Source organism: Eubalaena glacialis, chromosome 4 (assembly GCF_028564815.1).
Source record: "Eubalaena glacialis isolate mEubGla1 chromosome 4, mEubGla1.1.hap2.+ XY, whole genome shotgun sequence".
NCBI lineage: Eukaryota > Metazoa > Chordata > Mammalia > Artiodactyla > Balaenidae > Eubalaena > Eubalaena glacialis.
This window is the reverse complement of record NC_083719.1, coordinates 172604108-172676196: the sequence shown is the minus strand read 5'-3', so window position 1 is coordinate 172676196 and position 72089 is coordinate 172604108. Positions and strand designations below refer to the sequence as shown.

Sequence of the window (72089 nt, the reverse complement as noted above, 5' to 3'; positions counted from 1 at the left end):
ATACCATGAATCCGTGATGAAAGGGAGACTCCTTGGCTTCTGTAGAGCCATGCTCTGTGCACAAGGTATTAAAGAAGCATTAACTAAATGCCCCTTTACCTAACAACGTGGAGCTTAATCATAGGGTTTGGGCTTCTTGTCTCTTCTTTTCTTTTGCTTTCTCTTTTACATCCTTGGGGGCCTTAGTTTTTAGTTGCTCTCTTGAACTGGATTTACAAGACATTTATTTTCACTAGCCCTTATTTTTTTGCATTGTAGGCTGAATTTTTAAGAAGTTGGGGAAGGATACTGAACTGCCAAAAGTTAACAGATTATTGGCAAAGATATAAAAATAATTATAATGCCAATTTCCCTGGGTATTCCCTGTGTACTTTAGGGGTAAAAATAGTATTTGTAAAGTGATTTCAAAATGTGCAAATATTACCTGTGGGACATAACCTACTGGTTAAGAGCACTAACTCTGAAATTAATTTGCCTGGATCTTTTTTCCCCAGCTCCACCACTTATTAGTGGTGGGACTTCAGGAGTGTTACTTCTTTGTGTTTCACCTCCTCTTTGAAAAACAACCTCCTCTTAATAACCTCACCCATTTTACAGAGCTGTGGCGTGGAGTTAATACAGGTAGAGTGCTTAGGAATCCATGCCACTCTTAAGTCTTTTAAGATCAACCTTACTATTGTTGTTACTACTATTATTATTTTGTTAGCTGTCCTTGAAAAAGTTTGCCAGCAGTACTCACTTGCTTTTCTTTTTGTTGTATATTCTCTACATCCCACTTAAGCGTTCTACCAAACCCTAAGAGGCTGTTTTCAGATATTTTACACCTCTTTACTTGTTTGTCACAGCAAAAGTAAAAGGAGTGTGGCTTCCCTTGATCGAACAAACCAGAACTTTGGTTTTCTCCCATTCATACACATTGGTGAACAGATGTGAAAAAACGACTCCATGGGGCTTTCAGTCTGGAGCCAAACATCCAGGCTCTGTGTAACTCGACACTATTATGCACACATGTTGTTCCCTTAGGACCCAAAGGAATCTCAACTAAGCCCATCATTATTTCAGGAATATGAAGAATGCTTTTTGTGAAGTAGCTGAACATAACAGAAATACAAGAAAAGGCAGAGGTGTTTCGTATCACAATTTTTGAGAAATGCTCAGAGCTCTAAGATGTAGCTGACAATTCCCCCATCAGCTAATGCTTTCAAAGTGACCATAAATTTCACCATAAATACATTTTTTCAGCAATGGCAATAACACGGTGACTATACTGCTCAATTCCTCACAGTGTCAGCATTAAATACATTAAAAGGGTAAGTTAAAATATCTGTCTGATTGCTTCCGACATAACCCCGGGATCTCTTTTATTTCTGTACTCCATCAATTATAATGTGGAACATTGAGACAAATTATTTCTAAACACTAACAAGGAATGTAGCAATAAGTGGCAGACAATCAAGGGGAATTTTGCCATAGCACGGTGCTTATTTTGTTACAAGCAGGAATGCAAACCCAAAGGATGTAATTTAGAGGAAACTCTGTCCTGTCTATTCTCTAGGAACTAGAACAAGGAGACTGAGAGAAGATGATTCTGGGTAAATCAAACCGTTTTCTCCTAATTACAGCTGAATAATAGGGAGCAAACTCCCATGGAAGGTTGTGATCTGCTTGAAGAAAGCTAGGAGGTTGCCCTGGCTAGGGTCTTTCATATACAGTTATTCAAGCTCAGACTTGATCATCTGTCAGGGATGCTACAGTAGGGAGAGTTTTGCCGTAGCTGTGAGACTCAGCAAGATCACTTCCAACTCTAAAACCTACAGTTTTAATTTAATCACCAACACCAGCCATCATTTTTTTTTTTTTTTTTTTAAGATTTCTGCACCCCCATGTTTACTGCAGCATTATTCACAATAGTCAATATGGAAACAACCTAAGTGTGCATTTATAAATAAATGGATAAAGAAGATATAGTATACACACACACACAGTGGAATATTATTCAGCCACAAAAAAAATGAAATCTTGCCATTTGCGACAACGTGGATGGACCTTGAGGGCATTATGCTAAGTGAAATAAGTCAGACAGAAAAAGACAAATATTATATGATCACTTATGTGTGGAATCTAAAAAAAAGAAAAACTCACTGATACAAAGAACAGACTGGTGGTTATTAGAGGCAGCAGGGGTAGGGTGGTGAGAGGTAGAAGAAATGGGTGAACAGTTCTTGTTTTTGTTTTTGTTTAAATAAACTGAAAAAAAATACAAAAGAAAGGGGCATTCAACACAAGGCCCCCTTACTATGTGGAACACTTTCAGTGAAAGGCTGTTGCAGGGTGAAGTGAAAAGTACTCACTTACTCACTAACACTCAGGATGCTGGATCTGGTTTATCTAACGGGTCCCCATTCCTCACTAGCATGGATGATAAAGGACTGACTTAAAGCCTTTGTTCTGAACTCTGGGAATGAGAGAGAAGAAATGTATTTTGGCTTTGCCCTTCCTTCATGGGAATAGGTCTGTGGCCAACTCTTTGCTCTAATGAGCCTCTTTAATAAAGGTGCCAGCTTCCCCAGGGGCCCACATGCCCTGCATGGCAAATGTTTCAGTCCCACTGCAGCCACACTCTGGATTCCATTTTATCTCCAAAAAGCTTTCCCTTGGCGCTGCCAACACACAGGAATTATTAATGAATACAAGCAGGGCATGTGCAAGCAGCATGGGGGAGGGATCCAGGACAACAACAACTTGCCTAAAATTAAAGTCTCAGTTTGTAAAGACTTGAAGTTTGATGAAGATTTTACTTTGCTCACAGGTTAGTTAACCAAATTGGTGGAAAACAAAGAAATCAGAGTATAGCTTCCTGAAATACACTTTATCCTCACATGGGCTTGCACACAAATTAACGAAGCTTTAAATCAAGGCAACATTTCAGAGGGAATAAAGGAAAAACACTTGGCAAACAATACATCCACGGACAAAAAAGCTGGCTGAGAAGTAACTTGCTGGCACCTACTAATACTCCATCCCACTTCTCTCAAATCCTCTCGTTTCTCTACTCCCAAGCCCCTTAGGACAGATATTCCAAAAGTTTTCCCACCCCTACCCTTACAGAGCTTCCTTAGAACACACTAAACTGGGGAGCTCAACTGGTAGCTGAATGATGCTTGTTTCTTTTTGCTTCAAGTCTCTATACACTCCAGAGTTGGTAGGCAGCTTGGTGCTCAAGGTTCCTTTGAAACTCTGCTAGATCTGGCTTCCCAAGAGCAACAGCTCTAAGTGAATCCAGAGAGAAAGCAGGTGTAGGGAATGTTCTTATCTTTTGGAAAATCTCCATAGTGTAGGGGGCAAAGATGAAAAGAAAATCATAGCTTCCCATCATTTACAAGAAAACCAGCTGTGAATATTTATTATTCATTTTTTTGGAGGGTACGTCTTCGTAGTTTATTAATATCTAATATAAGACATTTCAGAAAAATAAGCAGTTAATTGTCTATTTATGGACACTGTCATTCTTCTAGCAATTACAGGAGCTGGCTTAACCTAGTAAGGTAAATATTAAAATAAACCTCGGGAAAAAATTATGCTGATATGTTTGGTGAAATTTCCCTCCTTTTAGCCTAATACATCTCAACACATCAACACATCTCTAGATTCACAGTATGTTTTTTTTTTTTTTTTTTAAATTGTGGTAACAAGCCCACAGAAGGTTGGTTTTTTTTGTTTGTTTGTTTGTTTTATTTATTTATTTTTGGCTGCGTTGGGTCTTCGTTTCTGTGCAAGGGCTTTCTCCAGTTGTGGCAAGCGGGGGCCACTCTTCATCGCGGTGCGCAGGCCTCTCACTGTCGCGGCCTCTCTTGTTGCGGAGCACAGGCTCCAGACGCCCGGGCTCAGCAGTTGTGGCTCACGGGCCCAGCCGCTCTGCAGCATGTGGGATCTTCCCAGACCAGGGCTCGAACCCGTGTCCCCCGCATTAGCAGGCAGACTCTCAACCACTGCGCCACCAGGGAAGCCCCCCACAGTATGTTTTAGTGGTCACAATCTCGGGCTCTGAAGTTGAACTTGGGTTTGAATATTAGTCCTCCACTTACAAGCTGTTTGGCCTTGGACATATTACTTAACAGCTCAGGTCTCAGTTTCCTCATCCTGTAACTTTTTAGTCTGATGAAATCAACCTTCATAGAGACAAATCTATCGGAATTTCGACTGATGTTCTTAAGGTGTTCTACCAGATCTGCACAGAACTTGTAGCCTCCTTTAAGTACACAGAGGACCATAATGTCACAGTATCCTATGTCTTTCATAATATCCTTAGCCAGCCGTTCAATTCTGTCCACAACGATGCCGTGAGGGATGAGGACATAGTCCAAATCTCCGTAATAGTGCTGTGGGTACGTGAACAAATTCAAGTCGTACCCTGGCCAGTCGTCCATAATCCTTTCTAGTTGGCTCAGCGAGCCCAGCGTGCTGTTTCCCTTCTGCCGAACCGGAGGCTCGCTCGACGGCGCTGGCGTGTCCCGAGCCCGCGCAGAGGCCCCACAGAAAGAGCCCTCGCCCGGGTTTCCAAGCTCAAGCTCCGTCCACTAGAGCTCCTCTACTTCCTGGCTGCCCCGGAGCGCCCTCAGTATCCCTTCACGACGCCTCGCCCGTAGTCTGGCGCCTCCTCACGGCTCCCGGCCATGTTTCTCCGGGGAAAGGGGGAAGGAAAGAAGCGCGCGGGAAGGAGCCGGGACGGTGACGGGCCGGGAGGGGGTGAGGGGTGGGGGGAGGGGGGGCGGGGGAGGGGGGAGGGCGGGGGAGGGGGCCCGCCCCGCCCCGGGCCGCCGGGCCGCCGGGCCGCCGGGCGACCAAGCCGCGGCGCGCCGACGACCCCACGCCTGGCGCGGCTCCAGCCACCAGCCATCATTAAGAGCAACCTCAAATAACTCCAAATCTGTTCATCTACTCACATATTCTTTACACAGTCAACAGGCCTCGAGTGATTACTACATGCCAGACACAGTTCTAAGACACAGAATAAGGGATAAGAAAGGTAACAACCTCTGTCACTGTGGGGCTTGAGTTCTTTGGGAAAAAGTTCACCTAAATACAAAGAGACACCAAAGATAATATTTGTTTTGATTATTATTCTGTGAAAGAAGTAAGGTAATCTGATAAATTGGGACTGAGTTAGGCTAGTAGGACAATCAAGGAAAAAATATCTTTCAGAGATGAATGCCAAAGAATAGAAAGGAATCATTTATGGACAATTTTTCTGGAAATAATATTTCCAAAACATGGGAACAGCAAATACAAAGGCCCTGAGGCAAGATGAAGCTTAACTACAATCAAGGAACAAAGAGAAGCTAAAAGGTTAGGTCAGGAGATAACCACACAAATTTACACCAGCTGGTCCCTAACTTCAAGTCTACGTGGATATATTCTTGAGGTGAGTTAGACATATATATCATCCAAAAAACAAAAAAAAGTTGACTCCAAAATTACCCTGGAAATTCTGAGTGAGACTCTTTACACAGGCACAACCATATTAAAGATGACAGCCATCATTCTCCAAACTCCACTCTGGCCATCACTTGCAGGCATTTAACGGGGGTGTTTAATATCCTCTCTAAAATATTGGGCAGGAAGAACAAGCATCCTAGCATGTCTGCACCGTGCACCTAGTGTCTCACAATTGAAAAGTAGCTGGAGCTCACCCTGCTGATGGCTTTTCCGGTTTTTTTTACCTTTTTTTTTTTTTTTTTAAATCTTTTTTTAAAATTTAATTAGTTAATTAATTAATTTATTTATGGCTGTGTTGGGTCTTCGTTTCTGTGCGAGGGCTTTCTCTAGTTGCGGCAAGTGGGGGCCACTCTTCATCGCGGTGCGCGGGCCTCTCACTATCGCGGCCTCTCTTGTTGCGGAGCACAGGCTCCAGACGCGCAGGCTCAGCAATTGTGGCTCACGGGCCCAGCTGCTCCGCGGCATGTGGGATCTTCCCAGACCAGGGCTCGAACCCGTGTCCCCTGCTTTGGCAGGCAGATTCTCAACCACTGCGCCACCAGGGAAGCCCTTTTTTTTAACCTTTTATTAAGAGTCCCATCTCTTTTAAAAACTGGGATATATTTTTTGAGGGAAATAAACTATAGGAAAATTCAACTGACAGAGATCATACTGTACTTGACTTTTCTGTTCTTTGCTACATTTAACACAGTTTAAGTTCTGAAATATGCATATACCCATGGAACTGCCAACACAATCAAGAAAAGGAACATATCCATCACTTGCAAGTGTTTTTATGCCTCATTCATAAAGCCCCTTTTTTTCCGCACATTCCACCCCTCCACATCCGCAAGTCACCACTAATATGCTTTCTATCGTTAGAGATGTGTTTGCAGTTTTCTTGAAATTTATATAAAGGGATTCACACAGTGAGGACTCTTTTATCTGGCTTCTTTCACTCAATGTAATTATTTTGAGAGTAACTCATATTTTTGTGGGTATCAATAGTTTATCACTTTGTCTTGCTGAGTAGTGTTTCACGGTATGAGTGTACCACAGTATGTTTATTCATTCACCTGTTGATGGGTGCTCGAGGTTGTTACAATTCTGTCTATTAAAAATAAAGATGCTATGATGATCCATGTACAAGTCTCTGTATGAACATATGCTTTCATTTTTCTTGCATAAATATCTAGGTGCAGAAAGGCTGGATCATACGGTCGGTGTATGTTCAACTTATAAAGAAACAGCCAAGCTGTTGACTGAAGTGACTGTACCATTTTCCTTCCCACTAGCAGTGTAAAAGACTTCCAGTTCCTACACTGCCTCACCAATACTTGGTGTGCTTGGACTTTTCTAATTTTAGCCATTCAATAGGTGTGTAGTGGTATCTCCTGGGGCTTTCATTTTCATTTAGATAATAATTGATTACATTGAGCAACTTCATGTGCTTATTTGCATCCGTACACCTCCTTGGCAGGATCTCTTTTTAAATATTTTTACCCATATTGTTAATTTAAAAAATTTTTTCTAATTACTGAGTTTTGAGAGTTCTATACGTGTTAGAGACACAAGTCTTTTCAGGTATATAATTTGTAAATATTTTCTTCCAACCTGTGGCTTTTCTTTTATTAATAATGGCTTCCAAAGATGAAACCCAATTTATCACTTTTTTTTGTTTATGGATCTTGTTTTTGGTGTCATCTCTAGGAAATCTTTGCTTAACCCAAGGTCAAAAAGATTTTGTCCAAGTTTTAGAGATTTATGTTTTGATCTACATTTAGCTTATTCTTTATATGGTGTGAAGGAGGGATCAAAGGTCATACTTTTGCATATGGCTATCTAGGCACAATATCCGTGTGCTATATGCTTCCAGCACCATTTGTCAAGAAGACTATCCTTTCTCCTCAAAATTGGCTTTGCAGCTCTGTTGAAAAATCAATTGTCCTTACATGTGTGGATATGTTTCTGGGATCTACATTCTATTTGACTGATGTATTAAATCTGACTCTTGGTTATAATATATTCTTTCACTGATGTCTTTTCACTTGCTCATGTAAATAGTCTCCCAGTAATATAGCCTTACCATTTGACTGGACATACCTAGGTATACCTGAAATGCATTTGATAAATCGATGGATCTTGCACTCAAACTAGGGTTACTTTCCAAAAACACTTAAAATGTTGAGGTGTAAAAACTATGTATTCTACAGCCTTCCTGCCTCTACCAAGAGTATGTTAACACATCTCCACGAGCTATTTTGCATGTGTATGGGGCTGTAGAGTCTGGGGAGTATGAGAGTGGTATGTGCTGTCTATCCCAAAAGATCATCATACGAGGCAAAGGAAACATTAAGGAAATAGATAGGAATAGTCAAATGCCAAATGTTAAAATATTTCTCATGCGTTTTTAATATTTACATTGAGATAAATAAGCAAATTATTATAAAATAAAATACAAAACTTTAGAGAATATTTCAAAATGCTCTTTTTTGCCAGATGCAACAAAACACTAGGAATAAATAGAGGAATTTTCTGGAACCAGCTTGTCTTTCCTTTTTTTATCACCATCGAGTGATGGGGTTGTATTTTATTCAGTCTATTGTACATGTGGGTGTGAATAAGATGGAACGTGTCTCAAAAAGAGAAATGAGCGAAGAATATATGTTGTCAACTTGTCTAAAACATTTTTTCATGTTCTGACTCATTTTTCTTTGTATTGGCATTTCAAGGGATTTCATTTTTTAATTTGACTATTAAAAAACCTTGATAACTTCAGTGAAATCCCATGAAGATAATATAAACAACTGTAATGGAAAATGAAAAGATGATAATAGCAACCAGCACTGTGATATTTCTTGTCAGTGTTCTTTACTATTTAGAATAGTAACAAATCCCATATTAATTTGACTTTTTGAACTTTGGCCTTTACTTTGGTGGAAGAAGTTCCTTTCACTTTGCTTATTATCTGTTTGCAATGAAAAACAATTAATGACCATACTTTGATATGACCATCTTAGAGTTGTATAGAGGGAGGATAGTTATGCAACTATTTACATATCTATGGGTTCAAGGAAGTTTAAAGGCTTGATATTTGAATCCTGTGGAATGTAGCCTCCTTTCCCACAGGGAAATGAACATATACATGTACTTAATGTAGTTTAAAATAAAGCAACACCTGTTCGTAGAGGCACATTCTATTCCAGGCATGTTTAGGTATAGAGAAGGGGAACAAGAGCTATAAAACATAATTCTTGTCTATAAGGAGTTTACAGTTTAGGGGGGTTGAGGACACTCAATGACTCAACGGGGATGAGCCTGATGCAGGTGGCTACAAGGTCACCCTTGGATAAACTCTGCTTTAGGAAAGGCCAGCCTACTCTTATTCTGTTAAACTCTTTAATGTGGTGTCCAATAAACCTGAATATCAAGCTCAAACGCCACTTTAGAAATGTTTCCAGGGGTGCTAACAGCCAACAAGTTAATATGATTCCTACACACTTGACACAACTCACCAGAGGTCTTGAATTCGGTGAGCATATTGACCTCCTTTAAGAAAGATCACCATTGAAACTTCGAATGCTAAGTTCTAAGAGAATGAAGTAAGTAATAAGTGATATTCAGGTTCAGAGGTGGAAGAGAAAAGAGGTCTCACCTTGAGTAGAACATTTTGTTGGATTCTCAAAAGTGGCAAACAATAAGGAGAACACTAACCAACTAAGACTCTTAATAAGTTGAGAATTAAGATGAAAGCCTAAGATGGAGGTCAAAATGTCCCCTAGACTGAAGGATACACTTAGGCTGAAAGGGAAACGATTGAAAAAGATGTAGAAAGTGCTAAATATTTCACAAAAAATTTATTAGAACTAATAAAACAACTTAGCAAAGTTTGTTTGCAGAATATGAAATCAACATATATGCATCACTTGCATTTCTGCACATTAACAATGAACAATCCGAAAAAGAAATTAGGAGAAAAATTCCATTTACAATAGCATCAAAAAGAATACTTAGGAATAAGCTTAACCAAAGACATGAAAGACTTGTACACTGAAAACTACAGTGTTACTGAAAGAAATTAAGGAAGACATAAATAAATGGAAAGACATCTCATGTTCATGAACTATTGTTAAAATGTCCATATTACACAAAGCTATCTACAGATTTAATGCAATGCCTATCAAAATCCCCTATTTTTGCAGAAATAGAAGAAACGACTCCAAAATTGATATGTAACCACAAAGGACCCTCAATAACCAAAGCAAACTTGAAGACCTCACACTTTCTTTTGAAATGAAGTTTTCTTGTTATTGTGGGTTAAAAATCCAAAGTCCTAAATGTCCATAAATTATCCTCCTAAATTTACATTTTGGTTCGTTCTCAGTGAAAGGGCTTTCAGTGCCTGAGTGGCACTGAGGGCTCCTTCAATATCTCTAGCTTGGACTTCTGTCACTGACATGGTGTGGGTATCTCAGAGCCTTAGCTCTTTTACCAGTTGATCAAGTCCCGCATGAACCATGCTCAGAAGGGCCCCACGCTTGCTTGCTTTCATGCTCTGCTATTGCTGTCTTGAAGTTCTTAATGATTTTATCTTTGAACTTACGTTTTGTAAGTAAAATTTATGGGACAATAAAATATACGCATGAGCAGAGGAGACATGTGCAATATGTGTGTCTGCCACCATTCCTGCTGCCCCATTCACATCTAGTTTTCACCCTGCTTATGCTGTGCTTTCCATGACATGCTTATTTGGTACCCATTTGGAGTCTTACTGAGTTCCACCAGAATTCTGTGCTACTGGTCACATCCAAGACTAAGTGAAGGTGTTAACAGCTCCGGGAGGCCATGCTTTCCATTTGAATCTGAACTTACTTCTAACACAGAAAGAAAGCAGTTGTTTTTTAAGAAACAAGAATGTCCAAGGAATCTTATCATATCCTTTCTTACTCGTGTTACTTCCCAATATTAGCCAAACACTTCTGCTGAAAAAGATGACATATATGAAAAAGAGAAGAGAGAACAACCCATAGAACCCATTTAGGGCTCACCCTAATCTAGTATGATGTCATCTTATCTCGATTCTATCTGAAAAAAGAATTTACTTGGGCACATTCACAGGTTCCAGGTGAACATGAATTTGGGGAGGACACTATGCACCCCAGTGCAAATACTTTCAACAACACTTTTTCTTTGCAGTTTGAACAAAAGGCACTATATTTTCATTTTGCACTGGAGCCAACACATTATGTCACTTTTTACTGTTAGAGCCCATGTTGGAAAAAGGGGCTTCATGAGACAGCCAAGTGAGTCTGTCAACTGAATTCTAGAATTATCCAGACTTACACACTTTGTTGCAGCAAGTTGGTTCCAGGCAAACCCATGTGAAAGGGGCATGTCCACAGTGGAGCAGAGAACTTTTGTCTCTCTATCACCAGACTCACTCCCAAGACGAAGGAAAGAAGAGCTTAGCAAAGCATGGCCAGTTATTCTTCCTAACTTTGCCAGTCAAGTAGGTCACCTCACCCAGCCAGTGTCAGTGAATATAAGAGCAGGGAGGTTAAAAGTTATACTAATCAAATTCCCTTCACATGGAGGTACCATTAGGAACGAGAAGGGAAATTGTCACTAATGCTTCCCTGTTTTTTTCAATCTCTTAACCCACTCAACTATGCCTTTAAGCCTGTAATTAACGGAATATCGCTCTCCCTTCAGGAAAAAGAATAGACCTTTATCAGGACAGTCCTGCTCACACTTTTATGGGGCTACTCATTTGAGCGGCCTCCAGGAACTGCTGGTGCAAGACTTAGAGTTTCATCCCAGAAGTCTCTGATATGGGTGAGAAATTGCATTAATTTAAATTAACTCCAGGGCTACTCATATCCAATGATCAGAAACAACTTTTTGTTCTACCAGCCATCCACAGCACAGCTAACCACAGAAAGTTGATGAGGTTAAATGACACACTAAGGTTAAATACATAAAAGCATCCAGTAATACAATTCAGAAATCATAGAAATGTTGCAAATTTGAAAGTACACCTTTGCCAGTATCAAATTCTTCACAGAGAAATTAAAAGGGCACACATTAAACGCTCTTATGAATTAAGGTCCCAAAGTATTAAAGCCCAATTTTGAAATCAAGTTTCCTTGTTACTGTGGGTTAAAAATCCAAAGTCCTAAATGTCCATAAACAATCCTCCCAAATGTACATTTGGTTCATTCTCAGTGACAGGGCTCTAATTGCCTGAATGGGACTGAGGGCTCCTTCAGTATCTGTAGCTTGGACTTCTGTCACTGACACGGGTGTGGGTCTCTTAGGGCCTTGGCTGTTTTATCAGTTTATCAAGTCTCTCATGAACCATGCTTTTAAAGAGTCTAAAGAGTTACTAAGATACAATTTGATTTTACAGCACTATCCCCAAAATTTAAAAACAATCTCAAAAGCAAGCAAATCCCCCACTCCTAGAAGAGTGAAACTAGGCACATTTTTGTCCCCAGAATCCAGTACAGAATTTGACCAAAGAACATAGCAGAAACTCAATGGCATTTGAGAGAAAGATAAAGTCTCTTTCGTTTTAGCCTCACTAGGATGTCCATTAGTCTATGCCACTTATTTGAAATTTCTGACCTGCGAACTTCGAACCAGGAGGAATCTTTGAAGCCTGATGTTGATTTGTCACTATGAATTTGCCATGTGCAGCGCACAGCCCTGAGCATCTGCCACACGTGGACTCTTGAGTTATCCTTCCTCCTTGATGACCTTGTGGTTCACACTGCAGTACTGAACTGATTAAGGCTTCTGTCGAGTGACATTACACCTCCAGTTCTGACGCGTAGATTTGACAGTCCTATGCCGCCATGGCCATTTTCACTGCCTCCTGCTATGGAACTGCGTAGACCAAAGGTGGCTGCTTTTAAGAGAACATTTCTTTCTCCAACATAATTGACAAATCCAGTGTCAGCTTGGGTCCACATGTAAAGGGAGTCACTTGAGCCTACGGTAGACCGTATGTGTCAATGCCGACAAGTTCTACAAAACAGGTTTTCCTTACAATTGAGTCTTTGTCTCAGTCAAGCCTGCTTGGGAAAAACTGTACCTGAAGAGTAAGGCAAGGTGGACGGCTGCCTGAGACTTTCCTACCCTGTAAACTCCCGCACACTCTCAAGTCAAGTGCCAGGTAAAGGTGTCTGTATACTAAAGACCCTCCAGGCGCCTTATTCATCCCGCTCCAGGTATTGCTCAGCCACCTGCAACTCCCTAACGCCCCTTTTCTTTATGTCAGACTTTTACTTAAGTGGCTCTAAAGAAACAGCCCCTCTCCCACGCCATAAGCTGCAGCCATCAGCCAAAATCAAAGTACCTTACGGCTGGTATAGTGAGTTGGATGCTGGCCCCCAAAAGGATATATCCATGTCCTAATCCTTGACTGTTACCTCGTTTGAAAAAAAAGGTTTTGCAAATGTCATTAAGGATCTTGAGATGGGATTTCCATCCTATATTATCTGGATGGGTCCTAAATAGAATGATAATTGTCCTTATTATACAAGAAGGGCAGAGGGACATTTGAGACAGACAAAAGAGAAGATACAGACACAGAAAGGGGGTGATGTGAAGACAGAGACAAAAACTGAGTGATGTGGCCTCAAGCCAAGGAAGCTGGCCACCACCAGAAGCTGAAAGAGGCAGGGATAGAATCTCCCCTAGAGCATCTGTAGGGACAGCAGCCTTGCTGACACCTTGATATCACACTTCTGGCCTCTACAACTGTGAGATAGTAAATTTCTATTGTGTTAAGCCTCCAAGTTTATTAGTCTCCCTGCAAGCACGGAGGACACTTATACAGCATGCACTAAACCTTTTCTAGGCTTCAGCAGTTTACTGCACAAACCTAAATATTTTCAAACAGTCAAAGGTCTCAACTTCCCACCATACATTAAAGACCAAGGCACTAGACTACCTTCCTTGGCAGTATGAAAATATTTTCCACATGGACATTTTCCTCTCCAAAATGTCTGCTCCTTTCTTTTTATTTCTCAGTGTTCCCAGGTAATGCACCAAATGTTAGGGTCTTTTCATTACCTTCCAGCAAGTACAATGCCTTAATTCCATTTGGTTTGGAATAAATTAGGAAATAAGATAAAAGAGAAAAGATGGAGGGCCGAATATTCCTGTTACTGTTGATAACCCTGGCTTGAGAATCCAGTTTGAATGCAATGATCACATAACGGAACCCCAGAATTGGGCAGATTTACTAACTCCTAATACACAGAATGAGAGAAACAGAAAACACTCACTCACACTCTCAAGGGAGGGAACAGAATTAGTCAAGGCAAGCATGCTCACTTAATTCTTTTCAAGCTTTCTATATAAGTCACTTGATCACCCTGGGGCAGAGTCAGTAAAGAAGCAGGGCTGAAATGACCCTAAGAGCTCTCTTGACAGGACTGAAACATCAGGAGCAGGAAAGGAACATTCCCTCACTCCCCACCACCACCACCCCCAGCAGTAAAAAAATGATCATCCACATTTACAATATAAAAGAAATCAGAAACTACGCTAACTCTGATTCACTCTTAGTATACCAACAGCTAATCAGGAGCCTCGTGCAAAAGCATCTTGATTAGTTGCTAATAAAACTCTTTAGAAGCAGACCCCTCCACATGCCTCAAAGGGAAGATGCAGACCTGTATGCTTCAGGATTTTCTCACCAAAACCCCACACAATTTCTTTACTATTCCAGCCAAGTATGGCCTAGCCCTACCCTCATACCTGTTTTTCTTGGTTTAGCAATAAAGAAACATAGATGGAAATAAACAAGAGCTATCAGGTAGAAAGATATAAAATAGTGGGAAAAATATTATAAGTAGAGTCAAGTACCACCACCATTTCCTAGAAGTGAACTTTCAGCACCAACATTAATATTTTTTCCTGTTGTATCTGTAAAGTGATAATAAGTAATATGTACATAACAATTTTTAATTTATTCAAATCTCATTTTTATAACTAACTACTTCACAACAAGTAACATGCTAAGGCAGCATCAATAGATGAAAAAAGGTAGTCCCTGGCCCCAAGGAATGTTGCCCAGGAGAACAAAGAGATATGTAAAAAATACAATCACAATACAGTGTAGCGAGTGCAACAATCAGGCATGCAGAAGTGCAAGGGTAGCAAAAAGGAGCGTGTGATCACAACACTAAAGAGTGCACAAAAGACATAATATGTAAATTGAGCTTTGAAAAATGAAGTGGGTTCCCCAGGTGCCCCATTAGGGAGAAAGGAATTCTTGGAGGAGGGAAAAGCATAAATGAAGACAGTGAATTGTTCATATAATCCAGAAGTGAAGTAGGCAATGGCAGGAGAAATGATTGGACATAGGCGTCATGAATACTTGCATGTCTGCGTTTTAGCAAGTCCATTCTAAAGGAAACTTTGAGGATCAACTCGGGGGTGGGGGGCCGCGGGGGGACAGAACTAGTCATTCCTGCAAGAAACACTGTACAGTTGTGCAAAACACTGGAACCAGTTTCTACCAACCCACCAAAAAAAACGACTTCAAAGGCAACGTGGTTATCACAAGAAGGGCTTGTTTTTGTGTTTGTTTTCAGTTCATTAGGCCTCACTTAAAATTCTGATTCCACAATGCACTTGCGTTGGGATCTTGAACAACACTCATAACCTCTGCAAGTTTCAGTATAGTAAGTTTATGTGATTACCTTCATCTGTAATATCCCTGTGTTGCAATCTTAATTAATTAAGATTAATTCATCTTAACCTTAATCTCAAGTTCAGGTCAAAGACTAGTTCCTCTGTGACTTCTCCTCTGAACTGATTCAAAAGCCTTCTCTCCTGTCCTCATTTGGCTTCTCTTCTCTTATGGAATCTCATAAGAACTTCTACGACCTCTTTGGTTTTTTGTTGTTGTTGTTGTCTGTTTGTTTTTTAATTGAAGTATAGTTGATTTACAATGTCGTGTCAGTTTCAGGTGTACAGCACAGTGATTCCGTTTTCAGATTCTTTTCCCTTATAAGTTATTACAAAATATTGAGTATAGTTCCCTGTGCCATAGAGGAGATCCTTGTTGTATCTATTCTATGCCTTCTTTGAATGACCGTAGCACTTGTTGTCTGTATCATTTTTATGTCTGTTGTGGCTTTGTGACTGAACATGAAAATTTTCTATTTGTTCATGTCCTGGCCCTTCCTTAAAAATGTGTTCATTTATCTATTTCATATTTATTGACTACATCTTAGACACCGTGTTAGCTGCTTGTTCTAGATGTTAGTAAAATATAGACCTTCCTGCTCAAAGGGTCACAGTATTTGTGGGAAAACAAAAAAGTGAACAACCTATGTCTCAAATACCTTTGTACTTCCCGAAGAGAACACACCTCGTAGGTACAATAAATATACGTATTATACATAAATGTATAAATAGTTAATGGCATTAAAAACTTGAGATAACTGCTTTTCTAGTCTGAGGAAATGATGATTATATTTCACCAGGAGCTCAATACCACTCTGAGAATGAGGGCTTAAACCCCATCCTGACTCACTGCATCGCTTTCTTACATGAAAATAGACAAGTCTGTACATACTCTCTACAAAAAGGCTTATCTGGCATGAATTTCAGATAGCAAGAACAAAAATTCAAGAGGTTCAGAGAAGCATCCAGAAGCTCAGATGATTGTCTGGCACTAATACAACTTGCTTGACAGGAAAATAGAGCTGTAAATCTCACAAAATTAGATGATCTTTTAAGAATTTCAAAACCTCCTGCTATTAATTGGAAATCCTAGAAGAACAGCTTCTTTTAAACTATACTGATAATATGCTTTACAGCTTAATATTCAGAAGCCTATGTTTTGGCTAAGTGAGCGTCAGGAAAAAAGGAAACTTGTGGTTTAGTTCCATTTACTCTGGAACCTCTGGTCAAAACATCTACTTCTGTGCTCAGCCATCTTATCATCTGTAAAATGGAGGCAACTCTAAGAAAACATAGTTACAGAGATGTTGCACAGCTTCATGTGTCATTGTCTTCATTTGTTTCAGAAAACCAATAACATCTAAGCTACGACTGAAAGAGTGCAATGTTATTTGGGGTCATCTAGTGCAGCTCTGTCAAAGTAAAGAAAAGGAAAGGGGCCTAGAATAACTATAATTTTGCCAAGAGGACACAATTATTTTATGGTAAATCTGCGTCAAGAACCCTGATCTCTTTGATGCCATTCCATTGTTCTTTCGTTGGGTTCTGAACAACCCAGAGAAAGAAAGAGAAATAAAATTCCTATGTGCTGTGTCACTGGTACAGGACGTGGCAAGATTGGAATTGGAGAACTACATATTAACAGGTATCTGGGAAATTCTTCAAACTAATTGAGATATATACCAGGTACATGAAAAACAGTATGTGTTCTCAAGATGATTCTGTGGAATGAACAGAACAGAACATAAATAATCAAATAATAACACAAAACATTTTTATAGATTTTTAAACCTTACAAAGCATTTTCATGTTCATTATCTAATTTAATCCTCAAATCAACTCCATGAGATAGTTATTATTTTCCCATTAGAAATGACCACAAATTAAATCCTTAGTGATTGCTCAAGAAAAGCTGAAATCTTGAGTGTTACATCTATTAATGCCAAGGTTGGGTTTTTTCCGATGGGAACACTGGATGCTAAAATCAACAGGGATTTTCAGCTCAAGATGGCAGACTAGGAAACATTTACTTTCTGTTCCTCCTGAAACCATATTTAAATAAAACTGTAGAAATACCAAAATTAAGCAACCAATAAAAGCCAAGACATTGTGGAAGTCATCAATCACAGAAAGATTTCAACACATTTTGAGAAGGCAAACAATGAAATGGAGGAGCCATGAATAAAATAATTAAGAAAAGACTACCTTAAGTAGGGTCTGCACAAAGCCAGTCAGCTTTTGCTGAGCTCTGGTTATAGTAAAGGGCAGAGGAAAGAAGAGGGGCTGAAAACAAGGAGACAAAAATAATTTTAGGAACAAAAGTTCATTTAATGAGCTCCAGGGAACACTCAGCCTGCTGCCATCCTAACTCATGAATTACAATGGATTGTTGGTAAGCAAGACAAGAAAACAGGGAACAAACAAAACAAACAAAAATAAAGACATTGTTTCTTACTGAACTCTTCTCAAATGAGATCAAGGAATTACGGTTCAATGCCACAGCTGTAAATCATTTCTGCTCCTGGAGAGGTTAGAAAGGGCTTATAATATTTACCCCTTTTTTTCAGACAGAATTTAGGTCTGAGCAAAACCTTTTGTGTCCTCAAACCTCAAAGTTTATTGGGGATGGAAGTCCAAATTAGCTGTCACATATCATAAAAAGAATCTCATGGGCAGAGGGTCAAACTAATTTTGGAATATATGAATTATGCCCAGTGTTATTTTCAATAGATTTTAAACTAAAATATATAAATAAATTTTTACTGATCTATATGACTCTGAGTTCTGAAACTTCTACATGTCACATGCGTGATACATAACACACAATGTCAGCCCCAGGAGAGAGAAAACACTCCAATGAAGCAAGCCAAAGAAACAAGTTTCAAACAAGGTAAAGTGATGTGTAGACCAGGATTTTTCAATTCTTTCCTGTCATGCTGAAGCTTCCAGCTCCTGAATAACAACACATGTTTCCCTTGCCCTAGACACAAGAGTATGTCTCCTCTCTTGGGCATAAGAATCGCTAGAGTTACATATGTGTAGTAGACAGTGGACCCAGCTGGCATACTCACAATGACCAAATTGTGTTGATCGTACTTTAAACCAATACATCACTCCACGATGAAGTTGCAGGGAGTCAACGTCAGGAAGCCGGTACCATCCAGTCACCTCCCACTGAGGAGAGGGGGGCTGGGGAAAACAGGGGCAGAATGGAAAATGACAGCCCGGGAAGGAGGTGAGAAGAGGGAGGTGAAGGTCCCATCCCATGCCGTGGTGTCCGCTGCCCCAACCGCATGCTGCCCCCTGCTGCTGGAGAGGCCAACAAAAGAAGTGCTGGGTGAAGACCACCGGCCCAAATCACCAGGCTCACTGATGTCTGGGAAGGAGCTGCAGCGTGAAGAGTCTTCACGCATCCCAACAAGAAGCTCCTCTTCCCTGCTATCTACCAGCAGTAGGCCCTGCAAGCGGAAGATTCCCCTGCCGCTTTTTCTGCCGCTGCCAGGGCTGAGGTCGCCCCCGTCGGAGAACGAGGCACTGACATGGGATGGAGGTGAGCTGCCCCCTCCTCCTAAGCTTCCGTGCTTAGCTGCTGCCAAAAACCCAGGCACCTTGGAGAAGAACATTCAGTGTCGCTGGAAAAAGATCCCCAAGAATATAAGGAAGGTCCAGCCACCGTCCCATGAAAAAGAACCCCCAACACCCATCTGTGTAGATTCTACCCCTCCTTTATACTTACCTACCCCTCTTCCAGCCCCTACCATCGATCCCCCCATTTTAACTGGGCAGCCCATGACTTCTATGGCAATTCCTTCCACCAACATGGTCAGGGCATCTGGAAGTTTGACCTTGCAGCCTAGTGTCTACATGGACACTGCTGCCCCTTCCCAAGCTGTCATTTTTAGGTCTCCCCCAGGTTTCAGGGTGGAGCAGAGGCACCTTGCAGGGGTACCAGTGTCCATCACCCCACCTGTGCCGATGGTCCCCTGTGCCACCCCACTTTTTAACCATCCCTTTGGCCCCCAAACCAACCCTCAGCCCATATTTGGGACCTCTCATGGGCAGCAGAGGGCCTCTCTCCCTGGTGCTCCTGTTTTCTCCAGCCGCCCATTTACGGCTTCAGCTCCTGTTTTCCCCAGCCCCCCATTTATGGCTTCAGGTCCTGTTTTCCCCTGCCCCCCATTTACGGCTTCGGCTGTCATCGGTGCTTCAGCAGGCAGCACCTCTGACACCAAACCTATGGACACCACACCTCCTTCCCAGGCTGTCATTTTCCATTCGGCTCCTGTTTTCCCCAGCCCCCCATTTACGGCTTCGGCCGTCACTGGTGCTTCAGCAGGCAGCAGCTCTGACACTGTACCTATGGACACCACACCTCCTTCCCAGGCTGTCATTTTCCATTCGGCTCCTGTTTTCCCCAGCGCCCCATTTACGGCTTTGGCCGTCACCGGTGCTTCAGCAGGCAGCAGCTCTGACACTGTACCTATGGACACCACACCTCCTTCCCAGGCTGTCATTTTCCATTCGGCTCCTGTTTTCCCCAGCCCCCCATTTACGACTTCGGCCATCACCGGTGCTTCAGCAGGCAGCAGCTCTGACACTGTACCTATGGACACCACACCTCCTTCCCAGGCTGTCATTTTCCATTCGGCTCCTGTTTTCCCCAGCCCCCCATTTACGACTTCGGCCGGCATCGGTGCTTCAGCAGGCAGCAGCTCTGACACTGTACCTATGGACACCACACCTCCTTCCCAGGCTGTCATTTTCCATTCGACTCCTGTTTTCCCCAGCCCCCCATTTACGGCTTCAGCCGTCACCAATGCTTCAGCAGGCAGCAGCTCTGACACTGTACCTATGGACACCACACCTCCTTCCCAGGCTGTCATTTTCCAGTCTGCCCCTGTCTCCAGGCAGAACCAATAGGCATTTCACAGGGCTGTTCCTAGTTCTGGGAACACACCTCCCAGTAGTAGCAATGCCTCAGCCCATGCCTTGACGCATTTACCTGCAACGTGGTCAACAGATAAGACCAACACTTCAAGCTACCTTGGACCCAGGTCTCCCGTCTCAGGCCAAACTGGGGGCCAACGATGGGCAGAGGCCTAACGATAATTTTCTATTGGGAAACCCAGCAGCTTCAGCACAAGATAAAAGTCCTAGTCGCCCCTGCAGCCTAGCCACCGCGAGTCAGCATCATGCCGTCAGCTTTGCCAGCTTCCCTATTCGCCACCACCAGCAACACGCAGCCGGCCTTTGGCGACAAGCCAGGCATTCTCCCCAGGGCTGTGTCCATTGCTACTGGCTTTGGACTTGCCACCAGGATGCCCAGTACTGGGGACAGTAGCTCGCTCTTTGCCGACACCACACCGGGCCCACTGTTCATGGGACCTGCAGCCCCTACGGCCGGTGGGAGCCTTGGAGTCGGTGTGTCAGCCCCAGGCCTCACTCACTCAGGCATCCAGACCACTTAACTTTGGGGCAGGGCTAAGTGGGGCCCCCAGCACCGCTTCTGTTCCTACTTTGGGCCAGACAACCTGCCATCTACCTGACCACGGCAAGGCTGCTGCAGTAGGAGGGGCAGGCACCATCCCAGCATTTGGGAACATACCTGATTCCACCTTAAATCCAAATACCTGGGGCCTACCTGGGCTGAATACAGGTGGTACGGTGATGGCAGGGGACACCACCATCCCCACGATGGGAGGCCCTAGTGTTTCCACTTTCCGTCACTGCACACAGGGCCCATCTGGACGTAGAAAATCTACATTTAAAAGTTCCATCACCAAGGAGAAGAAATCTGTGTCAAGGGACATGTCAGTTTCCACCTTCTAACAGAGCACACCACATCTGTTGGAGTTGCAAGTGTGGTTATCACCCGTGGGTTTCAACACACTTCTAGTTCTACCTTATTTCCAAGCACAAGGGGCCCACCTGCCCACAATCTAGGTGGTGGTCGTCTAGGAGGGAACAACATCATGCCCATGATTGGAGGACCTGGTATTCCCGCTTACAACTGGGACCCACCTGGCCAACACACAGGTGGTGCGGATGGAGGGCACAACATCTCACCCGTGCTGGGAGGCCCTGTGTCAATAACTGCCATCAGACTTGGAACCCATCTGTGCAGAGAACGGGGGGGCCATGGGGGACAGCACCACACCTGCTGTGACTGGAAACACTTCTGGTGCCACATTCATACAAAGCGCCTGAGGCCCCCCCTGGTCAAAACCCAGGTGGTGCCATGGGGGATAGCAGCATCCATATTTAGAGAGGAACCTCCACTCTCAGTAAGAACACTGGGGTCCCCAAGTCAGGACACCCCTCTGACTTAGATGAGCCAGCATTGTGTTTGCAGGCTCCTGGTCAGGGCAGCTGTGCCTGTGCTCATAGGAGTCTGGCAGCCTCATAACCTGCCCAGGGCTTCATAGGAGCCACCAGCGAATTCCTTTCTTCTATGAAGAACTCAACAAATGAAGAGCAGATCTTATTCTGCAAACTGTGTGTCACCATGAATGGACTTTGCCTCACTGGAAAGTGGCTCAGCCCCTTGAAGTGAAACTTAACCTCCTCTCTTCCTACAGCAAGCCGGAGGACCACACCTCAGGGGTGTGCAAGAGTGTGTGTGTGTGTGTGTGTGTGTGTGCGCGCGCTGGAGGGTGAGGAGCATATGAGCTCACTTCAGAACTACACCAGACTTGAGAAGCTCCAGTTAGGAGAATGGAAGAGAGCTGCCTGTATCATCCACTGTGCCATCCCTGGCTTGATTGTTAACTTGGCGGACCCAAGTTTTCCCTAGACTTGGAACTGGCAGGATGCCCACTGCTGTTTTCAGATGCTTCCTCTCCCCCTATGCATTTGCCTCAATGGGCCTTTCTCTTTCCCAGCTTTATGTACATATATATATATGTCAATAAAACCTTGTTCGTATTAATCTACTTCTGTTTATGTGTCTTTACTCACTGACTCAGCTGTAGAGGAAGAACTGACATATGTGAGTGGTGATGTGGGAGCCAGACCTAAGACACCAAAATTTTGTGTCCCAGTGACTGGGATGTGGAATTAGGCACACATTATGGCTGCATGTGCTGACTCCTGAAATCTGTTTTCAGTGTAACGAGTGACAATCAGGAGGAACTAAGGTCTAGAGGAGGGAGAGTTGGGGTGACTCACCCTGACTGATTAAGTGTGCTGATGTGTCCAATCCCTGCCGACCCCTGGAGCAGTGCATTGAGTGGGCCGCACGTATCTCAGAAGAATGTTTTTCTCAGACTGATGAAGAGAAGCGACAGGATTTGCCTGTGGTGATGCCAGTTTTTGACAGAAATACCTGCAGCATCCCCGAATCCCAAATCTCTTTCATTGACTATTTCATCACAGACATGTTTGCTGCTTGGGACGCCTTTGTAGACCTGGCTGAGTTAATGCAGCATCTTGACAACAATTTTAAATACTGCAAGGGACTGGACGAAATGAAGCTGCGGAGCCTCCGCCCACCTCCGGAACAGTGGGCGACAATGCCTGGGGCCCTTACGCTGTGTCCCTCCAGTCACTTGGGATTCCTGAGGGCGGTCAGAGTTCCTTGGTCCTTTCGTCCCCCGGTCTGCAGAGCCTGTCAGAGCACACAGGGACGTCGGCAACCTTCTGTAGCCACCATCTGATGCCATTGCCATAAAGTGAGACTTAGTCCACTCAGGGTACCTGGGCCTGCTGCGGGGGCTCTTCAGAAAGTCACATGAGAACCACGGTTTGCATTCGCGTCCGTTAAAACATGAGCTCGGGACTGCCCCCGCAAAGGATGGAGATGGATTTCCTGCCAGTGATAGAGAGTGTCTTGTTACAATTTCTCTCAGTTATGTTCAGCACTTAAGAACAGCTAATGGCAATCGGATCTTTTTTCACATCATAGAAGGTGCAATCACTCACTTTGGAACACTACTGAAAGTGACTTCTCTTTTAAAATTGAACAGAAAATGCAGACAAAGAAATTTTGAAGTTGATTATTAATATCAATTATTAAAATGTTTTATTTACTTTATTAGAAGTTCAATATTTTCTATGAATTTAAAAATACTTCAAAGCCAAAGCCAACTTTAAATACCATGACCAAATTTACATGATTCATATTCATTAAATATGTATTACTTCGTGTACAGACTTATTTTCATAATGCAAATTTAAAATATAAAATGACACATTTTTACTGCAAAAAAAAAAAAAACCACACTGGAGGCTAGATAATCCCTGATGTGTGATAAGGAACCACACTTTATGATTGAACTTTTCGAAAATGTTGAAATGTCTTTTGGGGCATCTTTTTATTCAATTGAGACTTAGGCCAGTCATCTTCATACATTCCCACTACACCCAGAGAGGATGGATTTGGCATCCAGGTTCATGTGTCTGGAGAAACAAAGGAAGAGTTCATACCTGCTCTGTAATTATTGAAAATTTAAGTTGACCTCAAATGTACCATGCTGCTTAAAATAGCAGAAAAGATCCTCTTTAATAACTGGCTTGGCTCTGAGCTAACCCACTAAAATATCAAATCACAAGAGTTATAATTGTGCCCAGTTCTGGCTGACCCTAGAGTTCTGCTGGGCCTCCACTAGGTTTAATAATGGCAAAATTCCTGAGTCTGTGCAGCCTATCTTCCAGTTGGAGGGGAGAACAGAAACCCACGTACATTATCTGGTAGGTTCGCCAGGAATAAATGCTATGGAGATTAAGCAGTATATGGTGAGGTGAGATTGTGGGCAGGGAGGAGCAAGGCTTTCAACTTAAACGGTAGACAGGATAAGTCTTACTGGGAAGGTGGAATTTGAACAGTCTAGAGGGAGGCAGATGAGTCAGACATCTGAGGGAAAAGCATTCCAGATTATGGGAATAAACTCTGCAAGGCCCAGAGGAAGGATGCCAGTGTCCTCAGGGAAGAATTAGTAAATAATGTGGCTGGAATAGAGTCAGCAAGTAGGAGGGAGGGAAGGAGGAAAGGAGGACAGAGAAGATGTGTGGAATTCCCTGCATCACCATTTACTGACTGAGTGATCACAAACAGTTAATTCAACCTTCAAGTTTCAGTGAACTCAGTGCTTTTCCTATGGCCTATTGACCTCTCAAGAGTTTTGGAAGGATAAAATAATGTAGGGAAGTGACTTATAAGCCATTGTTACTGTTCTATACATAAGGATAGATGGGTAGACAGGTAGATATAGATAGACAGCTACATAGATAGATACATAGATAGAGAGATGATAGATAGACAGATAGATGATAGGTAGAGAGATAGAGATATATAGACAGATAGATAGATAGATAGATAGATAGACAGATAGATACATAGAGAGATAAACAGAGAGATAGATAGATAGATAGAGACAGAGAGATAGATAGACAGATAGAGAGATAGAGAGAGAGAGATAGATAGGCAGATAGATAGACAGAGAAGAGAGGCAGAGAGATAGATAGAGACATAGATAGATATAGACAGAGAGATAGAGAGATAGATACACAGATAGATAGACAGACAGACAGACAGACAGACAGACAGATAGACAGATAGATAGATGGATAGATAGATAGATAGATGGATAGATAGAGAGATAGATACATACATAGATAGATAGACAGATAGATACATAATAGATAAGGACTGAATTTCTGTAAAATCATAATCTTAAATAATAGTTTCATTGAGATATAATTTACTTTCCATATGATTTAAAGTGTACAATTTAATGTGTTATGCATCTACCACCACAATCAACTGTAAAACTTTCATCCACCCCGCCCCCCAAAATAATCTACTATAAGTCACTCACTCCCACACTTCTTCGACCCCTAGGCAGCCACTAATATACTTTGTCTCTACAGATTTGCCTAGTCTGGACATTGCATACAAATGGAATCATACAATTACTTAGCATGTTTTCAAGGTTCATCTATGTTGTAGCATGTATCAGTACTTGATTTCTTTTTATGGCTGAATAATATTCCATGGTGTGGATATTACTGTGTTTCATTGATCATTCACAGTAAATGGCCATTTGGGTTATTTCCACTTTGGGGCTCTTATGAATAATGCTGCTGTGGTTGGATTTACGTGCAAGTTTTGTATGCAGGTCTAGATTTGTTTTTTAAATTAATAGACTATTTTGGAGCTGTTTCTGGTTTACAGAAAAATTAAGCAGAAAGGACAGAGTTCTCATACTTCCTTACCTCTCAACCCAGTTTCCCCTATTATTAACATCTTACATTAGCATAATATATTTGTTATAGTTAATGAACCAATATTGATACATTATTACTAATGTCCATGCTTTACTTTACACTTCACTCTTTGTTTTGTACATTATATGATTTTTGACAAATGTGCAATAACCTGTATCCACCATGACAGAACCATACACAGGAGTTTCTCTGCCTTTAAAATTCCAGGCTTCACCCATCCTTTTCTCCCTCCCCACAACCTCTGGCAACCACTGATCTTTTGATTGTCTCCACAGTTTTGCCTTTTCCTAAATTTCATATAGCTGCAATCATATAATATGCACGTAGCCTTTGCAGATTGGCTTTTTTTCACTTAGCAATATGCATTTAAGCTTCTTCCATGTCTTTTCATGGCTTCATAGCCTTTTCTTTTTAGTGCTGAATGCTATTCCTTTGTACGGATATACAATAGTTTGTTTATCCATTCACCTATTGAAAAACACCTTGGTTGATTTCAAGTTTTGGCAATTATGAAAGAAACTGTTATAAACATCCATGTGCAGGTTTTTATGCGGACATAACTTTTCAGTTCCTATGGGTAAATACCAAAGAGCATGATTACTAGATCACTGTATGGTAAAAGTACGTTTAGTTCTGTAAGAAACTGCCAAGTATCCTGCTAGCAACAAATGAGAATTCCAGTTGTTCTGCATCGTCAACAACTTTGGTATTTCAGTATTTGGATTTTAGCCATTTGAATAGGTGTGTAGTGGTATCTCACTATTGTTCTAATTTAAAATCCCCTGATGACATGGAATGTGTAGCATCTTTTCATACGCTTATTTGCCATGTGTCTATTTTCTTTGTTTAATCATAGTTGTTTTTTTTTTTAACCAATGCCTGGTAACTCTTGTCTTCCTATGTCTATTTATATTGTCTTCTTTCTTTCTTTCTTTCTTGTTCTGTTTTTTTTTTTTTTTGAGCTTTTGATCATTTAGTCTTTTTCCTGGTATATCAAATTATTTTTTATATTAAAATTGGGCTTATTTTAGGAAACTATAAAGATACCTCCACATTCTGGATGTTATCGTTCTCTTGAAAAGATTTCCTTTTGCCCATGGCAGACAGTTACTATAGGGATTGGAAACCTTAGTCCATTCTCAGTTTGAGCTCATTCAAAGCTGTTTTCCAGTCTGTGTGAAGGTTGCTCTATTTCTGTCTTGTCCTTCCTCTACGGGTGTTGCCCTTTGGGATTACCATATGAGCGTTTGGATTCTCCCTATTCCCAACTACCCATGTATTTGTTAGGCTTTAAATGTAATGGTTTCCGCAGCCCTGTGAGACTAAAGATACACTTAGCTTGTCATTCCATTAGTTGTTGCCTTTAGCTTGAGCTCTTGCCATTTGGTTTCTGTGGTTAGAGTCTTTTGAACTCCTTGGTTTTTCAGCTCCTAGGCTGCAAGATTTGAATCAGCAAATGCCCCAAGGAGAAAAGCTGCACCAAATGTCAAGCTTGCGTCTGTGTTTCCCTTCTCTCCAGAACTTGGCCCACATGTCTTGGTGTCTCTCTAACATTCAGATGCCAGCGAACAGATGTTTTCTTACTTTATCCAGCTTTTCTAAAATGTCTTTAGACTTCACCTGATCTTATGTTATTATTCAACTATCATCTCAATTACCCCTAGGAAGAAAATCTACAATTTTATGTTTTATTTTCTTATTTTCTATATTACCTCAGTTTCTGTAGAGACCTTTTACCTGATTGTTCAGTCTAGTTCCTGTGTTACCAGTAAGATGGAGATAAGGTGGAGGCTAAGAATATTGGGGGGAAACCACTGATGAATGATAGGTCTCGTTTGTTTTGTTTTTCCTCTCCTTATTTACTCTGGCAGCCTACATTTGCCTTTCTTCATTTGACCCAGTTGCCCAAATAATGAACCCACTCTGGCAAAGACCTGACTTTACTCTCATAAATGTCTGCATGTTAGGATTAGCTAGATGATGAACACCATGCCAAAGCTCTTTGTGCGAGACTTTTGCAGACTTTTGTTATCCCTTTAGTTTGCCTCCTGCCATCACTGCTCAGATTGTTGACGTTTTCTAAGATTCTGTAGGTCAAACCTCTCTACCTGCATACCAGATGAGCCCTTCTCTCTTTCCTGAGCTCACCTGTGGGAGGTTAGCCCTCGGTTTTTCTTTTTCCCCATCCAATCATAATTGTTCATGAATTCCAAAAAGCCCTCAAAGTACCTGTCATCCCTTTCTCTCCTCTCTTTTTTATCAACACTGTTAAATATTAAGCATATATTTGCATACCTCTTTCTTACTGACAATGGAATACTGGAAGGCGCGATCATGCAGTGTGAGCCCCACGAAACTAGGACTCATACAACACTCTCCCCCAGGCCTAAACTTGTGACATCCACTGGTTTTCTTATAATATCTTATATGTATCTAAATTTGTAATGATTTAGTTTATTCCTGAGTTGTGTGACAATAAGAAATCAGTCAAATTAGCACTACAGAAGTGCAGCTTAGACCTAGGGACCAGAACCAAGGACCACAAAAACCTGTTAACCAATAAGTTTCACTTGTACTTTGTGTTTAACAAGTGCTGAGGGTGAATGGGAAGTGAGGGAAAAGGAGTTTAACTTCATATCACAGAAACTTGCACTAAAATGAAGAGGAAAATGACCCAGTTCCTGGTTCAAGTCACTATAATCTGCTTCAATAAATAATAACAGCACATAAGAAAAACAAACACTATATGATAGGAACAATGGATAATTAATTACCAGATCAGGGAGGACAGATGACACTTGCTATGGGATTTCATTAAAGAAGGATTCCAAAAAGCACTGGCTTCTTGTGAGAAGACTTCTTAGAACAGGCAGCATTTAAACTGAGTCTTGAACAAGTATATAGAGGGTAGGGAACAGGCCTTCCAGGCAGGGAACAGGCACAGTGTCAGCAATGGCACAGAGGGCTTATGGAATAGGGAACAAAACTGGCTGAACACAGGAGTGCTACGTGTTGGGAAATATGGGGGAAAGGCTGACTGAGGTTGGTTAAATGAAACATAATTAGACGGAAGAGAAAGTAGGTGGAAAGACAGATGGAAGACTGTGGAAAGCCTCTGAAGATGGAGGTCAGCATAATATTAAGAAATCAGTGGTACTTTGACACTGTATGAATGTCTAGGTTTAAAAAATCAAGAAAACACAATAAAAGAATAAACTACTGATATAATGATATGTAACCAAAGGCCAGATACCAAAGAATACACACTGTGTGATTCCATGTATGTCACATATGGTGATAGAGGTCAGCTTGGGTGTTGCCCTGGGGGAGTATGGAACAGAAAGAAGTAACAGAGAACCTTGTAGGGTGTTACAAATATTTTATAATATCTTGACCTGGTGTTGGATACATGGGTGCATAGAGATGTAAAAACTCAGTTATTAGCAATGCAACTAGTGTTTACTGTTTGTATGCATACATTAAAAAAAAACTCTAGTAGGTTAATTAGGCTGTCAGTTGTATGAAGTAAATTTTGGTCTAGGAATAGCCAAGGTAGTAATGCAGTAATAAGTTATACATGTGCTCACTGTGCTCTAGAATGTCACGACTGGAATACAAGAAATATGTGTAAGAAAAAAGACAAATATTCAATATTGATGGTTGGATGAGCTGAATAAGTTAGATCACTCTACTTTCAATTTAAGAACTTGGCCAGTGTTTGGATACCTTTGAACAAAGAAAAAAAGGAAATACAATTGTTATTAAGCATATGCTATGTATCAATCCCTGACTTATATTTTGACACATATAAACGTGGGAAATATTGCACCTTGTAACTGAGACAATGAAGATGAGCGAGGTAGCTGGTTTTGACACTAGAGGCTGAGAAAACAATCAGCTCATAATCGTAAGAAGTTTGAAGTCGGAGGAAAAGAATCAAGAGGAAATACTGGTAAGTGCCAGGAGCTTCTGGAAACTACATAAGAGATGAAGACCCCAGAATTGTTGAGCTTTCTAAGAGGCCCAATGACTCAGGTAAAAACAGAAGGCTTAAAACTGAAACCTGGGGATATATGTATACATACAACCGATACACTTTGTTATACAGCAGAAACTAACGCAACACTGTAAAGCAATTATACTCCAATAAAGATGTAAAAAAAAAAAAAAATCCTGCAAAGTAACAATTGTTAGGACAAACAGTAAAGAATTATAAGAAAAATAATCACATGCCTGTCCCAACACAGAAATATCTTAAGCTCCATCTCAGCATTTCTCCGATTGGCCTTTCACAAAATACAGTCCCATCAGCTGAATATAGGTTTCTCAAGTAACTGTGAGTAAGACTGAATTAAAAAAATGAAATCAATTCCTTCCTCCAAAACTTTTCAGAGTATGTAATGTAACAAAGTGAAACTTGAATTTCACGTCGGGATGTAGAGTACGGCTCTTCCCAAATGCTTCTGTCTTGTAACTACATCAACATCATCTAAAACCAGTGTTCTGCAGGACAGAGATTGTGAAACGCTGCTCTCATCATGTAAGATATCAGGTCCTTCTCAAAATCCATTCTTCCTTCTGCCCTTTCTCATGTTGTCCCTGCCACCTGATGGGTCTCTCCTAAGCTCCACCTGCCAAAACCCTACCTATTTTTAGGATCCAAGAGATAATAAAAGGCTTGCATTACTAAAAGGCAGAGAAAGAAATCCCTTCCCAGGGATCTACATTTCCTTCCGAGGGAAAAGAAAAATTGTAAAGTATACCACAGTGACCTTAAGTCTATGAATGTAACTATGTTGTGTTACTTTGAGTTCTGTAAAAGTCAATGTGCTACAATATATATGGATATGAATATTTGATCTCTTACATGTAGATCTGGCTGATAACTTTCATCATGAGCGAGGTTAATGATTAAGGAGCCACTGTATTTGGCTCAGCCCTTATAACCAGGGAATATTAAAATTGGAAAGGTCCCTAGATATTAGCAAATCTATCCACCTCATATTCTAAGTAAGGAAACTGAGACGTTCATAGATTGGTTATTTATATTAACAAAGGATAAGGATATAAGATATTGGCAGATATATCTTTTAGATTAAGAATTTAGAGATTTTTGTAGAATACTAGGACATTATGTCCACTGATATTGAGACAACGTGTTTTTTTTGTTTTTGTTTTTTTTATTAATTAATTTATTTATTTTTGGCTGTGTTGGGTCTTCGTTTCTGTGAGAGGGCTTTCTCTAGTTGCGGCAAGCGGGGGCCACTCTTCATCGCGGTGCGTGGGCCTCTCACTATCGCGGCCTCTCTCGCTGCGGGGCACAGGCTCCAGACGTGCAGGCTCAGCAGTTGTGGCTCACAGGCCCAGTTGCTCCGCGGCATGTGGGATCTTCCCAGACCAGGGCTTGAACCCGTGTCCCCTGCATTAGCAGGCAGATTCTCAACCACTGTGCCACCAGGGAAGCCCAGAGACAGTGTGTTTCTTAGTCATCATTTTCTATTGCCGTGACCAAGCGAGGTGGTAGTCAGTAGTTGTACAAAGGGAAAAAGATAACTTTACAAACTCCCAATTTATATACACAGAGAAATTCATCATTCATGTTATTTAAGCTAACTGGATGCAGTTTATCAGCTACATTGAGGAATGGTGAAGTGTCTATACAATTAACATGTTAGTTTCTGTCATGAGCTCCCTGCTGTTCAAGTGAGTTAATGGTTAGCACTCAACTAGGCACTTAGAGTCCATTATAAATCTGGACTAAACGTTTATCTGTGGCATCTTTATTCTTCTTTGGTGCCCTTAGGCAGAATTAGCTCTCTTATGTTTTGATAAATTCAAGTATTAAACAGGGCTAAGGTTTCACAAGTTCTTTGGCCTAAACATGGGGGTAAGGAGGACCAATGAGCTGGAGTACTTCTAGATTTGAGAATGGTCAGATTGAGGAAGAAGAGTCTTATACCAGAGGTGAAAGAAGACTGATTAGAATTACCTATTTTTAAAAATTCCAACCCTTTTCAATGTTCTAAAGTGATCATGAAGTAAATGGGTATGCTAGGAAGTAAGGGAGTCAACCAAGAATATTCTGTAAGAGTTTGTGGATGGCAATAAAGAGGCAAGGAAGATAGAGAACATACTAGAAAAGGCTTCGGTTGGCCATAATGAAGTCAGAAGGAGAAGGAGAAGAAGAATGACAGATGCAATGGGAAAGAGAAAGCAAGAATAGAGAAGCAAAAGGGAAAGCAGAAAAATGAGACAAATTTGCAGAAGGAAATGAGGAAGAAAACTGGGTGAAAGAGGGAAGCACTGATGGTAGACCACATGACACTCAAAACTTAACACGATGCACATTTAAGATGTGCCACCAATGGCCATGGTCATTACCCTCAAATAGTTTACAATATGTGTTTCAAAGACATTTATAAATTGAAAATGCCATTAAAATAAGTGCCAGGGTAAAAGTATTCATGGAATTGTATGGGAGAATAAAAAGTCTCCCATCAAAGAGCCTTCTGAGACATAGGAAAAAAAAGAAAAACCTAAAAAGCATAAGACTCTTCCTATTTTCATTTCCAATGATACATCCCAATCTTGATGATCAATCAGCGATTTAAATGTCAACTATAAACCCAGTATTTTATTAGCTGCTATGCAGTATACTAGAGCAATAGAAGAGAGAGGACCTCAAACCCTCTGTTCCCTCAAATTGAAAGGCAGGCTTCCTGACCCCTCCAGACCACTACTGGACACAGGGAACACACACTAATGTTTCAGGACCTCAACCAACAGTCACCTGCTTTGTGATTACTTCCATGACACACCCCCACTAACACCACTGACTTTGCTGCTCCTACGGGACATTACATATATTTCCTATTTTAACACATACCACAGTGCATTATAATTATGATTGCAGATACATGTTCTAACAATTTAAAGAGAATGATAACTATTTTGCTCTTTACATCTTTCTATTTCCCTTCTCATAATATTTCTTGAAGAGAAACCATAAAAATATAAACAAACACAAAAAACAGAAAATATACAAAATGTGTGCTTTGCGGCTTAACACAAACTTAAGTAAAATTAGTTCTGACAGCATCCAGCATGACAAACTTCCATGGTACAAATGAGAATGGACCAAGGTTTGAGCAGGTACAGGAGACAATCCAGGCATGAACAACACCAAGAAAAGGTAGACAGGAAGTAACATGGTGTGTAGGAAATCACGAGACCAGTCTGATGGGAAGAGACTTAAACAAGACTGAAACTCACTTTCTAAACCTCCATCTCCAATTGGACAATTCGCAAGACACAGGTGCACCAAAGTGGCCTATTTATTCAAACCCTTTAATGGGGAGGAACAGTTTAAAATTTTAACCGTTTAGTTTGCCCCAAAAGCAACTATCAAATGTTGGCAGGACACAATGAAGGCTTACCTTTGTTAACGTAGTTAAGTCTCTCTCTCTCAGAACTAGCCCATTTAGCTCCAGGTTCCTTATTGCACCCGACGCACTTACACAGCATTCATGAGCTTTACACAACTGGAAGGTCACATCTTTATTTCTTATTGCAGGAACACAACTTCTGGAAACTTTATTTCTGTCACAACCTAAAGCAAAATTATTGTAAAATGAGTGATTTAAACCGTACATTTTATCATCATTAAAAAGCATCTAAAAAGAAAAAAAAGCATCTGCTCTGTGCTAAGGATTAGAAACGACTCCTGCCCTTAAAGCCTCATTAAGGAGGGACATGTATAAACTCAAAATTTCAATCACATGAGATAAAGAACCATAACCTTTATGCACAGAGGTTCCTATGGAGGCAAAAAGTTATATCTAAGTGACCACTTCATGATAACCCTGAAGTACAATCGAGAAAGATGAGGCTATGCAGAGGTGGAGTAGGAGGCGCATTAACTGCAGAGGGAGCACCTGTGCAAAGACACTCACGCCTGACACCTGCTGGGCACTGTAAATACTGCAGGTGGGGATGACTAAAGGCCAGGGGTCCAAGTGTGAGAAGGGACAGAAAATAGAGATGTTGGTCGAATCAAGCCTGGGAGAGAGCATGGCTTGTATCCCACAGGTGATGAGGCCTGGGGCTACCACTGGCTGAGTAAGGGTGCCTCCGCTGATTAGAAAAAGGCGCCCCGCTGCTGAAGGACCGATTAGATAAAGGGAGTGATCACAAAAAGCTCCCCTTCCTCAGGGCCAAAGAGCCCCAGGAGGCTTGGCCGAGCACAGTTCAGACTACAGGCCTCTGGGCAGTGCACACGCTGGGTGGCTAGTATGCACTAACTCTGTGTGGGCAAGTCATTAGCAGCATTATTTTAGGCGTATCTTTTCACGTTAGAAGATCACTCAACCCGAGTAGGCAGATGAACTTAGAGGAACAGAGTCCAGGGGCCGCGAAACCACCCAGGAGCTTCTGCCATAGTCCGGGCAAAATGTAATGTGGATGAAGAAGCAAATTTACGAGGAGGCCAAAATCTACAAGCTAGACCCACTGGATGAAAAACATAAAGAAAGTTCAGTGAAGGAACTCTGAAGAGAATGGGCTCTGCAATAAATTTTTCTTACAATTAAGGTAAAATATTAGGCAACATTAAGTACAGTGGCCTTTAAGGTCCCTTCCAGCTCTAATTTCTTTTGATTTCTAACTTATTACTCTGGTTAAGTAAAGTCCCTTCAGAGGGACAGAACAGTTCCTACACCTGAATGGGATGCAAAGAATAATCTGACTTCTCTTCACCAGGGGATGAGTTGAACTGTCCTTGCAGAAGAGATAACACACGGTGTGAACCCCAGATCCTAGAAAAGGGCCAGGCACACGATAAGTATTCAGCTTTTTGAAAACAAATGAACAATCATTTCCTCTCCTAGATCTTCACACCCTTGCTGGCTACTTTCTTTCAGCTTATAAGCATCCTCAATATACCCACTGAAAAAGCTCTCAGACCTATGATTCTTTGGATCTTCTTGTGGGTAACCTAAGTCTCTCCCACGCCTTCAAACACCTGTCCTCCCAAAAAGCCCAGATCTGTACCTTGGGCCCAGACCTGTCTACCAGGCCCCTCTAAAGCACTGAAGATGAAGTAAGATCCTCTCCCCAGCCCCAATCCCTTCCTACTGTGCTCTGTATCTCACAAAAAGATGCAGCTGTAAACTGTCACCCACGCTTGCTGCCCTCCCTTTTCTAACTGGTCACCAGGCCCCACCCATTCCCTCTCGGATCTCCGAAATCCAGTCCAACCTTTTACAACTTAAGTGGGACCCTTAGATTACAATTCACCCTGCACCCAATCAAGTGCTTTCCACATGGAGGTCCGAGTGAGTCTCTAAACCAGAAGTCCATCTCACTGTTGTTTAGCGTTTCCCACAGCCTTCAGGATAAACATCCAAACTTCTGACAGGACAAACAAGGCCCTTTTCTGTTTGGCCCCAGTAGATTTCCAGTATTAACTCTCATTTCTTTCCCAAAACCTGAGTTCCACTCGTGTACCTTAGTTTTGCCATATTTTCTTATATTTCTCAAACTTTGACACACACTGCTCCCTCCTGCCACCCCAGGAGCTTCTACATATCCTTAGAAAGGATGGCACCTCCTCCAATAAGCCTGAACTCTCCCTTCCAAGATTCTGTGCTCTGCAAAGGGGAAGGGGGGGGGAGGGATAAATTAGGAGTTTGGGATTAACACATACACACGACTATATATAAAATAGGTAATCAACAAGGACCTAATGCACAGCACAGGGAACTCTACTCTATCCTGCAATAACCTGCACGGGAAAAGAATCTGAAAAAGAATGGATATATGTATAACTGAATAACTTTGCTGTACACCTAAAACTAACACAATATTGTAAATTAAGTATACTCTAATATAAAATAAAAATTAAATTAAAAAAAAAAAAGATTCTGTGCTCTGCAGCACCAGAACTCACTTCTTCCAGAGCACTGACTACTGTGCTTGTGTTTACTTGCCGCCCAGTAGAAGGGGAGATTACCTAGGGCATAAGCATCGTCTCCAGCAGCCCTTGGTTCTGACAACTCATTCAAGTGCCAGGATACTTTACACACATAACCTGCTTAATTAATTCTAAGAACCCACAGAAAGAGTGGTTTTTAATGTCATTTTACAAGTGTGGGGATTGCAGTTCAAAAGTAACCTGGGCTTCCCTGGTAGTGCAGTGGTTGAGAGTCTGCCTGCTAATACAGGGGACATGGGTTCGAGCCCTGGTCTGGGAAGATCCCACATGCCGTGGAGCAACTAAGCCCGTGCACCACAGCTACTGAGCCCGTGCACCTAGAGCCCATGCTCTGCAACAAGAGAAGCCACCGCAATGAGAAGCCCGCGCACCGCAACAAAGAGTAGCCCTCGCTTGCTGCAAATAAAGCCCACGTGCAGCAACAAAGACCCAACGCAGCCAAAAACATAAATAAATAAAAAAATAAAAATAAAAATTTAAAAAAACACAAAAACACCATTACAGAAATATCCAGAATAATATTTGACCAAATAACTGGGCATGGTGGCCCAGACAAATTGACATGTAAAATTAACCACCTAAGCCATAGTTTTGTCATCTTTTACTGAGAAATTTGACTTATCTGCACTATTTTGATACCTAGAAGATACCTTCTAGAGGTAACACCCTCAGTTTTTTACATGGTAGGCAGCAGAGGGAAAGAGCCCATTTGCCCAGTCAGATGACACCTAAAAGGATAAAATTCTGTCTTCTCTCTCCAACCCACAAGGATGAATGCCAAAAACACATCACTTATATCTGCTTTAGCTAACATATGATAGGTCTGGAACAGACCTATGCTCCCAGCAAGTCTCATGAAATGCTGTTTCATTAAGAGGAGACTTTACTTGCTAAGATTAGAAGCAAAAGAGGGTGGTGGATGAAAAACTGCCCAAGGATATAAGTTCATGCAAGGGAGCAGGAGAGAGAATGGGTATCCGAAGATGTGCACTCTGAGACAACACTAATTCCACAGCATCAGGTTGTAATTCAGGGAGCCAAACTGCTGGGGTTTTTTTCCCCCTCTTTTTTTCCCCCAAAGAGGGACAAATCAAGCATACTGACAAAGGAAGAGCATTAGTCACTACAGATAAACTCCTTTTTAGAGGTGATATCGCAAATGATTTGGCTCAGTGTAGACTATGATTTGGCTCCACAAACCATAAGCTAGAGCATTTCATGCCAGGTCCCTCCTCAAATATCCATGATAGGTAGAAATTTGGCATCAGTAGTTTTTGACATCTTCCCAGGTGATAGTAATATGCAACCAGGGCTGAGAATCTGGAGATGTAGAGAGAATTTAAATTGAACTTTAGTTAAACAGTAAAACAAGCTCTGACTCTACTGGCTGGAGCTAGACAAGGGATATGGATTTAGTGGGATGAGAAGATAAAGAACACCAGGGAGTAAATCAAATGCTTTACACCTGTGCTTAGCTAATTGTTACTCAGATAATTCAGACAATCTTACAGCACCTGAACCCTGAAATTCCTTAGTTCTGTTTAAAAAAAAGTAACTCTTCAAGTACCTGAACTCTGAGAATCATGCACATCATAAAGAAAAAGAAGAAATCTTACTTTTTGAATTAGTTGATTTCATATATACTGTTTCACTTTCATGATATTAACTAGATATCTTTCTTTCCATTTTATGTTTGAGGAAAGTAAGGCTTTAAAAATCTCAGTAATTTTCTCAAGGTCACTTGTTAAGGGTGTGGTAGGCAGCATAATGGCTCCTAAAAATGCCCTCACCCTAATCCCTAGAACCTATTAATATGTTACCTTACATGGTAAAGAGGACTTTGCAGATATGACTGAAGTTATAGACCTTGAGAGAGAAAGATTATCCTGGATTACCTCATGGAACAAATCTAATTGCATGAGTCCGTAAAAGCAGAAAACCATTCCCAACTGTAGAAAGAGAAAGAGAGAGATGTCCTAATAGAAGCAGAATCAGAGAGATGCAACATTTTGGATTTTGTAGGTGGAAAAAGGGGACTCTGCGTCAAGGACTACAAGTGACCGCTGGAAGCTGTTAAAGTCCAGGGAACAGAAACACCCCTAAGAGCCTCCAGAAAAGAATGTAGCTCTGCCAACACTTTTACTTTTTTTAACCATCTTTATTGGAGTATAATTGCTTTACAATGGTGTGTTAGTTTCTGCTTCATAACAAAGTGAATCAGCTATACATATTCATATATCCCCATATCTCTTCCCTCTTGCGTCTCCCTACCACCCTCCCTTCCCTATCCCACTCCTCTAGGTGAACACAAAGCACAGAGCTGATATCCCTGTGCTTTGTGGCTGCTTCCCACTAGCTATCTATTTTACATTTGGTAGTGTATATATGTCCATGCCACTCTCTCACTTCATCCCAGATTACCCTTCCCCCTCCCTGTGTCCTCAAGTCCATTCTCTATGGCTGAGTCTTTATTCCTGTCCTGCCCCGAGGTTCTTCATAACCATTTTTTCTTTTTTTTTAGATTCCATAGATATGTGTTAGCATACGGTATTTGTTTTTCTCTTTCTGACTTACTTCACTCTGTATGACAGTCTCTAGGTCAATCCACCTCACTACAAATAACTCAATTTCATTTCTTTTTATGGCTGAGTAATATTCCATTGTATATATGTGCCACATCTTTATCCATTCATCTGTCGATCCTGCCAACACTTTTACTTGACTCAATTGAGACCAATGTCAGACTCGTAAGGTAATAAATTTACGTTGTTTTGAGTCACTCAATTTGTGGTAATTCGTATGAAAGCAATAAAAAACAAATACAGAGGTCCTACAAGAGCCAGGCTATATATTTATATTTAAGTATTGCTAAAATGAATTTAACCTTGTGATTGACAGCAGCAGCAGCTTCCAAGGGATCCCACCACACACTTGAGGCAAAAGCAGCCTAATAAAGAAGCAGTGACAGCAGCAGGTCACTGCCCCACACTTGGGGTAGAGGGGGATTTGATCTACTGTAGCAGCAGCATAGCCTGAATGGGAATGCATCCTCCTGTGGCACTAGTCCCATCAACATTAGTATAATCTGCTAGCATCTGCTGTGCCAACAGGCCCAACATATACAAACCCTCCAACTCAGTAGCATTAAGTGAGCCAGGCTCAGTGTTTCCTGAAACTCATATCCAATGGCACTGGAAAGCCCAGATATCACCTACTGTTATGAAAACATAAAAAAACAATAACAGAAGACTGGGAACTTCAAAAAGAAAAGGGGAACAATGGAATGGGTGAAAACAAATGGGGTAAATACAAGAGACTATCATTAGCCTCATGAGTTTCTTAAATTCTATATGATGGTCAAAGCAAAAATTATGACACCGTCTGATGTGGTTCTCAATGTATATAAAGGAAATACTACAGAAAATCATACTTTAAAACTGGGGAATACTAAGAGACCTAAATGGAAGTAAAATTTTGAAACTTCACTTGAAGTAATAAAACACTGATTCCAGTAGGCTATGATAAGTTACATATGTATAGTGTAATGCCAAAAGCAACCACTAAGAAAACTATACAAACAGTATACACAAATGATAAGTAAATTATATTAAAATGGACTTATTAATAAATGTTTAAGTAACCCACAAGAAGGCAAAATAAGAGAAACACAGGATTGAGAAACTAAGGTAAAAGACAAAACAAAAAATAAAATGGTAGACCTAATCTTTAACATAGCAATGATTACATTAACTGTAAATGATCTAAATAACCAAGTCAAAGACAGAGATTGGAAGAGTAGATGAAAAAATCACAAGCATGATCCAACTATATACTGTCTATAAGAAGCTTACTTTAAACATCATGATATAGGTAGTTCAAAGTAAAAGGATGAAAAAGATATATCATATGAACATTAATCAGAAAAAGCAGGAATGGCTATATTAATATCAGATAAAGTAGATTTCAGAGCAAAGGAAATTATTAGGGGCAAAAAGGGTCATTACATAAAGATAACAGGAATAATCCACCTAGATGACCTAGTGATACTAAATGTGTGTGCACCAAACAACAGAACTTCAAAACACATGAAGCAAACACTGAAAAAGGTAAAAGGAGAAAATTTTAAATCCACAATTATTATTTGAGACTTCAACACAGCAATTTATAGAACTACCAGAGAGAAAAATCAGCAAGGATATGGAAGAACTGAAAACATCATCAATCAACAGGATATAACTGACATTTAAAGAACACACTCAATAAAAGCAGAATACATATTCAAGTGTCCATGGAACATTCACTCATATACCATATACTGGGTGATAAAAAAACATTAGCAGATTTAAAAGAATTAAAATCATAGAGAGTATGTTCTCTAGCCATAATGGAATCAGACTAGAAATCAATAACAGAAAGACAACAGGAAAATCTTCAATCACATGAAAACTAAACATCACAATTCCAAATAACTCATGGGTAAAAAGTCAAGGAAAATTTTTTAAATGCATAGAATAAAAGAAAATGGAGATATAACAGATCAAAGTTTGTGGAATGAAGTGAAAGCAATGCTGAAAGGGAAGTTTATAGCACTAAATTGGGAAGTAAATATTACAAAGCAATAATCTAATTTTCTATATTAAAATAGTAAAAACGGAAGAGGAAAAAACACTAAACAAGCAGAAAGAAGGAAATAATAAAGATGAAACAAAAATCCATGAAACTGAAAACAGGAAAATAGGGGGGGAAAATCAATGAAACAAAAGGCTGGTTCTTTGAAATAAACAATCTAATCAATAAAGATGTAGCAAGACTGATAAAGATAAAAAGAGAGATGGCACAAATCACAGATATCAGAAATGCAACCAGGGATACCATGACATATCCTGCAGGTTAATAAGGGACAAGTTATTATGAACAAGTCTACACTATAAATTCAAAAATGTAGATGAAATGGACCAATGCTTCTACACCCAAAACTACCAAAACTCAGCCAAGATGAAATAGATAATCTCAATTTTCCTGTAACCATTAGAAACACTGATTTTTTCATTTGAAAACTCCCAAAAGAAATATTCAGGCTTAGATGTTTCACTTTTACCCAAGACTTAAAGAATTAACACCAATTTTACATGACTTGATAAGAAATAGAAGTAGAGGGAACAGTTCCTAATTAATTTTATGAAGCCAGTATTACCTTGATACCAAAACCAGACAGGGATAGTATAGAAAGAAGAAAACTACAGACCAATATTTTTTATGAAATTGGCTGTAAAAATCCTCAGCCAAATATTAGCAAATTAAATCCAGAAATATATAAAAAGAATAATACACCATGACCAAGTGGTATTTATTCCAGTTATGCAAAGTTGGTTAAATATTTGAAAATCAAACAATGTAATCCACCATATCCAATAGATTAAGGGGGAAAAGTCATGTTATCCTATCCATTAATGCAGAGAAAGCATCTGACAAAATCCAATCCCATTCATGATTTTAAAAAAAGAAGAAAGAAAACTCCAAGCAAACTAGGAATAGAAAAGGAACATACTGAAACTCATAAAGATGATCTACAAACAACCTATACCGACATTAAACTGTGAAAGACTGAATGCTTTCTCTGTAAGATCAGAAACAAGGCACCGATATCTGCTCTCACCACTTTTATTAAATACATTACTGGAGGTTCTAGTAAGAAAATAAAGCAAAAATAAATAAATACATAAATTTAGAAGTTAAGTTTTCAAAAAGTTTATTTAAAAGATAAAAGGACTATTCCTACTATGTTGAATAGGAAGGAATATATCCTACTGAATGTTGAATAGTAATATATCCTATTATATTGAATAAGGAAAAGTAAAACTGTCTACATCTGAAGATAAGATGATAATCTAAATGGAGAAAATACCAAGGAATCCACAAAAAGCTTGAGAAATAATATTAGTTTGTAAATGTTTTAGAGTACAAGATCAACACAATTTTATCAAATTATATATAACAAATGTGTAGAAGCTTAAATAAAAATATGTGATGCCATTTACAACTGACCTAAATAAATACTTAAATATAAGCCCAATAAGACATTTATAGGACCTCTATACTGAAAATTACAAAATGCTGATGACGAAAATTTTAAAAGTTCCAAACAAATAGGGAGACATACCTTGTTCATGGATTAGAAAACACAACATAATAAAGATGTCAATTCTCCCCAAGTTAAAAGGCTTAACACAATTACTCTTAAAATGCCCTCAAGGTTTTTGTGGATATAGACAAGCTTATTCTAAGATTTATATGGTAAGAAGAGGCTGAAGAATAGCTAAAACAATTTGTAAAGGAAGATTAAAATGGGAGGAATTAATCTACCCAATTTCAAGATTTTGCAGTAATGATGGAGGGTAGATACATAGATCAATGGAATGGAACAGAGAACCCAGAAATAGACTGACATAAATACATTTAACTTGTTTTTGACAGCAGTGCAAAAGCTATCAAGGAAGAATAGACTTTTCAAAAAATGGTACTGAAACAGTTGGACATCCCTCGACAAAAACAAACAAACAACAAATGAACCTTAACCTAAACATTACACACCTTACACAAAAATTAAATCAAAGTGGATCATAATCTTAAATGTAAAAGCAGGACATTTTTAGAAAAAAAAAATAGGAGAAAATCTTTGGCATCTAGAACTAGGTGAATAATTCTTAGACTTGACACCGAAAGTATGATCAATAAAAGCAAAAACTGATAAATTGGATCTCATCAAAATGAGTTAAAAATGCTTCATAGAAGATCCTTTTAAGTGGATGAAAACTCAAATTACACAGTGGGAAAACATATTTGAAAATCCCATATGAGACAAATGACTTGTATCTATAATATACAAAGAACTCTCCAAACAACTTAAAAAAATCCAACTAGAAAACAGGCAGAAGACAGGAACAGACATTTCATGGAGGAGAATACACACATGGCAAAGAAGCACATGAAAAGATGTTCAACGTCGTTAGCCATTAGGGAAATGCAAATTAAGACCATAATGAGATATCAGAGAATAACTAAAATTAAAGTATAGTGACAACATCAAATGCTGGCGAGTACGTAGAAAAATTATATCACATCACTGGTGGGAAAATAAAATGGTTTAGCCACTCTCAGAAACAGCCTGACAGTCTCTTTCAATCCTAAAAGTAGATTCACCCTACAATGCAGTAATTGTACTCTTGAGCATTTATCCAAAAGAAACAAAAACTTAATGAAGTTCCCACAGAAACTTACACATAAATGTTCATAGCAGTTTTATTTCTAATAGCCAAAAACTGGCAACTACCCAAATGTCTTTCAATGGGTGAATGTTGAAACAAATTGTGATAAAATCTTATGATGGAATACTACCGAGCAACAAAAAGGAACAAATTATTAACATATGCAAAAATTGAAATGAACTTCAAGGGAATGATGCCGAGGGAAAAATTTTAAAAAGCCAATCTCCGAAGATTAAGTAATTCATGATTATGTTTACATATTATGCTTAAAATAACAAAACTGTGGAGATGGAGAACAGATTAGAAGTTGCCAAGGGTTAGAGATGGGGGTAGAAGGTACAGCAGGGGAACTTTGTGAGGTTTTTGTGGTCCCAGTACAAATAATACAGCAATCTTGGTTTTAATCCCTAAAGATTTTTAAAAGCGATTCCTAATAAGAGGTGTCCAGATATTTAGCAATGGCAGCAGATTAGAGGTATAGCTCCCCAACATGACAACTTCGAAAGAGATCTATACTGTCAATGCTAATTTAATGCATATGTTAATTTTAAAAAGGCCAGTCACAATACTTAAATGGTACATATCTTAACGATATTATTCTGGGTATCCAGCTACACCAGATGGACTAGCAGGATTTTCTGTACATTCAATCTTATTTAAGACAGTAAATCTTATAATAAGACAGTTAAAAAAAGAAAAAGAAAAATAACAAACCTCAACTACAGTTGGATATTCTCATAGGAAGATGAGGTGAAAATATGCAGCAGCGGTTCAAAAGCTTAAGCAGTGGCACCTAAATTTGGCTGCACATTAGAAGCATCTGAAGCACTTTTTAAAAACCCTCACACCGACGGTTGGTCATCCTAGACCAATAAAATCATTTTAAATCTCCTCAGATGATGCCAATGTCTAGCCAGAACTGAGAACCAGCGGACTAAGCAGAAGGGGATGTTTCTACAAAGATCTCTTAACAATAAGTCCTTTCACCCAATCAGATTTACCTCCCCGCAAAGGGGTAAAGAAGGCTAGATGTTGTCCATACTTGCTTAGCTTTAATTAGCACTTGTGACTTGCCCAAAACGTAGATCATGTTTCCCCTAAATTTCATGTTTTTCCCTAAGTTTTTCAAACCCAGGGCTAAGCGGTTTGCCAGGATGAGATTTTAAGTGCTCACACAGGGGAAGTCCCTGGCAAACCAGGACAGCGGTCACTCTACATTGAAATGTAAAGCATCCTAAATAACCCTGCCACGGCTCCCAGATACTAGTCTGTGCCAACCAGTGGAGAAAAGGCATTCTCATTACTACCAGGGCAAATGCTGCTGTACTTGCCTTGGCTAGTCCCTATCTTTTCCAGGCGCCACTCCCCTTCACCTGCTGGTGGACGCTTTGGCCAGCTGACAATGCAGATATTTTCAAACTTTAAGATGAATAAAAATCATCTGGAGGGCCTGTTATAACAGAGATCACTGAGCCCCACCAGAGTTGCTGATTCCATAGGGCTGGGACCGGGCCCTAAAACTTGAATATCTAACACATTATCAGGGGACGCTGGTAAAGCTGGTCAGGTAAAGTCTGGTAAAGCTGGTCAGGAAAAAGAAACCCGACGTGTCAGATCATAAAGTACAGAAGGGCAAGCCCGCCGGCAGTCCAGGCCCGGGGGGACCGGGGTAGCCAGCCCTACAGAGCCAACGGCAGCCCGGCTCGGGCGCCGCTCGGAAGCGCGGGGTCCCCGCGGCCGAGTCTGCGCCCCCGGCCGGCCCCGGCTCCCCTCTGCCCACCCTGCGCGCGGGGGCTGGAAACGGCCGTGGAGAACCACGGCGGGGCGGGAAGGGGGGCTCCAAAGAGGGTCTGGCGACTCGAGTCGCTCCGTTTCTCGGTGGGCTCAGCGCGCGCCGTGGGGGAAGAGGGGCGCGGGTCCGGGAAGAGGGGACGGGCGGCACTCACGTAGACCGGCAGCGGCCACGGGTAGACGGCGGGCTCGGCCCCCACGGGCGACTCCAGCCTCAGCTCCAACTTCTCCCCTATGTCTTCGCGCGCGGCCCCCGCACCAGGCTAGTCTGGCGGTTAGGGGAGGGGCGGGGCGCCGCCGGCGGGGGCGGGGCAGGCGGGCGGGCGGGAGGCTGAGGGGAGGGGTCCTGGCCTGGGCCTCAGCCACCGCCGCCGCCGCGCTCCCGTCCGGCCCCCGGCTCCCTCTTTGTGGTCACCGGCCCGGGGCCTCCAGCACTGCTGCCAACTCCGGCCGGCGTGAGGCGAGCACAATGAGCCGGGGCCGGGCTGAACCACTCACTCGTGGCGAGCACCGCCCGCGCCGTGGACACGCCCCCTCTCACGCACGCACGCACGCACGTCTTCGGCTGCCCCCGGTCACCCCCACCGGCCCGAAGTGGGGACCCGGGGAGACTCCTCGGGGCCTGGGGTGGCGGGTTCGACTCCCGCCTTTGACGTACCGTGACCCCCCCCCCCAATAATAAGACTATAATTCCTCATTAAATATGACAGCCGGAATCCCGGCTTCTGTTCACAAACATGCCGTGTATTTAGCCTATGCTAGGCACCAGACCCTGGACGCTCAGTACTGGCAAAAAAGGAAATGCCCTGCCCTCATGGCGCTGCCATTTTAATTGGAATAGTAGTGACAATGGTCAAGGGAGAAAATAAAGTGTCATCATCGCCACGGGGATGGTTAATCTCATGTGCGCATTGTGTGGGGCCCCGGCAACTACAAACATTATTCCAGATGTGGCCAGGAAGGTATTTTTCAGAAGAGATGAACACTGAAATTGGTCCACTTTGCGTAAAGGAGATTGTCAATGCCGCGGCGTGGGTGGGCCTCGTCCATCAGTTGAAGGACTGGAGAGAAAAATGAGGTTCCGTAGAAAGAGGGAACTGTTCCTCCAATGGCCTTGGGACATCAGCTCTTCCCTGTGTCTCCAGCCCAGAGTCCTGCCCTGACCTGCCTGCCTCACGGTCACATGAGTCAACTCCTTAAAACAAAACTATATATGTAAAAATACTGAATATATACAAGCCTATTAATTTGTATATGTGTGTATACATATTATATATATGTATACACATATGTTTATATGTGCGTGCGTTTGTAGTATATGTGTAAGTACTATATACAGTATACATACAAGCCTATATATTTGTGTGTATATATTGTATACATGTATGTATGTGTATATATATAGTATACATATTATAAACGTGAACATGCTGTATATATACACACACCCATATATTGATATATGGGTGTGTGTATATATACAGTATATGTACACTGTATGTATGTATGTATACAGTCTATATTTATATATAGGTGTGTATATATGTTGTATACCTGTATGTGTATACGTTTCTAGGTATTATATGTATATATGTATATACTATTATAGACACACTTGCGTATGTATTTATATGTGTATGTACATGCGCATATTTACGTATAGGTGTGTATGTGTGTGTATACATTGTATATATGTATGTGTCTATATCTTATATATATGATATATGTATGTATATATACGATGAATTTATATATACAGTACATATATATTTTTATGCTATATGCTTTTATATGTAGGTGTATATGTGTGTCTATATGTATGTACGTGTATGTATTGCATATATTATATGTGTATGTATGTATACTGTCTATATACACACCTAAATATCTTTGTATGTGTGTATATATGTATGATATATATGTACCTAGGTGTGTATATTGCATGTTATACGTATGTGTACATACTGTATATATACAAACTATGCATTTTATATGTGTGTATGTATAGTGTATATGTCTGTGTGTATTGTATATATTATGTGTATATGTGTGTATAAATACTGTATATATACAAACTATGCATTTTATATGTATGTATATATGTATGTGTGTATTGTATATACTATATGTGTATATGTGTGTATGCATACTGCATATATACACAGCTGTATATTTTTGTATGCGTGTACATATGTACGTGTGTGTGTATATACACACACACACCCTATGGATTCTGTTTGTCTGGAGAACCCTCACTGATACGGACACTTATGACAATTGAGTACCTGCTCTTTGCCAGCCAGGGAGCCAAAGGCTTGTCCTTTCGGTGTCTCCCTTAAGTGTCACAAGTCCCAGGAGGGAAGGTGATGCGGCTCCTACCAGTTGAGGTGCCTCAGGGTCAGAGAGGTGCACAGGGCGGGGGGCTGGAGCCTGGTGGAGCCCAGGTGGAGTTCTAGCAGCAGTACAGCCTAGCAGTCCCACTTCCCCGGGTGCTTCTCACAAAGACGCCGAGGGAGAGACGGGATCTGAAGGAGGGGATGAGGAAGCTTCCGTGGGTCCGCAAGCCCAGACCAAGGCTGACTCGTCAAGTGTGTTAGAGGTCAGGACTGTGGTTACCCTGGGGGTGGGCTTACACAGAGCCATTCACATTCTGAAAAAGTATCCGTTCTGCTCGTGTTTGTATGTTTACCCCCCTCCCCCAAATCTTTTAAAAACAGATTCTCTTGGTTGCTGGGAACACACACGGGGAAGTTGTGTGTGAGGGGGTGTGATCCAGGGGACAGGGAGGAGAAACCCCCCACTCGTAGGGCCAGGAGTGGTTCAGCTTTGTGAGCTGAGGATGGCCCACGAGGTCCCAGAGAGAAGGGTCCCTGCTCCGTCCCTGCTCTGTGCACCCCATTCCCAGCCTGAGAAGCCCAGAGCCACCCCCCCCCCAACACACACACACCAGGGAGGAGAGCCAGTCACCCTGGCTCCCAGGCTCGGGCTCCAAGGCTCCCGGCACTAGGAGCTATTTTCAGCTTTCATGCCCTAGGACACGGCCAGAGCTATTGTCTCCGGAAACTCTCTGTCTGTCTCTCGCCCGCCCTCCCTCCCTCCCTCCTCCGCTTCTTCCCCTCCCGCTCCATCTGTCCTCCCCTCCACCCTGCATTTCTACACAGGATGGCTCACAGACAGCTGCTCCCCGTGCCCACCTGCCACCATTCGATGGATGTCAAAGCAAGCCCTGGGGACTTCCCTGGAGGTCCAGTGATTAAGACTCCGAGCTTCCACTGCAGGGGGCGCGGGTTCGATCCCTGGTCAGGGAAATAAGATCCCACATGCCGCACGGCACGGCCCAAAAAAATAAATGAATAAAAAATAAAGTTATAGTGATGAAACAGCCCTAGTGGTGCAAGGATGGGACGTATATCTCTATGGTATAGAATAAAGGTCCGGAAACAGATATATGAGAACTTGATATGACAGAAAGTGGGGAAATTAAGGAGTTTTCAATAAATGGCATTAGGACAATTGCATATCCATGTGGGAAAAAGTAAATTAGAAAAAAAAAAAGCAAGCCCTGGTCAGGTGTGACCTTGGGCCCAGGGCCATTGGCACACGTTGTCATGTGGGACGTTCTTCCTTCGACTCCTCCCTCCCTCCTGTGTCACTGTCACTTCCTCCAGAACCTTCCTGGACTCCCCTACACAAGCCCGGGGTGTGCCCTCACCCGCCCTGGATCACCAGAATCCCAATCCCGGCCCACCCTTCCCCGCCAGGTAAAGAAATGTGCATGGTCAATAAGACCGTAGGGGTCATTGGCCATTGCTATTGCAGCTGGAATTGTTACTGTGTTTAGATAGGGTGACCAACACCCGCCCCCAGTTTGCCCAGGACCGCTCAGGTTTGAGCGCTGGAACTCTGGGGAAACCCTCAGTCCCGGGGAACCCCAGAAGGCTGGTCAGCCTATTTAGGATGGATCTTTCACTTGATCTCCCAACCCCCGAGAGCCGGAAAGGGAATCTCCCCCCTCCTTCCATTGTAACCTTCATTCATTCATCCACTCATCCCTTTATTCAACTCCTTTATTCAGCAAGTATTTAGGAAGCATCTACTACACAGCAGACGCTCTTCTAGGTGCTGGGGACATAACAGCATCCCTGTCCTCAAAGAGCTCACGTTCTAACGAGGGCAGCAAACAGTAAACTGAGAAGGTGTGATTTATTACATGGGGATGATGTCTCGGAGACCACTGCAGGGCAGGGGAGGTGGGAGAGGAAAGGGGCAGTTCTAAATGCAGGCGCTGACGGGATTGGGGCAGACCTTGCCCTGGGCCAGGCTGGTTGCTTCAACACAGCTGTCCTCGCCCAGGGCCATCCTGCCCCCACCTCACCCGGTTCTTCCGTGATGTGTGGGGAAAATCTGTGGTTGTCACAACTGGGGGGGAGGGGACCTGGAATCAAATGGGTGCGGCCAGGGATGCTGCTAAACCCCACACAGTGCCCAGGAGGGGCCCTCAGCAGAGGATGACCCGCCCCGAATAACCCCAGTGCCGCGGGGGAGGCCCTGCACTAATGTGATTCAGACCCGCTGGTGCCCCCAGCTTCCTGCACAGGCAGGGGCTCTAACCGGGTCACCTCTGTATCCCGAGGTGACCTAGAGTGGGGCAGCCAGGAGGGCTGAGATGAGTATCGGGGGTGAAATGACAAATCTCTGTGCCCACTCTCCCCGCCGCACCCCAGGGGCGATGGCCTCTATCTCCTCCCTGTGCAGGTAGCTTTTCCCTGAGCCATTTCTTCTTGTCAAGGTCCCTGTCGCAGGTTGGGTTCCCCGAAGATGACGTTGAGAGCAAGGATTGGAGTGCAGGTGGTTGATGTGAGACGTGCAGGAACAGATACAGCTGCCATAGGGTCCCGCAATTCCACTCCTGGGCATAGATCCGGAGAAAACTCTAATTCAAAACTATACATACACCCCTAGGATTTCCCTGGTGGTCCAGTGGTTAAGACTCTGTGCTTCCAGTGCAGGGGGCATGGGTTCCATCTCTGGTCAGGGAACTAAGATCTCACATGCCGTGTGACAGTAAAAGAAGAAAGAAAGAAAAAAGAAAGAGAGAAACAGAGAAAGAGAGAAAGAGAGAGAGAAAGAAAGAGAGAGAAAGAAAGGAAGAAAGAAAGAAGAAAGAAAGAAAAGATACATGCACCCCAATGTTCATTGCAGCACTATTTACAATAGCCAAGACATGGAAGCTACCTAAATGTCCACTGATGGATGAATGGATAAAGAAGATGTGGTACATATATACAATGGAATATTATTCAGCCATAAAAAGAATGAAATAATGTTATTTGCAGCAACGTGGATGGACCTAGAGATTATCATACTAAGTGAAGAAAGTCAGAAGAGAAAGACAAATATCATATGATCTCACTTATATGTGAAATCTAAAATACGACACAAACGAACTCGTCTACGAAACAAAAACAGACTCGCAGACATAGAGAACAGACTTGTGGTTGCCAAGGGGGAGAAAGAGTGAGGGAGGGTTGGATTGGGAGTTTGGGGTTAGCAGATGCAAACTATTAAATGTAGGATGGATAAACTACAACGTCCTACTGTCTAGCACAGGGAACTATATTCAATATCCTGTGATAAGCCATAATGGAAAAGAAAAAAGTTTTATTTATAGGTTCCATCCCTAACTGAGCTGGCCCATCCCCTCCCATGGTTCTAAGTGCAGCCCGAGGCTGCACACTTCCCACCGTGGTCTTCAGCTCCAGAGCAAGCCATCTGCAAACCACCCACATCTTCCCAGGGGCTGGCAACTCTCCTTTGCTACTGATTCCAAGACACATCCAGATAGCAAAAATGTGACCATGAAAAGAAACTCAGGCATGTTCAAATCAGGGAAATAACATTCTTACCTCTGTTCAGTACTCGCTTAATTTTAGAATAGCTTAGAGTTACAGAAAAGTTGCAAAGATCTGTACAGAGTGTACAGAGTGCCGTGGACCCTGACCCAGTACCCCTATTTCCAACACGTTAGTACGTTAGTACGACATGTTTATCCAACTAAGGAACCAAGATGGATACATTGTTATTAACTAAAGTCCACACTTGATTAGAATTTCCCTAGTTTTCCCCTAACATCCTTTTTCTGTCCCAGTCTCCTCTGGGCTGTGACATTTCTCAGACGTCCCTGGGTTTTGATACCTTGAAAGTTTTGAGGAGGACTGGTCAGGTATTTTGTCCCTCAATTTGTTTGTCTGTCTGTTTTCTGATGTTTTTCTTATGGTTGGTCTGGAGTTATGGGGTTTGGGGCGGAAGATCCAGACAGAGATAAAAATGCCATTCTCCTCAGGTCACATCAAGGATACACACCATCAACGGGACTTATGACAAACGATTTTACCCTTGATCACCTGGTCAGTATCGTCTTTTTTTTTTTTTTTTTTGCTGCATTGGGTCTTCGTTGCGTGCGGGCTTCTGTAGTTGTGGCACGGGGGCTCAGTAGTTCTGGCTCCCAGAATCAAGAGCACAGGCTCAGTAGTTGTGGCCCACGGGCTTAGTTGATCTGCGGCACCTGGGATCTTCCCGGACCAGGTCTTGAACCTGTGTCCCCTGCATTGGCAGGCGGATTCTTTTCTTTTCTTTTTTTCTTTTGCAACCAAAACTTTAATCCCAAGGATTCTCACAAAACATATTACAAATGACAGCATGAAAAAAAAATTGCACAGTAACTCAAAGTTCAGCTCTACAATATACTCTTAATCTGGCAGGACATTGGTATCTTGATAATCTCAAATTTCCAAAAAATATTACAAAGAGCTATGTATTCATGTACAGCAATCACAGAGGGGACTTATGATCTAACTCAAAGGTAAACTAACTTCCTTGAAACTTCTTAGATTCTAAACTCCCTGGACAACCTCTTGTCTGGTGTGAAGACTAGTGGAATTTTAAAACCTCTAATCTAGGGTAAGGGTGCAGCTTTCATTTTTACCTGCTGGCTTGTGTTCACAGCACCTTTTAAAGACTGCTTGCTTAACTACAGCTGCATACCAAATCCCAGCTACAGAAAGTCTTTTCAATGTTTATCAGTGTTGTTTCCATAATAGTAAACATCACACTTTAGGTGGGCAGGAGTTTGAGTTTTATTATCAGTCTAGGCAAGACCAAAAATTCAAAGCAAATTCAACTTTGCTTAAGGGAACATTGTAAGGTAACAATTCTTCATATTACATGCCTCATATGACCCATTTCAAACCAGAGAGATTGACACCTTTATGTGTCACTGTCCCAAGAGACAAACAAATGTGAACAACTAAAACATTTAAAAAGTGCACCAAGCTTCACAAGTCTCAAACAAAACTTGAATTTTCTGTACATACTCCTGCCAAATGAAGTTATTGCCTGTACACCACTCCTCTTGCAAAGTGGTCTTCTATTTCATTTATTTGACCTAGATCGGCTAGGAGACCTAGAGAAAGATCGGGACGGCTTGTGATTTCTCTCCTGGGACAGTGATCTCTCTCTTCTCCTATATCTAGAAAGGGACCTGCTCTGGCTGACGGAGAAGGCTCTCCATCTTGGAGATGTGTGGGAGGTGGAGGACTCCTCCTCCGATAATCATCTCGAGGGCGACGACCCCAAGAAGGAGGCGGTCACGATTTCGACTTCTCTTTTCCCCATTCGACAGGTCCACTCTCACTCGGCAGCCACATAGTGTTCTCCCATCCAGTTCTCGGACAGCATCGGCTGCACCTCGGGGATCTTCACATTCAACAAGAGCGAAGCCGGGAGGGTTTTTAGCAACCCACACACTTCAGAGTGGTCCATAATAGCCTAAAGCTCGTTCCAATTCAGCCTTGTTACCACTGTTTCCAAGATTCCCTACATAAACTTTACAGTCCAAAAGACAGGAATCACGATGCAAGACCCTCGGGGCTCCTGGGTTTCACGGGCCTCAGGGTGGTCCCGGGCCTCTAGAATCTGGCAGCTGATCTGCTCGCACAAGCTGTCCTGTGGGGATGCTTTTCCCCCTATGTGTCCAGCCCGGGGCCCTGCTGTCTTGGCCCGGCCTCCCGGGTGAGAGGGTGAACCCCAGCTCCCTGGAGCAGACACTCAGAGCCCTGGTGACCGGACTCACAGCTGACGGGGCTGGAGCGGTGGCTGGACATGTGTGGCCAGCCTGGTGGTGTTTGGCCCCGTCTGCAGTTCCAGTTCCAGCTGAGAAAGAGCCTCCCTGTGCTATTTTCTCCTGGTTGTGTAAGGATCCCCGGTGTCATTTGACAGAAATGTAGATGGTGTGTTCTTTCTCTCTTTTCTCCCTGCTTCCTCTCCTCCCTCTCTCCCTCCCTCTCTCCCTGTCCCTCTTTCCCTGTTCCACTCTCCCTCTACCTCTTTCTCTCTCCCTCTCTCTCTCTCCCTCTCTCTCTCTCCATCTGTCTCTCCCTCTCTCCCTCCCTCTCTCTCTTTCCTCTCCCTCTCTCCGTCTCCCTCTCCCTCTTCCCTCTCCCTCTCTCCGTCTCCCTCTCCCTCTTCCCTCTCCCTCTCTCCCTCTGCCTCTTTCCTCTCCCTCTTTCCTCTCCCTCTTTCCTCTCCCTCTTTCCTCTTCCTCTTTCCTCTCCATTTTTCCTCTCCCTCTCCCTCTCTCCCTCCCTCTCTCCCTGTGCCTGTTTCCCTGTCCTTGTTTCCCTGTTCCGCTGTGCCTCTAGCTCTTTCCCTCGCCCTCCCTCCCTCACTCTCCCTCTCCCTCCACCTCCTTCCCTCTCTGGAGAGGGAAGGAGGTGGAGGGAGAGGGAGAGAGAGCAGGAGAGGGAGGGGGAGAGGGAGACAAAGGGGGGGGAGAGGGAGAGAGAGATAGAGGGAGGGAGGGAAAGACATCTCTCCCTTCCTCCCTCTATCCCTCTCTCCCTCCCTCTCTCCATCTCCCTCCCTCCCTCTCCCTCTCCCTCCCTCCCTCTCCTCCCTCTCCCTCTCCCTCTAACTCTCCCTCTCCCTCCGTCTCTCCATCTCCCTCACTCCTTCCCAGAGAGGGAGAGATGAGACGGAGGGAGAGGCAGAGACAAGGGAGAGGAAGAGAGGGAGAGGGAGAGGGAGGGGGGAGAGAGGGAGAGAGAGAGATGTCTCTTCCTCCCCCCCTCTCCCTCTCTCCTCCTTCTCTCCCTTTCTCCCTCACCCTCTCTCCCTCTCCCTCCCTCCATCACTTTCCCTCCTTCTCACTCTCTCTCCCTCTCTCCCTCCCAGAGAGGGAGAGACAGAGGGAGAGGGAGAGGGGGGAGAGAGGGACACGGAGAGGGAGGGAGGGAGACAGAGAGGGAAGCAGGCACCCTCTCTCCTTCTCCCTCTCCCTACCTCCTTCTCCGACTCCCCGTCTCCTTCGTTCCCTCCCTCTCCTCTCCCTCCGTCTCTCCCTCTCCCTCCCTCCCTCTGGGAGAGGGAGAGGAAGAGAGGGAGGTGGAGGGAGAGGGAGAGATGTCTTGCCCTCCTTCCCTTCCTCTCTCCCTCTCCCTCCCTCTGTCTCTCCCTCTTCCTCCGTCTCTGCCTCTCCCTCACTCCCTCCCAGAGAGGGAGAGACGGAGGGAGAGGCAGAGACGGAGAGAGAGAGAGGGAGAGGGAGAGGGAGGGGGGAGAGAGGGAGAGGGAGAGGGAAGAAGGAGAGAAGGAGGAGAGAGGGAGAGGGAGGGAGGAGGAGATCTCTCTCTCTCTCCCTTTCTCCCCCCTCTCTCTCCCTCTCCCTCTCTCCCTCTCCCTTGTCTCTGCCTCTTCCTCCATCTCTCCATCTCTGGGAGGGAGTGAGGGAGATGGAGAGACGGAGGGAGAAAGAGAGTTGGAGGGAGAGGGAGAGGGAGGAGAGGGAGCGAGGGAGAGGGAGAGAGGGAGGGAGAGAGGGATAGAGGGAGGGAGGGAGAGACGTCTTTGTCTTTCCCTCCCTCCCTCTATCCCTCTCTCCCTCTCCCCCCTCCGTCTCCTGCTCTCTGTCCCTCTCCCTCCACCTCCTTCCCTCTCCGGAGAGGGAAGGAGGTGGAGGGAGAGGGAGAGGGAGCAAGAGAGGGAGACAGGGAGGGAGAGAGGGAGAGGGAAAGAGGTAGACTAAGAGCAGAACAGGGAAACAGGGACAGGGAAAGAGGGAGAGGGAGAGAGGGACAGGGAAAGAGAGACAGGGATGGAGCGAGGGAGAGAGGCAGAGGGAGAGATGGAGGGAGAGGGAGAGTGAGAGGCAGGGAGGTAGAGGGAGGGAGGGAGGGAGACAGAGAGGGAGACAGAGAGGGAGAGAGGGAGAAGGGCTGATGGGGGCTCCCTCCCCCTCCCATCCTCTCCCCACTGCTTTCTCTTTTTTGTGCTTCAACAAACACCAGGCGCCTTTTAGATCAGCCCTGAAGTCAACGTTGATGCTTGGATGGCCTGACCTCCCCACTGCCTTCCAGCCCGGGACCACAGCTGGGAGATGAAGTCTGCGGGGCCCTGGGCGGCAGCGGCGGGCTGCACAGGCACCTCCTCTGACGCCCAATCTCTCCTCATTTACGAGGCAGCCGCCAGCTCCCCTCCCTGATTCCCCAAGATTTGGGGCCTTTTTAATATGTGTCGATAATGCCATGAGCTACTATTTAACTTTTCCACGAGGACCCATCTCCCGAAATGCAGTGGTTTTCAGCCTTGGCTGCACTAGAGAACCCCCAGGGAAGGGAGAGACATCTGTACCTCCCTCTCTCTCCCTCTCCTTCCGTGTCTCCTTCTGGCTCTCTCCCTCTCCTTCTCCCTCTCCCTCTCCCTCTCCCTCTGGGGTGACGCTCGATGAGCTCAGATTCGCAGATGTTCCCCCCATCCCCTCTCTGTGCCTTGCGTGGGGTCTGGGCCTTCTTACTGTGGCCCGGGTACGGCCTTGACATTCAGACATCGGTTCCTGGCCTTGACATTCAGACATCGGTTCCTGCAAGGACACTTGCGTTTGGTCCATACCGCGTGTGGCTGCAGTCTGTGCTTCTCCCGTTCAGCATCTTCAGTAGATGGGGGCTGTGCACGAGCCCTTCATCTTCCCCGCAGACACCACTGGTGCTTGCTCGGCCTCGCGGGTGATGCGGGGGGCACGGGGGACAGTCCTGTGTCCCCACCTTCTTGGGCTGCAGACAGGCCACGTTGGTCCTGTGGTGACTGGGGGCTCCCAGGAGAACCCCACCGCAGACCCGGAGAGGTGGCCCCAGAGAAGGTGGCGTATGCCTGGGGCCGGGCCTCACCAGCCAGCCACGGGCCACCTGCAGCAACAGGCCTCTCGCCGTGCGGGGGCTGGGTGTTCGGGCGCCGTGGGGATGAGCTGCTGTCTGCACGGCAGCCGAGTTTGTATTGTTGAGCCCGGGGAGGCCCCTGGGTGGCTCCTGGAGAGCCTGGTCACATTTCTTCCTGCCCTTGGCCTTAGAGCTCATCACGGTTCATGCCGTTTCTGGTTCCAAAAGGACCTGTGTTCATAAAGACCACGTGTTAGGACAGCACCAAAGTGTCTACAAATCCGGGCCAGGAGGAGGAGGGAGGGGGATTGGCTGTGCCCGCCAGTGGCCTGAGAGCCCTGCCCGCCTGCGGAGACCTGGCCCGGGGCCCGTGGGGAGGGCGTGGCCCACGGTCCCCAGCGCTGGCCGTCTCTGGGTTCCAGGAGAACTGCGCAATCCTCGGGGAGCTGGTAAGGCTGCAGGCTCAGAAGTCTCGCCTGCTGGGGTTCAGCACGCATGCCGACTCCATGCAGGAGATGAACATGGCCAAGACCAGCCAGGTGGTGGCCACTTTCCTAGGTAACCCCGCCTCCCCGAGTCCCAGTGGGGACAGGGGTCAGGCGGACCTTGACTGGACGTGGTGCTGCCTGAGACCCCACTGTGTCAGCCCTTGGGGGTCGCCTTCCCCAACCCTTCATTCTGCCTCGAGGGGCGTGGGGTGGGGGGCGGCTGGGGGCCTGCCACAGGGACATAGCCGAGCCTCTCCCCTCCGCCCGCAGATGAGCTGGCCCAGAAGCTGAAGCCCCTCGGGGAGCAGGAGCGGCCGTGATCCTGGAGCTAAAGAAGGCCGAGTGCCAGAGGCGGGGCCTGCACTTTGACGGGCCCATCAACGTCTAGGACCTGCGCTACTACATGAACCAGGGGGAGGAGACGCGCTACCACGAGGACCAGTACCTGCTCAGTGAGTCCTTCCCCATGCAGGTGGTCACGCGCGGGCGGCTGGGCATCTCCCAGGAGCTGCTGGGGCTGACCTTCGACCTGGAGGAGGGCGCCAACACGTGTCACGAAGATGTGAGGCTCTACACGGTCCGGGACGCAGCCTCGGGCAAGGTCATCCATCGGCAAGTTCTACCTGGACCTCTACCCTCGGTGCATGCGTGGGGGAACCTGTCGGCCGTGGGCCGGAGCTCCTCTGTGGAAGCGGGGCCTCACCCGCGTCCCTCCCCAGGGAAGGGAAGTCCGGGCACATGGCCTGCTTTGGCCTGCAGCCGGGCTGCCTGCAGCAGGATGGGAGGCGCCAGATTGCCATCGCGGCCATGGTGGCCAACTTCACCAAGCCTACGCCCAACGCGCCATCCCTGTTGCAGCATGATGAGCTGGAGACCTACTTCCACGAGTTCTGGCAAGCGATGCACCAGCTCCGCTCCCAGGTGGGTGCGGGCGCGGGGCTGCAGGCAGGGGGCGGGGAGGGCCCGGGCTCTCCCGTGGTCCTCAGGCAGGCCCTCGCCACAGGATTCTTCCGCTGATGTCACCCCGCACGAGGCGACGCCCTCGGTGTCAGTTTCCATCATCAAACCCCACGCACTGGGCGCGTAAACAACGGAAGTGGATGTCCTCGAGACTCTGGAGGCTGGAAGCCCCAGATCAAGGAGTCAGGACTGGTTCCCTGCATGTTAAATACATGTATTCAAGAGTCGCCTTTAAAAAAGACAAAGGAAAAGAAAGGCACGTTGCCTGCGACTCTGGTGACAGCCGGTAATAAGAACCAGAGGGTAGGCTCTGGGGCCGGGAGCGCCATGCACTGTGAGGCCCTGGGGTGGCTGCCAGTCTCGGTGGAGGCTCAGCAAGTCCCAGTAACTTCCCCACGGGGGGGTCCCCAGCTGAGTGTCTGGGCCCAGGACCCAGTGCTCGTTCAGTCTTCCTGCGGTCAGCCCTTCGTCCTGAGAGCGATGCTCTCACAGGCTGCACCGGAGAGCGTGGGGGCACTTTACTGAGCTGTGCAGCCGTCACTACTGCCCTGTTTTGGAACATTTCCCTCACCCGAAAAATGTCCCTCACGCCCTTAGTTATCATTCCCTCCCCTCCTCTGCCCCTGACAACAAGGAACCCACTCTGACTCTGTGGATCTACCTGTTCTAGACGTTTCCCCACAGTGGGGTCACACCCTGTGTGTCCTTCTGTGTCTGACTTCTCTCGCTGAGCATCGTGTTCTCAGGATGCATCCACGTGGCAGCGAGTGTCAGGGCTTCACACTTTTGCGTGGCTGAGGGCCGGAAAAAAGACAAACGAAAAGAAAGGCACGTTGCCTGCGACTCTGGTGACAGCCGGTGATGAGAACCAGAGGGAAGGCTCTGGGGCCAGGAGCGCCGCGCCCTGTGAAGCCCTGGCGCTGCTGCCAGTCTCGGTGGGGCACGGGCAGCGCCGTCCCCCAGGAGCTGCTGGACAAGCTCATCAAGTCCCGGCTGGCCAACCCCGGTGCGGCCAGTCTGAGGGAAAGGAAAGGGGCTCCCGGACCGCCCGGCTGGAAAACGTGGCCTGGACACAGTGCCAGCCCCCCGTCTCCTTCCTCCCGCCCTCCAGGCCTCTTCAACCTATGCCAGATCGTCCTGGCCAAGGTGGACCAGGCCCTGCACATGCAGACGCCCTCAGACCCGGCCCAGGAGAATGCCCGCCTCTGCCAGGAGATCTTCAGGGTCCCAGCCACGCCAGGTAGCCAAGCGCGCGCCGGGCCCACCTTAGCGGTCGGTTGGCGGCTACTGCCCAGGTCTAGAGGATCCTCTGGTGGTGTGTGAAGGGGGACCGACTGACGGGCTCTGGCCGAGGCCCGCTGACCTCTGGCCTCTTCCTGCCTCGGTTCCTGGGCTGGTCCCTCCAGCTGTGGCCCGCGGAGTCCGAGGGTGGGGTGGGCATATCTGCACGTGCTTTCTGGAGAGCCTGGAAGAGGCAGGAGAGGGCTTCATAACCCGGACGGAACACGTCGACGAGGTTTGCCCATGCGTGCCGGTGCGGAGACGCAGTTCACTCCCTCGTGAGCGCTTTCACCCGCGCTCTCCCCCTGCTGGAGGGCGAGCCCTGACTCATCCCTCGGAGCCTCGGGCAGCTGTCCTTGTAAGAGGCTCAGGGGTGAACCCTCGTGAGCTTCAGCAGAAAGTCGGCAAAGATTGATTTGTGTCCCTCCACTGGGTTGCCCGCAAGGTCCCCGTTTTCTAGAAGTGTTGGGCCAATCCTCCCTCTAGTGGCAGGGGACTCAGACAGGGCTGCTTTGAGGCCCCCGCTCTGGGGAAGGGGCACGGAGCGGCCAGGGGGCCGGGCAGGAGCCTCTCCGCGTGTGTCCCAGGGACCCACCTGCCTGCGACCTTCGGCCACGTGGCAGGAAGCTACGACGCCCAGTCCTATGGCTACCTGTGCAGCGAGGTGTACTCCGCGGACACGTTCCACACACGTTTCAAGCAGGAGGGCGTCCTGAGTGGCAAGGTGAGAGGCCGACCTGCCGTGCAGACCACCACGGAGGTCCTTGGCCTGGGCCTAGATGCTTGTGCCGCCCGCCTGGGCCTGCCAGGCTCTGAGGGCCCTGCCCTGGACCCCCTGCTCCCCTGCCCTTTGTTGAGTCACAGCAGAGGTGGCCACACCCACACCCTCAGTGAAGGGGGTGCTCCACCCTCCTGCAGCCCCGCCCCCTCTCGTCAGGTTGCCATGGACTACAGAAGCTGCATTCTGAGGCCAGGGGGCTCCGAGGATGCCAAGGGCATGGTGAAGCTCTTCCTGGGTTGTGACCCCACGCAGGACGCCTTCCTCTGAGCAAAGGGCTGCAGGTTGAGGGCTGCAAGCCTCCTGCCTGCTGACGGCAGGAGGTTTTGCCCACCCAGGCGGGCTGGGTGCCTTAGCGCCCCGTCGGGGCGGGGGAGGGGCCGCGTGTCCTCCCAGCCCCTGAGTCCCCGGCGGCCGGCCTAGGCCAAAAGTCTCCACCTGGAAGTGTCTGGAGAGCCTGGCATCAAGGCTCCCCCTTGTTGCACTAATGCAATCCCTTCCTGGGGAGCTTTCCTGGTAACAAAACGGTTCTTTGAAAACGCAGCCATTAATAAAAAGACTCTACTCCTGGTCTCTGCCTGCCGTCCCTTCCGCCACAGGAGTGGCATGGGGGCCGTCACACTGGGGGGAGTTCTGACCTTGGTCGGGGATCAGTCCTGGGGCCGTGGTGACGCGTCTGGGTCACTGGGAGACGGCTGAGCTGTGGGGTGAGTTCAGACGGGGATGGTGCCCTGCACCCCGGCCGGGCAGGCTCTCCAGTGAGGGGGTGTCAGTTTCCTGCCGGCCTCTCGCCTGTCACTGCTTGGCATCTCGGGGGCTGTGATTGGCTGGAGCTGGTTCTGGCGGTGGGCACAGCTGCGGGAAGCCCGGCTGTGGCTGTCCCTGTCCCCGTGTCTTGTCCTCCTGCTCACGGCCGGCCGGCTGGCTCCCTCTGGTCATCGGCAGCTGCTGAAATCTGGACCACAGCAAGGGGCCGCCTTCCTGGGTCCTAGCGATTCTTCCCAAAGGCCTTAGGGATGTGTTTTGGTGGCAGTAGGAATTCAGAGAGGGTGCTGCACCACTGGAGCGGTAGGGTGGCTCTGGACCGTCCCGTGTGTCCTTCCCTGGCCTTTGAGCTCCTCGGGAGCCCTGCCTCCGGCCCTTCGCCCCCACAAAGGACGCCAGGCAGCGGAGCGAGGGTGCGGGTGGCACCCCGACCTTCTCCCCGTGGCCCAGGCGGGCAGGCCGTGCCACGCTCTGTCCTCCCCTCAGCCTGCCCGCCCGTTCTCACCTGCCCTAGGCCAGTCGGTTGTGGACCAGGCTGTGGTGCCTGCCCTTCTGCAGACCCGGCTCAGCTCCCTGCACCCACTTCTGTGCCTTCTGTGTTCTGGGCTGGTCGCAGGCCCAGAGCCGGTGGGCAGGCACCCCGTGGCCGGGAGGGCTGTCCGTGTGAATTCCCTGGGGCTTGAAAAGGAGCACAGCCGGCCTTCCATCAGGCACCTCTCGATGGATATGGAAGGGGCGCTTCAGGGCCTGGGGGCTGCTCGTCTTCCCATGCACCGACCCCCCCAAGATGGTCCCCGTGCAAAATCCAGGTGTGGCGTTGGCACCCCAGCCGTGTGCCAGGCAGTCCGTGGCGGGCGACACAGGCCTCGGGCTGGTGGGCCAGAGGGTTCCCGAGCGGCAGGTCAGGACTGAGAGGGTGAGGCCTTTCCCTGGGTCCAGGGCCCAGGCTGACGCCGACTGGAGGCCCCTCCGCTCACCGCCCGCACCCCGCCAGCCCCTGCCCTCACGTGAGCCCCCAGGGCTGAGCTCAGGTGTTGGATGCCCAGGCTCCCCGGCAGCCCAGCCCGTTCCCAGTCCTCCGTGGTCACTGAAGGACTTGGAAGCATGCTGCCCCACAGAGACTGCTGTTCTCCAAGCCCTGGGCAGGGGGCAGGGAGGACGGGCACAGGGCCCTGCAGGGGGGTGGTTGCCGAGGCAGCCAGAGCAGCTCCACGCAGTAAGTAAGAGCATCTCACCAAAAACAGTGCGTTTCTCCAGCCGTCCTGGGACCTGAGCTCAGGTCCTGGGGCAGGAAGGGGCAGCAGTGCAGCTGTTAGCTGTCACTGGGGGTCGACTGTGGCCCGGTGCCACCTCTTAGATCCTCCCCCGTCCACTTCCGGGGTTGCGACCGGACCCCTGCCAATCGGGTTCTCACTCCTCCCCGTCCCCTACGCCTGCTCCATGAAGGTGGAAGGAACACATTTTTAAAAAGGTTGGAGCCTGGGCTTCCCTGGTGGCGCAGTGGTTAAGAATCCGCCTGCCAATGCAGGGGACAAGGGTTCAAGCCCTGGTCCGGGAAGTTCCCACACGCCGCGGAGCAATGAAGCCCGTGCGCCACAACTACTGAGCCTGCGCTCTTGAGCCCAAAAGCCACAACTACTGAGTCCTCGTGCCCCAACTACTGAAGCCCGCGCGCCTAGAGCCCGTGCTCCGCAACAAGAGAAGCCACCGCAATGAGAAGCCCACGCACCGCAACGAAGAGTAGCCTCTGCTCACCGCAACTGGAGGAAGCACGCACGCAGCAAGGAAGACCCAACGCAGCCAAAAATAAATAAATAAAATAAATAAATAATTTTTTAAAAATCATATTAAATACCTATTAATGAGATTTTTAAAAATAGTCAGTTAGTTAGTTAGTTAGTTAATTGTGCCGGGTCTTAGTTGCCACGGGCCAGCTCCTTAGTTGTGGTAATGAGATATTTTATATTCTTTTTTGTTCCTGAACAAAGGCCTCAGAATCCAGTATCTATTTGATAATGCTCACAGCATAGCTCAGCACAGAATAGCCACATTGTTTTTCTTTGGCTGCTATGTACCAAACAGCCTTTTGTACTGTTTTACCAAATACATGTATTTAATACCTGTTTTAAAAAACATAGTGAGATCTCAAAACTTTAAATTGACTAAAGTAAGATTCTCTCTGTAGTACTACTTATTTGACCAACACCACCTGATAACATCGGTGTGGTGCACTGAGCCTTACTCTAGCACATCGGGATAAACCCTGTTTCGACAAGTGTTCATCCTCCAAGTCCCCAAGGCCTCTCACACACTGCCAGTGAAACTGCTTCCTGCTTGGGAAAGAGTGCCCCAGTTCATTTCTTTAGAAGCGTGAAGGCTATGTAAGCCCTCCAAAAGGTTAGAGGGCAAAGAACAACTCTAAAACTGGCACATTTGTTTAAAAAAAAGACGTGTCAATATTACAAGAGCCAGCTTGCTTTCACTTGTGACACGTTTTCTTAGGAGGCAAGGGAAGTGGCCATGTGACTTGGACAAGCTGTTTCCCTCTGTCTCAGTGTCCCACCTGTGAGTGGGTAGTCTGACTAAACTTAATTACAGACATCTGAATAAGGATCATGAACAGTGGCATCTAATTTCCAAAATAAAAACAGGAGAATGAGTATGTCTTTTACAACAGGACGTCAAGTCTACCTCAAAGATATTGGTAGCCTTGAGTCCATTGTTTCTCACTGAGTGCAATTGTGCCCCCCAGGGGACATCTGGGAAAGTCTGAAGGTGAATTTGGTTGTCACAACTGGGAGGAGAGAGAGGGAATGTTACGGGCACCTAGTGAATAGAGGTCGGGACCTTGCTAAACACTCTACGATGCACAGGACTCACACACCACAGCAAAGGTTTATCTGGCCCCAAAAGTCAATGCCTTGGTTGAGAAACCCTGCCTTAGAGCAAACCATGGACACTCATCTTTAGCAGGTAACAGGGCATTTACTACCCACCTGTAAACCTACAGACTTCCCGACTTACACAGCTAATCCTGTGGCAGCAATGAAATAGATAGCGTGTGACCATCTGGTATTATCTAGGTTTGCCCCTCAAGTCACATGGGACAGTGCTAGAGACTGACATTTTCTATATTGGAGGTCTTTGGCAAGCCACCAGTTTTCTAACCTAAAAAGTCTAAGCAGCATTATTACAATACACATAATAACACGACAATTCTGCTTTTATAGAGAAATTAGATGTGGGAAAGGAGCTTATCTGACATCAGAAGCAAATGTTTTGAACACATCACATCTGCTGGTTCGACTGTCAAATCTTGACAGCTGGAGACGTAGGAAGGTAGACAGGAGAGAACAGACCAAAGTTATGGGCCTGCTGAGTCCTTGGGTCTAACCATAATACACTTCGTACTGCCCTGGGTCCAGGGATGTGTTCTAACACCCTCTCAGTCACTTATGGTCCATAGATAGACCAAGTATAAATTCACAATTACCAGCAAGTGTACCAAAAAAAGGCAGCGTTAAGAAACTTAAATGCGAGCCCTACCTGGTCTTTTTCTTCTTCATCGACAGAATCATCTGATTTTGCTTTTTCAGGGTCTTCCTCAGGTTTCCGTTTGGCAGGGCTGTCACACACAGTAAAGCCAACTGTTAGCTCACCAGACCCTAGACCTCCAGTGGGCACGAAACAACTCATATTCCTCCCTACCAAGAGTACCCTCTCTTTGGAAAGATTCAGGGCATGGTCCCCTCTTCCCTCTGAGAAGCCCTTTTTGCCAGGACATTAAAAGAAGCTTCGAGCTTAATGTTTCTTTGGATGACAGGTTTAGAATACCACCATTTTGCAAACCTTAAGAAATAATGGATCTAGACTTTGATCAATGGCTGCTAGAATCACCGAAGAGACATTACATGCCTCTGATGGACAGCCCCATGCCGTCAATGAAGTCTCACAAAATAAAGCTGGAATCTGATCAAGACTCTAGACCTAACTACCAGTTTACAGAAAACTGGAGGCAAGGGAACACATTAACCACCAAAACGATGCAGTCAGCCAGACCTAGAAGCTATTAGAAAAAAGACCTATTTTCTTTAAATAAATGGCAAGAAAATAAGGAATCTATCACTTGAAAGGCTTAAGGAGCAAATCAACCAAACTCTGTTACACAAGGGGAAGAATGAACACTGCTATATATTTGTTAGTAAGGAACTGTTACACTTTATAAGGCATGTTTTGTCTTCTTCAAAAGCCTGTTTGCTAGATGTTAGCAATTATAGCAAAATATGAATAAAAAACTTGTCAGAGAAAGAGACCTTGTCATCTAGAAATATAGTATGTGTGGATAAGATGACATGTCCGATTTGTTTCAAAGTAATCCAACTGGGAGGATGTGGGTGTGTATGGAGTTGTAATCCATTTGGAATAATTTTCACTTGGAGCATATGGGGGTATAGATGAAACAACAGCCAGGAGATGTTAACTGTTGACACTGGGTGATAGGTACATAGGGGTTCATTTTACTATCCTTGGTAATTCTGTGTATGTACATTTGAAGTTTCCTATGTTAAGAGTAAAAATGGATGAGATCTTCAGAAATGCTGTTCATGAATGTCTAATAACAGAATATCAAAAGGAAAACCTAAGCAATGTGGAAGTCAGAATTACTAAGTTACATCCTACTAATTTATATGTGTTTTACCAAAAACAGTTGGCCCCTAAAATGGGGGCTGTCCATTCATTATATACTGACCCCCTTGTGAAATGAGATGTGACAGTGGTCTGCCTGGTAGTTTGCCTTCTAATCCTGGGGCTAGATGAGACTTCAGCTGCTTAAAGAAAAAGAAACAAAAAAGCCACTATGAATAAAGAGTTCACAGCCAAGGTACAGTTCTTCAGCATTAGCAAGCTGGTGCAGAAACCAGGTTCTGAGGATTAAGTAACCTTCTCTTCTTATTCTAAGCAACCACCATCTTGATAAACTCATCAAATTAGCACCTGCCAGTTTGCTGGGCCATTTTAACACAAGCTCTTGTATGAGAGGTCCAACCTGAGATGCACAAGGAAACAGAGCCTCCGTTTATTTCGTCGAAAGATGAAGTGGCCAAACACCTGACCTGAGCTCAAGTCCCATGCTCTTTTTAAAAAAATTCCAGAAGAGTTACTCTGACTACAAGTGGGGAAGGAGTCTAAGAATAAATATTTAGCTTAAACAGGCATGTAACTTAGAAGTCATAATTATCAGCAGCTCCTGTTATCTTATACCTCATAAATTCAACCACATTTGGGGATCTAATGCTCTAAAACTTGGTTGAAGACAAAAATTTAAAGTATATATCTAAGCTAGTTAGAAGTATACACAAGAGGGAATTCCACGGCGGTCCAGTGGTTAAGACTCGGCACTCTCACTGCTGAGGGCCGGGGTTCGATCCCTGGTTGGAGAACTAAGATCGTACAAGCCGAGCAACACAGCCACACACCCCCCAAAAAAAGATACACAAAAAACAAGTACTGCCGGTGGAGGGGTTGTGTGTATGGGGAACGGACAGACCCTATGGCGCCAAGTCTGTCCTCCCCTTAGGTGGTACCAGATTCCAACGAGGTCAAACGAGTCAAGCGCTCTTACAGTTTGTTTCTCCATCGGACTTGCTTCTCCTGGGCATGCAAAGTTTGGAAACAGGTTTGGGGGACTTCTTTTTCTCTGCTATTTCCACTCTGCGCTCCTCACCGCTTGTCTGGCTCCCGTTTTCTAGACAGCCGTTCACTTCCCGACTGAAAGCATGAACTCCGTTCTCCAAGGACAAATCTTTATTTAAAAGGGATCTGACTTTAGCCAGGTAGCCCTCCTACAGCAGGAAAGAATAATTTAAGTAGCAGTGAATGTAAACAAGGGGCCGTAAGAGAATAAGGAAACACATTCGCTTCCTTTATAACTATCAGGTAACAGGGAGAGGTGGGATTATTCTGCCTCCCTGGTCACAGACAATTTACATGGGAGGAAACGTTTTCTAGCCGCCGGGATGCTGACGACTTACCTCTGATAATTCTTCTTTATGTAATTTGGTTTCCAAGTCACATAACTGATTCTTTATTACTGTCTGCAGAAATTCATGCAAGAGATTCCATTTCTCCTTCATGCATTCCTAAGGGAAGGATATAGGTTTACAAGTCTCCACATTCCCAAGGTAGGAACCAATGGACTAATACACAAATAGTTACACTGCCTGGTCACATAACAATGACTGAATGGCAGGCAATGCTGAGTCAGCCAAAAAGAAAACTAAATATTCACAAGACATGTTCGTGATGTTTCCGTTAAGATCATATCACACCATCTCCCGAGTGGTGAAAAATGGAAAGATTAGAGGTGAAACAGACACATAATAGAGTACTAGAACAAAACTGATTTTGAAAAACAGTGTGACCAGGACAAGTTATAATCCAGACTTGATGGTACGGAACCCAGACTGGGAAACTCGATGAGTTACCAAAAGCTAACCCATAATAGCCTATTAGTACAGCACATTAGACAGAAACATCCACGTTATCCTCAACTTTAGGGAAAAGAGAGCCAATTCCACTTAAATTTGTTTTTATGAACTACATAGTATCTGTCAAATGGTCACATTTGATCATATATTTTGTTAAGGTGGAGATTACCTTACCTTTTCTGTTAATTATCTCTTTCCAAATCTTTGAGCCTGGGGGAAGAAACAAACGCTTGTTCAGCAACATTGTCTACCTGTAAGAATACCACAGTTTAAAGAACTTTGGAAATAAGTTTAACATGAATGTTAGAAAAAAATACAATGGTTTTTCCCTCCCCCAGTGTCTAGAATGCCCTACTGTAATGCCTGCACGTTAAGAAGTTATTTTCAATATGAATGAGGTCCCCCTTTTGGGGGGTGGTTTTCTGATGGTGGTAAGAGATGATATAGGAGCTCTAGAACAACATTCTTTCTTTCTTTTTTTTTAAACGTTATTTTAAAGACACTGGGAAAGGGGAAGCAGGTCACACAGTTGGGTTCCTTCCCAAGCTAACTGACCTATAGGTGGTCTTCCTCCAGTTGGACCTGACAAGATTTCATAGAAGGGCATACAGAGGTTAGAAAGAGTGGACCAGGGTGACAGGATGCTGTGGGGAACAGCCAGCTAACATTCCCAAAGGCCAGGATGGGGTGGTGGCAGCATTCTGAGGAGGAATATAGGAAAATGGAGGAGTCAAGGCATCTGGGGCAGCAGGGGGTGCCCACACACAAGAGAGATGAAGCTAGAAAAGTTGGCTGGCGCCTCACCCAAGAGCTCACCCTTGCAAATGTTTGTACCTGGTCATTCAGAAGTGCAGAACTGTCATGAGTTTAGCTGGAAAATCATGGCCTGATTTGGTTCTTGAAGATCAGTATCTTGCCTCTTTGGGGAGGAAGGCAGCGAAAAGAAGAAAGGAACAAAACTAGAAGACACTGAGGAAATGGGGAGGCTGCTGTTCCTAGCCTGGGTGCTGACTGTGGGCAGTTGGGTGCGAACAGGTCTAACCAGCTGGGCAAGCGTCCCTCAGCAGAGGGGCAGCACCCTGGGCAGGCGCTGGGCCTCCACCATCTATGGGTCCTTCCCTCCAGCACCCAGGCTAAGTACTCAGTTACCAGCAGCCCAGAGGGCAGGAACAGAGCTCTGCCAGGCTGGCCTTCCCAGAGGGCACGTGTAAGCAGCACAGCCAGGAATGTGAGCGACAGGCTTTGCTGGCTTGTCGGGAAGGAGGGCGACGTCTGGTTCGGCACGACTGGAGTCAGCGCTAGCCTCCCCTCGGACACGTGCACTGGGCCCCCGGTCTCAGGCGCACACAGGCCTCCAAAGCCCTTCCCTCGGGATGGCGCTCAGACCCTCCACCCAGCCCACCCTCCCGCCCCAAACACCAGCAGGTCAAGCACCACTCAGAGAAGGGGGCCTTTAAAGGGCTTTAGAAAATCTTAGAATCCGGATATGGAAGCTACTATGTTTCACTTCTGGCTGATAGCTCTGCTCCCAGAGCACAGGATGACCAAGGGGGGCGAGATGGGAGGGTCTCGCTGTGACCCCGAGGCACTGCTGGCCTTTTCAGCCACATGCCTGCCTTCCTTGGAAATACATTTCATTAACAGCCAAACGGAACACCCTGAGAAACAGGAGGAATTATTGGTTCGTTTCAACCCTTAGCAACAGTGAGTTTTCACCACCTTGTATTTCGTCTGCTCTCTGCAATGCGCTGGAACCTTCCTTTGGGTGAAAAGTGCCTCAGCTGTCCAGGGCACCCGACACACTTGGCGACTCCGGCTGACCCGGGAGCGCCCTGGGCCCCAGGGACAGGGTGCCTCCTTCCTGACCACCCCCTCGTGGGAGTGCTGAGGCCAGTCAGCCCCCAGCTCTGGGGGCTCAGCGTCCCCTCGGAAGTGACTGCGAGTCAAGCTCCCCACCGACCCCCTCCCCCCGGTCTCCCTCCCGCCAGGGCCGCTTCGTGCGCGGTGCCGGTCGCCCCTCCTCAGGGGAGAGGAGACCCGGGCCGACTCCGCTCCACTGACCTGCCGCTGCCCGTCCGGGACGTGGCCGAACAGCCGGTAGGTGTCGGGGAAGCCCCGAGGGCGGGCGCCCTCCCGCACCCTCACGACGCGGTGCTGCTCCGGGTGGAGCCCGCGGCCCGGGGGGCAAGAGGCGCGACGGGGGTGGGAAGCAGACGGGGCCACGGGAAGCCCGGGCCGGGGCGCAGAGGCAGGCGGCGGCGAGGGGGGCCGGCCCAGCCGCGAAGCCCGTGCCTCCGCCCCGCCCAGAGCGGCCCTCAGACCTCCGTGCCGGCCCCTGGGCTCGGGGTGGGTGACGGGCGCGCCGAAGAAGCCGTCCCGCTCGAGCCGTCCGGAGAGGCCGGCCCAGGGGTTGTGCCTGTTCCCGGCGTGGGGCGAGCACCGGGGCCTGAGGGTGTGGAGCCGTCCGGCCGCAGGTCACAGGCTTTGCCTGTCGGAAGGGAGGGCTACGATGGGGCTGTGCCGACGGAAGGGGAGGATGGAGCCGCCCACAGTCCCCGTTTGCCAGGCAGAGCTTCATCGCGGACCCTGTTCTCAGCAGCCGTGCGCAGCAGGGACACCCAGGCCTGGCGAGTCTGCGCCCCACCCAGGGCCGCTGGGTTCCTGCGCGGCAGCCCCGGCATCTCCTGCTGAGAAACCCTGGAGACCGTGCACCTTCCCCCGAGCCCACCGCAGCGCTGCAGAGCCCAAGGGGGCTGGGGCTTCACCCCAAACTTGAGGAAGCCACACCTGGGGGCCTTCCCCGCAGGAGCAGACCCCGCGGAGGGTCTATCTTTTGGAAGTAAATTTAGACTAACAGGTTTTACACACAGAATCTTAGAGCTGGGAAAAGTCCTTTGTGTCATTCACGTAGCTTCATAAGATTTTTTTTAAATGAGAGGATGGATTTCCTTGAGCAAGAGTGAATTTCCAGGAATGGGTCCCTGGATACCAAGGAATGTTTTGGGGAAGAAAGATGAATCTATTCTGCGAACGCCTTATAGAACTTATTCTATATTGTAGTTCTGTCTGGAAACACATGTACCGTTGATCTTTGTAGCAGCCCTTAACGTCCTCAAGAGAAGCTCTCATTTCCCCATTAGTACTTATTATAGACTGAATATTTGGGTCCCCCCAACATTCACGTGTTGACACCCTACCTCCAATGTGATGGTATTAGAAGGTGGGTCTTTTGGGAGGTGATTAGGATTTGATGAGGTCATCAGGATGGAGCCCTCATGATGAGATTCTTACCCTTGTGAGGGTCAAGAGAGAGCTGGCTTTTTCTCTCTGCTCTCTGCCCTGTGAGGACACAATGAGAAGCGGACAGTCTGCAACCCGGAAGAGAGTCCTCACCAGAAGGCGATGATCCCGGCACCTAGATCTCAGACTTCCAGCCTCCAGGACTGAGAATACATTTTTGTTGTTTACAAGCCCCCACCCCGCCCCGTTTGTGGTACTTTGTGACAGCAGCCCAAACTGACTTAGCACTCTTTTCTTCAACTAAATGGAAGAATTTGTGGAGCCCATCCATTTTATGATACAATTTCCCAAGTAACCGAGATTCTCTCTATACACTCTGATTTGTCAACTTTTTATTTATCAAAATTGTTATTAAAAAAGCTTCCATATTTTTTCCTAATTGTTTCCAATCCAAGTTGTCACTATAATGGTTCTATGATATTAATAATTTGAACCCTAATACCCTGCTTAAAATAATCAATTATTTGTCTTATGAATAAGTTCAGGGTTCACATGCAAAAGTTTTAAAAGGATATACTGTGTAAAACATCTATGTCATCCCTCTGAAGGAAAGAAGGAGGGAAGAAAGGAAGGAAGGAAAAAACATTGAATTTGCCCTCAGTTTAGCTGCCACTTCCTAAGGGAAGCCCTTCCCAACTCCAGACCCCCAGGCATCACAAATAAGCTCTCATGGGACACTGTCCATACTGTTGCAGGTCATGTTCCCTGAAAATCTGATTCTGAGACAAAGACAGACTTTCAGGAAGTTTCTTGGGGTGTGTTTTTTGGGATAAACATAGAATTACCGTATGACTCAGCAATTCCACTCCTAAATCATTGAAAACAAACACTCAAACAAATCTATGTACACACGTTTATAGCAGCACTATTCACAATAGAAAAATCATAGAAATAACCCAAATGTCCATCAATGGATGAATGAATAAACAAATTGTGGTATATACATACAGTGGAATAGTAATTCAGTCATAAAAAGGAATGGAGCAATTAAATATCAAACAATTACACGACCAAAAACATTTTTTTAAGGAATGAAATACTAATACATATTACAGTGTGGATGACTCTCACAAACATCATGCTAAGTGAAAGATGCCAGACACAAAGGTCGTACATTGTATGATTCCATTTATCTGAAATATCCAGAATAAGTAAATCCATAGAGAAAGAAAGCAGATTGGTGGTCTCCAGGGCCTGGTAGAGAGAGTGAAGTAGTATCTTCTCAATGGGTACAGAGTTTCCTTTTGGGGTGATAAAAATGTCTGTGGGAGGTAAAATTTTTTTAATTGGAAAATGATTGATTAAAAACAAAAGTCTAAAAAAAAAAAACAACAAAAAAACAAAAGTCTGTGGTGTATTTCTTGGTACTGCCTTTCCCAATTTTGACAGTAAATGGTCAAGTACAGCAGCCATGGTTTGAGAAAGAAATGATGACCAGGGCTCAGAACACTCACTCAGGGACGAGGGTGAGGGTCATCCCACCAAGTAAGCCATCCATTTTAGCAGAGATATTATCCAGGGATGAGGGGACTTGAGAATGGATAGCACAGGAGGGAGACAATGCCTATCAGTTGTGGCCTTGAGGCCACCTACAGTAACAGAGGCTATAGTTCGACCCACTGACCCTCCTTTCACTAGTAGTTCATCTCACTCACCCTCTCCCCTAAAAAAGATCCATGGAAACTATGAAAGAGTTGTTTCCAGAACTTATGCAAAGACGTTGATCCAAGTAAAGGCAACAAAAGCAAAAATAAAGAAGCGCGGCTACATCCAACTAAAAAGCACGACAAAGGAAACCAACAACAAAATGAAAAGGCAACCTACCGAATGGCAGAAAATTTTTACAAATCATGTATCCTATAAGGGGTTAGTATTCAAATTATATGAAGAACTCATACAAAAAAGATAGAAAAAAAAATCCAACTAAAAAATGGGCAGAGGATCTGAATAGACATTTTTACAAAGAAGATACAGAGATGGCCAGCAGATAATTTAAAATGCACCTAAAACCACTAATCAGCAGAGAAATGCAAATCAAACCACAAAGAAATGTCACCTCATACCTGTTAGAATGGCTAATATCAAAAAGACAGGAATTAACAACTGTTGGCAAGGGTGTGGAGAAAAGGGAAGCCTTGTGCAGTGTTGGTTGGAATGTAAATTGTTGCAGCCACTATGGAAAACAGTATGGAGGTCCTCAAAAAATTAAAAATAGAACTATCATATGATCCAGCAATTCCACTACTTGGTATTTGTATGAAGGAAACAGAAACTCTAATTCAAAATGAAATCTGTACCCCCATATTCATTGCAGCATTATTTACAATAGCCAAGACTTGGAAACCCCTGTGTTCATCAATGGATAAATGGA

General features: G+C 45.0%; 1 long non-coding RNA gene and 1 pseudogene across 1 annotated transcript; one reads left to right on the top strand and one right to left on the bottom strand.

Moving 5' to 3' along the window:
- Positions 1 to 30622: 30622 nt before the first annotated feature.
- On the bottom strand, positions 30623 to 44759 carry LOC133091181 (uncharacterized). The gene is made up of 3 exons (XR_009700864.1): positions 44607 to 44759; positions 32841 to 33013; positions 30623 to 30900 (listed from the first exon to the last, which is right to left on the bottom strand). It is a non-coding gene; the product is annotated as an uncharacterized LOC133091181 (long non-coding RNA).
- Positions 44760 to 55864: 11105 nt separating this feature from the next.
- Positions 55865 to 59479, top strand: LOC133090655 (thimet oligopeptidase-like; annotated as a pseudogene).
- Positions 59480 to 72089: the final 12610 nt, after the last annotated feature.